This window comes from Henckelia pumila, chromosome 1 (genome assembly GCF_033568475.1).
Source record: "Henckelia pumila isolate YLH828 chromosome 1, ASM3356847v2, whole genome shotgun sequence".
Taxonomy (NCBI): Eukaryota; Viridiplantae; Streptophyta; class Magnoliopsida; order Lamiales; family Gesneriaceae; genus Henckelia; species Henckelia pumila.
Window position 1 is genome coordinate 75,768,303 of NC_133120.1, and position 71,202 is coordinate 75,839,504.

Genomic DNA, 71,202 nt, shown 5'->3' on the forward strand with positions numbered 1-71,202 from the left:
TCGTTGCCCATTGGTGTCAAAGATTTTAGAGTCCCTTTAGCTGATCAGTTATCAAACATCTAGTCATCATTCCTTAACATTTGAGTCATTTTTCAATCAGTAGACGTGGCAGAAAGTTCAGTTCATTTGCATCCAACTTTCATCTCATATAGTTTGGTCAAAATTGACGTGGTGTACGCCTGAGAGATCGAAATGGGTTGGGTAATAACTTCTGACGTTCGGAATTCCACAGCTGCCACGTCGAAACCACAGAAAAAATGACTGTTTACTGTTTAGTTTCACGAGATCTTTAAACTACACTAAAGTTATTTGAGTTGTTTTAAGACATCACTTGCCTAATTTTCATATACTTATTTTTTACTCAATAAATATTGATCAAAAGTGTTTAATTGCCGTACAATATTCTATGGAGAAAGAAGCCTGAAATGGAGTAAACAGTTATTGCAAAACGCCCTGGCTTTGAGGCAGTTTAATCTATATTATATGCTCCTCTCGAACCAAGTTTTGACACATATTCTACACCAAAATCCCTACAACAGCATATGACAGTACTCTTCCATCAATAAAAGGTTTAAAAGTTTTAAAAGTGACGACTCTTTTACAATTAAATTATGCATATGGAATAAGGTAGTGAACTATCTTTTATAGTTGTCTTTGTAAGTTATTACGTTTTATTAACACGCAGAACTTTTGCAGGAATGTTCTGTAACCCCTGAACCTTATACTGATTCTGAAGAGAGTGGTAGTGAGAGTGAGGAAATTACAGATGACGATGAAGATAGCTTTGACGATGATGATGCAACTGAAGACTCCCGTGCAGATGTAGACGAAGATTTTGAGAATGAATTAAGTGCAACTAGTAGTGACACCTCTGAAAATGAATATCACAAAAAGGTAATACTTAGTTAACATCCATCTTTACCTTTTATCAATAAAGCGTCATGTTTAGGAGTCCTTGGAAATTTATTTCGAAAATATACCCGACTTTTCTCCAGTCAGTGAAGGTGGTAGTAAGAGGGGGAAATAAAATAAGATTTTGGGAGGATAGGTGGTGGGGGGATTCTTGCTTTCAGGAACTTTATCCATCCTTATTCCTAATTTCTTTGGTTCACAATCAACCGATCTCTTCCCTTTCCAGACAGACTCGATTCACAACTCTCAAAATCGTTCTTGGGATTCGTGTTTTCGTCAGGATTTGAGGGATGATGAAGTGTTAGAGTTGAGTGCGCTGTTGGAGTCTTTAGACAGTGTTAGTTTGATTGAGGGAGCTGATGATATTAGGAAATGGGTGTGGGATTCTTCAGGGCTGTTATCGGTCAAATCTATTTCTCAATCCTTCTTTCCGGACAGTTTTTCTCCATATTTTTCTCTTTATCCTATTATTTGGAAAGCACCTATCCCGTCTAAGGTTCAGGTGTTCTCGTGGACAGCTGTCCTTGGAAAACTTCCAACTTGTGAGACGATGCAAAAGAGATATCTCACTTGTTCACTGTGCCCGAGTTGGTGTGTGTTGTGTAGGCATGAGGTAGAAACTCAGGATCATTTGCTCATTCATTGCCCTTTTACGAGTACTCTCTGATTCAGAGCTTTGGAGGAGTTGGGCTTGGTATGGGTATCCCATAGATCAGTTCGGGATTTATTGGAAGCAAATCTTGGACGTTATTTGGGAAGAAGAGGTAAAATCTTTTGGGTCAATAAAATTATAGTTTCTTATCAAAAAAAAAAAAAAAAAATTCTTTTGGGTCATGTTAGTTAATTGTATCTGTTGAATGGTTTGGTTGGAGAGAAACGGGAGATTTTTTTATAATGGGGCAGAATCGGTTGGTGATTGCTGGGACAAGATCAAATTTACGGTTCCATTTTGGATCTCGAAGACTAAGGAGTTCATAGACTTTTCGGTTTCATATTTGCATAGGGATTGGAGTCTCATATTATGCTAAGTTGACTCCGGATTTTGTCTCTTTTGGTGTGGATCTTTGGTCCACATTTGTAATTATTACCTTTTTTAATCTTTATGAATATATTTCGTTTCCTATCAACATAAATAGAAATAACGCGCCACATCTATAGATAGCCACGAAATCAACCATTTAAGCCAGCATTAAGTCTGCCTCTTGCCTCTCTGAGGTGATGAATTTAGCTGTGCAAAATAGTGGAACTTCTTTTTCCAGCCTCTTTTGTTGCTTTACATTGTCATCTTCCATTATCATTTTGTGTCCAGTGATTTGTGAACTTATTCCTGCTCAAGATCTCAGAACAGTAACAGTCTTGTGGTATTTCAGGTTTTACTTGACAGTCTTAATTTAAAGATAACAAGTTATTTTATCCATGCTGTTTCCATTAAATGTATTTATTTCATTTTTCCAATGTCCCCGTTTTCATTATTTGCAAGCTCTTCATTTAATAGGCTTAATTCAATATTCCAGTATCATTTTGAAATTTTAGGCTACAGTTTCTTTTCTGTTTTACTTTGTTATTTTCCATCGTTATCTTTTCTTATGCTCTATCAGTTAGATTCAACAAACCTAATGACAGATATCTGAAGATGCAGATCTCTGGAAGTCATAGCTCAGGGTCTGAGTCTCACCAAGTAGATGATGTTCTTGAAGCCAGTCCAAAATACTCATCAAGTTCCTCCCAGAATGAATTGCTTCAACATGGTTGTGAAGAGAAAATTGATGGAGTTCAAAACCATTGTGATGATGATGCCAAAATGCAACTGAATGACTCCAATGAATTATTAGGAGTTTATCCTAGTGAATCATCAACGCTCCAAGACTCCTCTAAACCATCGCACGAACCAGTTCGCAGCGTACGGCGACCTGCTGTTTGGGGGCGCACGCCTGTGAGTATATCAGTGCTTCTTTGGTTCCTATATATTATGAAACTAAGTTTGTCTGCGTTCTAAAGTGCCCCGCCCCTTTTATCAGCCACAACCAAAATTATCTAGTTTTTTTAATAAATAAAAATAAAAATCATCGGCCATTCAAATTTTGGTGCATTGATTCTGCCTTTTTTAATTTTTAAACGCACATGTATTGCGGCATTTTATGATTTGGGGATGTTTAGCAAAACTAACTTCATGATTTCGGGTTCAGGGAAAGAAGAACCTTTCCATGGAGTCTATTGACATTCCTTTGGAAGATGAGTAAGTCATATGTTCATCCTAAATCAATATCTAAATTAAACACATCCATGTCTCCTTTCAGATTCCATAAATCCAATATCCTCTCAATTTATAGATCTACTGGTGTTACCATTTCTTTACTGATTTATTGCACAATCCTTCTTAACCATTTCCAAGGGCAGTAAGTTCAGGAGTCATTGTGAAGCCATGTGAACTGGACTAACTGTTTAGATGATCTGATTGAATTTTGTTCTAGACTTGTTTTATTCATGTTTCTGGAGATTTCATCTCAAAGTTAAATTCAAAATTTGTTGATTCTACTTAGAAGACAGTATCCTTATGGTTTAAATTCCTTTGGTCATTTCAAGGTAAGATTAATTGCAGACCATGAAAGACTCCACAAACAAACACCCATGATATTACGTGGTTTACTTAAGATCATTAAGAATGGAGGTTCAACCGATCATGTAATTTGAGCCTATTTATCATATAATTTCTCATTGGGAGATCTAGTTTTTTAGTTTACCAGCCCTTTTCTGCTAGACTGGAAGAATAATTGGCTGTCTTAAACGGTGTCTAGAATTAGACGTGACATCTCAATTTTCTTTCAATCTGTCAAAATCAAATTTATTTTCATGAAGAACAACAAAGTTCGTAAGATAGAAGCACAACGTTCATAACTTACTGAAATGACCTGGTTTCCAACAATATTTTCTATTGAAGGGTTTCCTTTCTCTCACAACTCAATAAATATAAAATAATTGAAATTGAAGTTTATTAACTGAATTACTCTTTCATAAAGCTATACGGCGTGAAAAAGATAAATTAACAATTCTACCTCAAAAATTCTGGGCTACCTTATGAATCAACACCTTTTCTTAATTGTAAGATTTATATGGCCTTTCCTGCAAATATTATTGGATCATTTTACACCTATTCAAGCATACCGTTGATTAGAACAGGTAGTTGTAGTTTTGGAACCATATTCTTTCGTCTTGACTCTATTTGTCGAAAATACCGACCTGGCTTCTCATTCATATAATGCTTCCAAATTATTGTACCAGGAAATAAATCCTGGAATCCTGAGTTGCTTAAAATTTAGATGTCACTAGCAGGAGCTGTAGTAGTATATTATAACTAACATGCACACTCGACTAGAATTGCACTGTATTTCTCTTTTACTTGAGGTACAGACCTTGATTCTTTAGAAATACTGATAGGGGTCCATGTCAAACCTTCCATTTGAAGTACATAGAGCTTTATAGCAAGATGACATTTGAATCACATGCATCATATGCACTCTGTCCAAAATTTTCTACTGTCAGGCACTAGTGCAACAATTTCCTAGAATTGATGGAATTTTTTTCGAAATGATGCTCACATTAGCTTGTCATTGTTAGGACTGAAATACAAATTCTTGAGTCCATGAAATCAGATTTGCAGAATAAGATCTCTAAGGAGGTATATTTTTAAGTGTGTCTTCTCTCTTGAAACATTCTTACTCAATTCAGTTTCAGGATAGAACAATCTTTGAATTTGTTCTTCACATGTGTCTTATATGTTACAGGAAAGGATAAACTTGCATCTGCAGGACGCCCTGGAGAAGCGGAAGCGTGATTTACATGAACGTCGCTTAGCTCTTGAGAAAGATGTAATTTCTGCACGAAGATTGTACATTTATTCTTTTTGCTCGATCTTATCTCTTGACACAGATACACCAAGTATATTTATAATGTTATTGCATGAAACTTGGGTTTTGATCTTCAAGATGTTGCTTTTGTCCTCGTGTAATGGATATAAATTTGATTTTCTTCAGGGATCTTATTGCAATTTTTAGCACGTTTTCTAGAACACAGTTATGGGAAATTTGTGGGTTTATAGTTCTTGTATTGCCTGTATTTACAAAATACTATCCCATCTCCTTTTTATTATCTGATGATTTAGCAAGCATCACTTTGCACTTCCAAATGTTTATAATGGACTGCATCAGGTTAAGTGACTATTTTGAACTTATCCGTTCTCTTTTCCTGTATTAATCTTACCTTAAATGATTGTTGTACACTTGTCACTTGTACTTGTAAAACCTTTGTGGTTTCTTAGCCATATAGCATAGTAAGGACTCAAGGGAATTGCATTGTAGGTGGCAAGGCTACAAGAGCAGTTAAAGAAGGAGTTGGAGCTGAAGACAGCGCTTGAAGCTGGACTCAGAATATCTCAACAATCTCATCCCGTTCCATCCATTGCTAATGAGAAGGTTAAGTTCCTCTTCATGTTTGATCATTACTTTTATCCAATTCTGTAAGTAATCAACCTTGAATTACAATAGATTAAGGCAGAGCTGGATGAAATTGCTCGAACAGAGGCAGATGTTTTTAGTTTAAAGCAGAAGGCTGCTGATCTTGAACTGCATCTTATTCAACAGCGTGAGCAAAACTCTAGGATCGGGTATGATGTAGGGAATCAGCTCAATCAAAGTCCAAATGATCGATCAAATTTGTAAGAAATACTTTTGCTCTCCCTACATTACTTGTGCAAGATTGTTTCCTGTTAGCCATTTTGCATCTGTCCTTTCTGACACCACTCCCTCATTCAATACAACTATTAGAGAATATAGGTGAGATAATTATTTTTATTCTATTGAAAAGAAATAATAGAATGTACAACACTACAATCATATAATAACACAAGAAAACTATTCTAGCAAACTACCAACTGCACAAGAAATGATTCTAGGAAACTAAATCAATCAGAAATCAATTTCTGTTGATACACATAATCCTATAAAATATTCAGAATAAAATATCTTATCTTCCATCACTCCCCCTCAAGCTGGCTTGTAGATGTCTTCCATATCTAGCTGTTTACTAGAGGTTCAAATTGTTTCTTGTGTTAGCCTTTGGTGAGTATATCAGCAGACAGCAATCAGTTGAGTGGTTGGCACATAGAAAACACAGATTAGGCCACTTTCAAACAAAAAGGCATTCATCGTGCATCTGCTTGTGTTGATATACCTCAACAAAATGGTATGGCCGAAAATAAACACTTACTTGAAGGTGCATGTGCAATAATGTTTTCTGAAAAACACCAATCATGCTTAAAAGCACCCTTCATTTCTCCTATTGGAAGCAGCTAAATGTTTATATCTGAAAGTGATGAAATAATCCCCTACAGCCAGGTAAAAATCATCATGCAAACTGGCTGCATCGAGTAGGATCAACATAAAAATTAAAGTCTTGCATAAGCATCATTTCCCGAATTAATGGTTGAATAGAAAATACTGAATACTTATTAAGAAATAGCATGAAATATCGCTTACTATGAAAAAATTCCCAATTTTCACAAGAAACCCGGAAACATCATCAAACACACCATATGTTTTTTATGTATGAAGTTCACCACATAGATTGCCATAACTTAAAAAATGGCAGTCTGCGTCCTGTCCCAAGCTCTACTGCCTTTTCTTAGGTATGAGACAAGTTTCATTGTTACTGTTGTCCACAGTCCAATATCATAAACCACATTACATGACAATCATAAAATACCTGTTCAAGATTGTTGGATGTTACTAGTGATCAAAACAACTAGCACAACTACACACATGAAGGAGTAAATTAGGAAAACTCATTAACTCGCTGAATCTTCCACCTCATTTATCAATAAAGATTTGTTGATGACATCATGAGATGTATTTCGTTGCTTGCATGTTCCATAATGTAGTGAGACTAACGATGATATGTTCGAACTAAACCTTGGTGGAAAACACACATAAACTTTCTCTGTCTCTCTCTTTCTCCCCACCCCCGCGAGACAAAGCAACTGCACCCTCGAATCCTCTTCCTTGGTTATTGGACAACTGTGGAACAAGGTTTTGTTTATTTATTTCTATAGAACGGCTGTTTTATGCTTTTGAATTATGAGGATGCAAGCCTTTTTTTTTTTTTCCTTTTATTGTCTCGCAGCCGGAAGAAGAAACAGATAGATGTTGGAGCCTTAACGGTCTCTGGTGCGCCAGATAATTATTCAAGAAGTAAGGTGCGCACACGACTTTCACAGTGGCATGGGATGGAACTGTTGTTGCTTAATATTGATTCTGTTGTATAGACATGTAAATTTAAGTGACTGGTCCTGAGATTAGATTTTCACTTGTTACACAGAGTTATACTTGTGATTGTTGATTGCTCTTGTGGTGTAATATTGAGTTTTTAAGATAAATTGATGTTCTTATTTAATCTCTACAATAAAAAAAGCTATAATAGATCTTCTTAATCAAACTCTCATACTAAAAATAGCTATAAAATCTTCTGTTGATACACTAGTACGAAGTTTTATTGTTATTATCTTTAGTTGTTGATGTTTGTGAGGATTCTTGTGAAGAAATTCTCAAAAAATTTGACAGGTGTATAATTTGGAGAAGTCAGATGGTTACAAAGACAGGAACTTTGAATTCCAGCAAACTGACTCCTTTCGAAATCCAAAAGCCACTGGAACTTTGAATTTGTCATCCAACACAGAGTTAGGCACAAATACGCTTGGTACGACCAGCTCTAGAAAGCTTAATGCAAGGGGCGAGGTACAGTTTTTATTTCTTCTTCTGTTCTTTTTTACTGCTTATTTTATGCATGTTATTTATGATACTAATTAGATTGTCTTGTCATTAACTTCGTATGGGTCTAGGACTCTATGGAATGATGATTTTAAAAACTTTTTGAAATCTACTGAATATATGGCATAGCCAAGTATCTCTCACCATTTATATTTTTTGATACACAAGCAAGGAATACAAATTCCCCTCGTCCTTTTCTCGCTCATTGAAGTTTCAACTGTGGCATTTTTCAGTCTTCACATTTTTCTCTTGGGAACAAATTCAGAACTTATGTGATATCATTTAACATACTCAGTTGAGCCGTCTAAAGATTTTGATTCTAATGCTTTAAAAATTTTTAAAGGAGAAGAATCAGGGTTATAAATTTTAAGCACTCTTACAAATGTCTAGTTCGGAAATATTTTCTGATTCTGGAGCAAAGTGGGTAATTAAACTATTGTAATTAAATTGATCTTTGTGTCGCACGTGAAAAGATGCATCTATATGGTTCTATTTGGATTTTAGGGTCATCAGTTGAGCTGTTTGTAGATTTTGATTCTAATGTTTGCTTATTTGTTTAAACGAAAAAGAAAAAAGAAAAAGAACGGCGACTGATGAATTTGCTTGGGCTTCCGGGTTTTAAAACACTATAAAGTATGTCTAGTTTGGATAATATAATTCTGATTCTGAAGTATGAGGTAGTTAATGTTCTAGTTTTGATTAAATTGAATTTTGTGTTTCGTTTAAACATGCATCTCTATGGTCGTGGCAGTATTCCTATATGTGATATTTGGCTCGCCTATTTCGATACAGAAGATGGAGGAATCTTCTTGAATAATCAACATTAAATGAATAATTTGTCTCTTCATTGATTATGTTTTATTAACATTGTTATCAGCACTTTCAAACTTATATCCGAGTATGAATGTTGCTTATGAAAATGTATTCCTGCTTGTATGATAGGGAACTAATTCTACCACATCTGCTCTGTCAAAGCTGACAAACCGACTTAATTTCTTAAAGGAACGACGCTCACAAATTGCAACTGAGCTCCGAAATTTAGACAAAGGTGAAAATTCATCTCAGCGCATCCAAAACCTTGGACAAAGTGGAGGATCAGAGTATCACCAATCGCATCAAGACTCCAAAGAACAATCCTTGGAAAAAATACAAGAACCGGAGAACTTTGAATCATCCCACAAGTCCGATGACCAAAATGATAGGGGAACGAAATTGGAAGTGTTCCCAAATCTAGAGCGGGGAAAATCAGAAAGCTTCCCAGTAGATGATAAAGTTCGATCAAGAGTTCCTCCTAGAACCTACTCTAGATGATGCATGCTCACAATTTGAATCTTCTTCCATCATGCCTTCTTCTGCATTTTGGAGAATGATCTGGTATGATAACAAAATCCAGACAACAAAGAGATGGTGAGCTAGCTCTTATATGAGTTAATACGGGTCAGGTTCACTGTTTCACGCTCGTTTAGAGGCAAAATTCGGTTCTCATGTACAGCTTCCTTATATTTTTACAACTACAGAAACAGTCTTTTCCTGCTTTTAGTGATAACCAACTGGAATGTTGAAGCTAATGTTTGAGCACGATGGTTTTAAGCATCGTTAATCTATGAAGGAATGTTGATTCTACATGTTATGTTTACTGCCAACTTGTGAGGTTATTGTATACTTTCACCAGCATAACCTGTCAACATGATTTGGGTAGGTTCTGTTTCAATCTTGTGGTTCTAACTTGGGTCCATCGATAAATCTGTCAAGAACCCCTTAGTTGAATTTCGACCACGGAATGTAAGGAGATGCCTTGAAAGGACGAATTGGGTTTGTCAATCGTTTGGAGTGGCATGACCTCAGCCCTACGATAGTGGTTTGAATCATTTCTTGAGGGTTCGGGTTTATATATCGCAAGAAACAACTCGTAGTATGGTTCTAGCTTATTGATACGATCCATAAAGGAATCAACAAATTAAAAAGTTGGTCCAATAAAAGTGCTTTTAATTATAATAATGTAGAAATAAAAAAGATCCAATCAAAATTCAACAAGTTTTGTCTTTAACACCCGCTAACCGAAGCTAAGCGCTTGAATAAGCTAAGAGTTCAGTTCCTCCTCCCTACAGAATCTAACTCGGAACCGTATATCTCAATTGAGCCTCCCTCTTCTGTGGTTCCCGTCGCTCCCTTTATCTACTTTATTTCATATTATCATATTATGAGAATAGGTGATGAATGTGTTCCATAGGAAGATTATAGTCCTTCGATTTGATCCGAACTCAATGCTTCTATTTTTGCATGTTTAATTTTACTATGATGCATGTATACATGTTGAAGCCATGCACAATGATTAGTTGGACCGGGTTATTACAAATACATGAATCGTGTGTTACATAAATTTATTGAATGATGTGTAGTCTATGTAACAAAACTCAGTTGCTTGTATTTTTATAATAGGAAGTAATAAAACACATCGCTAGATTTTATATCAACTCAACTGACGTCCAAATATATCATGCAGGTTAACAAAACTTTAAATTACTTTTGATACCATGCATGACGCACCCTATTATGCAGTATTTTCGTGAGCGACCACTAAAACACACTAATGAGTTTTAGTGTTTCTTATTATTATTATTATTATTATTATTATTAAAAATCAGTAAAACTCACTAGTGTGTTTTAATGGTCGTTCACGAAAAATTTGTATATATATATATAGAGAGCTTATCACTTGCACCCTAGGGTACAGGATTTTTCGTGTGCGATCACTAAAACCCGGGTTTAGTGGTCGCATACGAAAAATCATGTACCCTAAAATGCAGGTGATCGGATCTATATATATATATATATATATATATATATATATATATATATATATATAGATATGTTCAACTGCACCCCTTGGGTGCAAGTGAAACTTGGGCGCCTGCCCATGTGGCGCCCAACTCATTTTTTTTTTTTGTTTAATGTCACGTGGGTGGGCTGGGAATTAATTTTTTAATCTCCAAAAACCTTTTCTTAGATCCCCAAATGTAGCGACATTATTTTCTTCTATAGCTTTCTTCAACAAATTGAAGACCCGATGCCGCTCACCTCCGCCGTTGTCTGACCAAATCTCAGCCCACGCGAAGGTTCTTCTTCCTCTAACATAGGCGATTATATATAAACCCCCTTTTTTTTTTTCTTCTCACGTTTAGTTTGTTTGCGATTTTCAGAACCCTTCAAGTGTTGTGCTTTTGTCTATTTGCCCAAGTTCTCCGCCATCGAACAAGCTAATGACGTACATTTCTTGCACATCTGGCATCGGGGCCAGTTATTATAATGGCCATTTCTTGCGATTTTCAGAACTCTTCATATGAAAAATTGCCGCTAGAAGAAGAAGAAAACGCCATTAATAATAATCAAGTTCCAGGAAATTCACTAGGATCGCCGCCGCCGCCAGGAAGACTCGGCGGGCAAATTTTAGGTAAAATTTGTAAAATTTCTTAAATGGCTAGTTTAATTAGATCTTCGATCATTCTAAATGTATGCATATTACATATGTGAGTGTCACCTAATAATATATATGCATTCGACTATATAATAATTGGTTTTAAATCACATAACTTGATTTTAACTTCTGTTTTTATTCACTGTCATCTTGAGAAAATTAACTATTTGTATGACTTTACGAATCAACCTGAAGGAGTCCATGATATATCTATTACATTTTGTTAATTGATTATTATTCATTAAGACATTTTTTTAGGGAAAGAAATATTAGTAAAAACCCATTACTAGTTAGACTTTATTGGTCTTGTACGTAAGAGGGTTAAACATATATTGGTCATAATAATGATCACATGACAAATTGAATTAGATTAACCCTAATGATTTGTACGTTGGTTTGTTAAGAATCTGAATAATTATTACGTTGGTTTGTTAAGAATCTGAATAATTATTTCCTAGTAATCAGTGAGATTACATATACGGCGATTAAGAGAAAGAAGCAGTGCACACATTAACATATAGCAAATGAAGGCCCAACGCGCACCCTTGGTGCTACCCGTTTTTGAAGGCCCAACGCGCATTCTTGTTTGTTTTTTTATAGTTTATTCGATAAATTGTTGTTTACCCGTTTTCATAATTTGTAAATAAGTTCATATTAATTGTTATTATTATTATATAGTTTTATATTTGATGATAATCACATGTGTTATATTTTTTATTTTGCAAATACAAGAAAATTCAGAATAATTAAAAGCAGTGGGCCGTATGCGTTCCAGAAATTGTGGTATCTTACATTGAACGATGTCAGGTATCTATCAATTATTAGTAATATTGTTAATTATTTGTTTTTTGAATTTATTAAAAATTATTATATTAAAACGTATGATTGTCATACTTTACAGAGATGGAAGAAAGCAGTGGGGATGATCAGTCATACATCCCTCAAGTTGGAGATGATCGAAAGCCAAATATTGGAAGGAAATTCGAATCATTGGATGATGCATATTCGTACTATAACCAATACGCACGAGAATCTGGATTTAGTGCGAGAATTAGCAATAGTAAGAGAAGTAAGAAGACGAGTGAAGTTGTTTGGAAAAAATTTGTATGCTTTAAGGAAGGAAAGACAGATGAAGTTCGATGGAGTAAAGAGGCAAATAGTGATAAACCAAGACAAAACAGAGCTCGTCGAGACATACGATCTGGATGTAAGGCAAAGATTTCAGTTATGAATGAATAACATGGTACGGGATGGATGATCAGTACTTTTGTAGAAAATCATAATCATCCGCTTGCTACTCCTTCGAAGGTCCATTTGTTACGTTCACATCGCAGTGTTTCTGTATCAAAGAAAGCACTAAGTCAACAATTTGCAGAAGTCAATATCCCAACTTGTCAACAAATGCGAATATTTGAGATAGATCATGGAGGGCCAGAGAACGTAGGTTGTACAGAAAGAGATTTGAGAAACTATCAGAGAAGTTTAAGGGAGGAGCACATGGGAATGGATGCTGAAACATTTGTTGATTTTTTGCAATCTGAGAAAGAGAAGTGTTCAACTTTTTTTTTTGATTATGAGACGGACTCAGACAACAGATTTAGCAGGTGTTTTTGGGCAGATTCTGTGTCAAGGAGGGCAAACATTGTCTTTGGCGATGTAGTGGTGTTTGATACAACATATAACACCAACAAATATGGGCTGATTTTTGCACCTTTTGTAGGTGTTAATCATCACGGTCAGACCATCCTCTTTGGCTGTGGATTTCTGAGTGACGAAAGAACAAAATCTTTTGTTTGGTTGCTAGGTAAGTTTCTAAAAGCAATGTCTAGTGGTGCACCAAAATTGATCATCACTGATCAGGATCCTGCCATGACCAAAGCCATAGCCCAAGTTTTTCCCCAAACAGTGCATCGATATTGTTTGTGGCACATTTTAAACAAATTTCCAGACAAATTGAGTCCTGTGATTTTCCGTGATCATTACCAAAGCATTAGAAATGTCATTGTACATTCAACAACAAGTGATGAAGGAGTCATGGAAAATGGTTATGGAGTCTGCTGGCTTGGTCCAAGATGATTGGCTGATTTTGATGTATGATTTGAGACATAGGTGGGTGCCAACTTATTTCCTAAATGTATTCTCTGCAGGAATTTCAAGCAGTCAAAGATCAGAGAGTTCCCATGCCTTTTTCAAACGTTACATCTCTAACAAGAATGCATTGATGGATTTTATTGTTCGTTTTAATAAGGCACTTCGGAACCAGCGACACAATGAGTTAGTCGCAGATCATATTGATATGAATGAGCGCCCAAAAGTAATGTCAAATTGGCCAATGGAAACTCAAATGGTGAAAGTTTATACCAAAACGAAATGGTTGGAGTTTCAAAAGGAAGTAGGTGAGAGTCATCACTATTATGTGGAACAAGTATGTACTGAAATCGAGTTTTGGGTTTATCATGTAATGAATTTTCAAGCTTCTTCTTCATCGAAACCAAGGGTGCTTAAACATGACGTGCAGAGAAATGATGTATATTGTAGTTGCATGAAATTTCAGTTTGACGGCATTCCATGCAGGCATATGCTAGCATTTTTTCGTGTCAACCAGGTTTTCCACTTGCCTGATAAGTATATTTTGAAACGGTGGACCCAAGGCGCAAAAGTAGGAGCATTATTATCTTTGTCTGAGCTAAATGTGATAGACGATCCAGAGAGGTGTTTGATGTCAAGGCATTGGAATTTATCTTTTAGATCTTCTGCTTTAGTAGATGCAGCATCTATGATTGAAGAGGGAACAAAATTCTTGCATGAACAATTTGATCATATTGACTGCAAAATGAAGGAGTTGAATATTTGCATACCATCAAGAAATGCAAGTGAAAACAGGAGATCCGTGGATAAGGCCATTGCTATCATTGATCCTTGTGTAATCAGAACAAAGGGATGTGAGAAGAGATTGAATTCAACAAAGGAGAAGGCAACCTCGAAGGGTAGACAATGTCGTGGATGTGGACGTCGTGGTGTGTCGCATGACAAACGCAATTGCCCAAATTTGCTAGACAAGTATTACTTGATTAATTTTGTTTATTTGTACTTCTAAAGCTATAGATTCCATTAATCATATTTTTTTCATTTTTGGTTTACTAGGTCAAGCGCAAACAATGATAACAAAGATGACGGTTCAGATGAAGAAGATTTTTGATCAGAATCCAAGGTAACGGCTGTTAATATTAACGTTGTGTCTGGTAATATTAACGTTGTAGTCATACACTTCGTTTGATATGTTTGTCTCAGTTATATGGTACTACTGCTTACTATAGCCAATTTTAGATTAACAAGCTAGATATCTAGTTCTCTTTTTACCATCCAAATTTGGATGATAGCATGTTGAATGCGAAGTTCAGTACATATATCTTTCTTGTTTTTGAGGAATGCGAAGTTCAATATTTATTGGATCAAAACCGACAAAGCATGACTTTCAGTTGTCCTTATGTGATCGTGAGATGTTCCATTTATATTGAAGAATGCCTCAAGTTGCCAAATTTTTTAGGTTCAAATTTTGCTCGAGTTTTTATTAAACAAAGGTTTATCATTAAAGTTATTATGTGATAATTAAGAAAATTTTGGTCGGATACAGTTGGGAATGCTATTAGCTACTTACCATCTTTGAGTAGATACAATTTCGAATTTGGTGTTGCCTGGTTTTAATTAACTCACTATACGCATGCAGAATGCCGTCGAGTACAAGAAGAGGGTTCGGCAGCAGGCCCAACAGTATCCACCTCTTATTTAACAAGTACATACTTGTTTCGGTTTTCGGTGTCCGCTGAAGCTTCAACAAAGCTGTTTCTCGTGAGTGTTCTTGAATCTACTGTGTCCACCATCAATTGTGAAGGAAAAGTGTAGCAACAAGTTGGGTTTGAATATTTGGATTGGATAGTATCAGTAACACATTCCCATATATGCTCGAATTCGACATTTTGTGGCGTCCCCTGTTTGTTGTAAGCTTGTTAAATGTTTCCCAAATTGAAGAAGGTGTTTTTTTTTTCACCTCCTATCTTAAATTATTGTTGTCTTGAGTTCGAAATTTTCGATCAGAGCTGAAAATATTGATTTACGATTTTTGGATAATTTTGGGCTTATTTTCCCTTTGATTCTTTTGAACTTTCTTTCATTAGTACAAATTTGCATATTTATTGTTATTTTTCGGTGGCTTAAAGTGCAAATGAATGTCATATGCAATAATAATATGGGAATTGGGCATTTTCTGTTATTTGCTGGGCTAACATAAGTAATAAATAAATACAAACAAGTCAAATGATCATAATACTTCAATGCAAAATATTGAATTCACTCGCATTCAAACAGCCTCTGCACGAAGTAACAGAAATGACATTAAAAAATATAAGTAGGCGGCAGCCAATTGGCCAAACCACCCAATTTTTCATAGAAATGATACATGATAGGAGGAGGCCAAGAAAAAAAAACCAAAAAAACTTAACTCAAGCGCACATAAACCAAACAAGAGATAAATAGCATTGACCATCTCTCAAATTAATTAATAGATAGTAGAACAGGGGAATAATTCAGTCATACAATGCCATAAAATTTTAGGAAATGCATCAATTTTGCCAACATAACAAGTTATATAGTAAAATTCAAACTAGAAAACAACTTAGAATAATATTTCTAATTATCTTTGCTAATTCTTAGTGCTTCCAAATTCACTTCTACCATAGCGACAATCCTCTTGATTTCATCTAGGTTTTGTTGTATTTCCTCCAACTTAGTCATATTCACTTCAGTCCTTGCAGTAAAAGTTGAATGTGAACTTTGGTTTCCTGTAGTCCGGAAGGATGCTTGAGTCCCTCAACTTGAAGATGCATGTGAACTTTGGTTCACTGTAGTCCGAAACGGTCCTCCGGTCCTTGAAATCGGAATTGAATGTGAACTTTGGTTCCCTGTAAATGGTGCTCCGGTCCTTGAACTCGGAATTGCATGTGAACTTTGGTTCCCTGTAGTCCGGAACGGTGCTCCAGTCCTTGAACTCAGATTTGCATGTGAACTTTGGTTTCTTGTATTTCGAAATATAGTCGATGCAGATTTTCTCACCATATATGCATGATAAACTTTTTCTGCCTCCTCTCTACTTTCGAAGGAATCGTGAACAGCATAGTTATATCCAATAACTTGGTCGCTTGCTTTTGCCCATGTGTCATAAAGACCTGGCTCATGTCCAACGAATACAACGTATGTTCTTCCCTAGAATGAAAAATTAATAAACAATTTTATAATCTTCAATTTTGACTGGGAACAAATGAAAACAATTCGAAAAAGTTGCTACCAACAACTTAAGTTCTAAAAACAAAATACCTTGGATGCTAACTAAGGAAGAGAAATAGAACCCACATTGTCGTGTGTTAGATGGAAGAAGAGATGGAGAATAATTCATAGGCACAATAGAAAATTATGCATTCTGTAACCAATAAAAGTTGCTACAAACAAATGAAGTTTTAGAGAGATATTACACTTGAGATAAATATTTTGGTTCTAGGAAAAAGCGGCCTTGCCATGTTTGTGACAGCTTAAAATGTAAATTCTGATGCCATAGATGTAGTTAATCAAATAAGGGTTCAAATCAACATAATTATAATGCTTAAAATGTTACGAATCAGAATCCTTTAGTTCAGAGATACATTGTTTCTTATCCAAAAAAAAAAAGTAGAGCTTTTAATTGATATAAGCGAGATGTTTACTTCACATCTGAATTCAGTGTAGTAATATCAGTAGAATGAAGCGAAAAAACTTTCCTCGATTGGAACACATTTACACCAAAAGCCATACTTGCTCCCTAGTCCCCCCAAAAATAATTATTCAACTAAGCAACATTTTGAGGAGTTGGAAAACATAAGATTCTTGTAGTTCTCCGATTAGATTCTCAGAGCGCATGTGCAGACAGGTTCACAAGCCACTCGTTTAATTTCTAACATTGAATATCATACCGACAATAATTAATTATTCAAACAAGTAACAGTATCAAACGAAATATAAGTAATTTGGGCACACTGAACAAAAAAGGAAGAGAACAAAAATTACAGTGTAGTGCAGATGAAAGAAAGTAGTCAACCGACCAACACAGAAAGAATGACAAAAACAATTTTTTGCACCATTTTAGGCAACCTGTGTGTACGGTAAGAGTAAGACACCGCAAAAAGATACTTAGACATTCTAAAGAGGTATGAAACTTACAAGACACCCTACAGAACAGAAATATAACTAATCTTACAACCAAATACCATTAGCTTGTTCGACGGCGGAGAACTTGGGCAAATAGACAAAAGCACAACACTTGAAGGGTTCTGAAAATCGCAAACAAACTAAACGTGAGAAGAAAAAAAAAAGGGGTTTATATATAATCGCCTATGTTAGAGGAAGAAGAACCTTCGCGTGGGCTGAGATTTGGTCAGACAACGGCTGAGGTGAGCGGCATCGGGTCTTCAGTTTGTTGAAGAAAGCTGTAGAAGAAAATAATGTCGCTACATTTGGGGATCTGAGAAAAGGTTTTTGGAGATTAAAAAATTAATTCCCAGCCCACCCACGTGACATTAAACAAAAAAAAAAAGATGAGTTGGGCGCCACATGGGCTGGCGCCCAAGTTTCACTTGCACCCAAGGGGTGCAGTTGAACATATATATATATCTATATATATATATATATATCACATAATTAAAATAATTTTATTTACAAATAATACATATTAGCAATCTATATGAATGGTCCTTTGCACGCAATTGATTTCAATCTAACCAATAGCTTTATGATTTTCTATCATTGTTAATTATATCGTCATTCCATATATTTAAAATTACGAGTGTTTCACACATATTAAGAAAGGTATTGAAATTTTAGGGGAAAAAAAAATTCAATTTTACTTTTATTTATGAATGTTTTGATACGACCGAAAATTATTCCAAATAATTAACTTAATTAATGATGATGATATATTGGTAAAAGAATAAATAAAATAATACTAATATATATGTATATCATATAATTAAAATAATTTTATTTACAAATAATACATATTAGCAATCTATGTGAATGGTCATTTGCACGCAAATGATTTCAATCTAATCAACTGCTTTATGATTTTCTACCATTGTTAATTATTATCTCCATTGTATATATTTAAACTTACGTGTGTTTTCACACATATTAAGAAAGCTATTGAAATTTTATAAAAGAAAATTTCACTTTTACTTTTATTTATGAATGTTTTGATACGACAAAAAATTATTTCAAGTGATTAACTTATTTAATGATGAGGAAAGATTGGGAAAAAAATACTAAATATGAAATTGGTATATATTTGGATTGATTTAAAAAAAAAAATGCAACATTTATATTTGGGACGGAGAAGATCAATTGATGATAGTTATTTGCGACACAAACACATAAATTTATTATACAAATTTTTTGAAATTTTATTCAATTAAAGAAACAATATATTTTTTCATTAACTTGAAATGAGCAAAATAATTATTCTGAATATTGACTGACAATTAATAATATAGGTAGTGTTTGAAAGAGCTTTTAATAAACACTTCTCAACTTTTTCTTCACAAAATTAATAAAATAAATTTGTATATTTTTTACTATAAATTTCACAAGTGTATTAGGACGAGAGGGCATTTTGCCAAAAAAAAAAAAAAAAAAGGTTTTGATATTTTTTTACAAATTCAATTAAAAAACCAGAGATTTTTCTTACATATCGATTGTTAAACAGAATAGATTATTTCATTTGGGTCCATGTTCTGGAGCCCAAACAAAAGCCCATTATAAGTAGCCCAATTAGTGCTCACACGTGAGAGACTTAGAGGACGACACGTGTTCCTTTACTACCAACAAATATATACACGATCGACCTGTCTCTCCTCCATTAGCGTAGTGGAGCGGGTGTAAACTAACTGTATAGAAAGATAGACGAAGGCTTGATGAAAAGGGGAAATTGGCGATAAACCAGCGGTTTTTTTTGTTTATTTCGGCCATATTCGGTCGTTGAATGGACTCCTCAATCTGCTTTCACGACGGCAGCATCACAAATTTCATCAACAGTCGAACAATCGGGGTTCACCATGTTTGTCCTGCTATTAATCTCACATTCATTACCGAATTGTTGCCAATTCTTCTCATTTATTCAGAATACACCATTCTTTATATGTTTCTTATGCTTTAATGAGTTGTGGCTTTGATAGGATTGTCGAATTCTCGCCAAAATTTGATTATTAATTTGTTTCAGTGATACGAGGGATGTTATCATCTAATGGGGTTTTCTGATTAGATTGTTTCGAAAGGAAATGTATGAACCAGAATCTTTTGAGTTCTTTTTGGGAATGTTAAAGTTTCTTGAGAGAAATGGGATTTGCTGAAATGCCATAATTTATGATACTTATTCCTGTCTGGGAATATATTTTGTTTTCCAATATGGAAAAGTTACGAGTATGTATAAGGTACTCATTGAAATTAAGTAATCTGAACGTGTAGTTGAAAATATTGAACAAGCATACTGCCATTTGAAATACTTCAGAAGAAGGTTATCTGGGATTTGTGAAAGGTGTGGATTTGTGGTTCTGGTGTTTGAACAGTACTTGGGTGAGAATATAGTGTGATTACTCTTCCTCCATTTTATGTTCAGGATTTTAATAAAGATGTGCAAACACATTCCTCACTCTTACGAAGGATGTCACTGGAAAGTGAACTGAAGGTATTGATAAGCACTCTTCTTATATTTTTAGTCTTTGACAGGTTCATGGGTTTGATCCATATGAAAAATGAGTCAATTGAATTAGTTTATGGTGCTTTGAGTGGGAGAAACGGGTACCAAGATGAATTTCTAATGGTGTAGCCAATAAAATATTCTTATAATGTGAACTGAATACCGATAGGCATTTCCTGAAAATTTTTACTTGCGAAATGAGTTCTTGTTTCTGCTGTCTCTCAGTTACTTGCCTTAAACTACATTCTTTCAAAAGTGAGAGATGAATGTCAGCTCCTACATTTTCTTTGACGTGCTTCTACTTCGAGCTTACAGAAGCACTGCAACTGAAAAATAGATCTCAGAATTGTTGGTTTAATTAGGTCATTTCTAGTGGCTTCATGTCAAATCAGTCGAACATATTAAAATTTCTATTATTTTTTTTTGAATTTACAAGTATACTGAACAAGGAGTCAAATACCTCAAGGAGTATGAATTAAGGAAACACTACTTAACATTTTAAGAGTATCTTTTAGCTAGCTGATCCTTTTGAGAGCTCCATAGGTAGTTGCTATAATTGATAGTTAGCCTTTAAACATTTCATGTATATGAGGGTTTTATTTTCTTATGGCCCAATATATATTTAGGGGTTCATATTGACATAATTCTATGGGTCGAATAATTTTTTAAGAACTTGAGATTTTGTGAAACCTTCAGAGTTTCAATGTGTGAGCTCTGAGTTATGATACTGAATATTTATTGGCTGGCAGTGTTGTAAATGGCGGGAGGCGGTAACGAGGCGGTCTGTGACCGCCTACCGCCTCGGCTGCCTAGGCACCGCCTAGTGCCTAGACGGTTAAATTTTTTTTAGCATTTTTTTATATGCAATCACATATATTAATCATCTTTATTATGCTAACACCCCATAATCTTAAACAATATCATTAGACTTTGGCTTAAATTATGTAAAAGTATGTTAAATATACAAAACCTAACCTAAAGAGGCTTGTTGGCGGCGGCGGCGGGCCTAGTGGTTGATGGTAAGAAGACTTGAAGCAAAAGTGGAAAACAAAAGAAAGTGGGTAGTGTTTTCAAGTAACTAAGGTGTTAAAGTTGGTAGACTTTGACTAGGTTTTTAAATTTAGTGACTCTGACCTTTGACTGAAATTTAAAATTTGTTGACCGCTTTGGCCGCCTAACCCGCCCGAGTGCCCGCCACTGCCACCTCGCTCGCCTTGCCGCCCGCCTCGCCCGTGGGACAGCTTGGGGCCGCCTGAAGAGGCCGCCTAATGCCAAGGCGGGGCGGTCGAGGGCCGCCTACCGCCTAGGCGGCCGCCTCGACCGCCATTTAGAACACTGTTGGCTGGAATGGCCATGTACCAATGCTGTTGTATTTGTAAATCATTAATGTGTTTTCTATTTGTTTCATTACTTTTAAGACATATTAATACAAGTGAAGTGGTTGATTTTTATGAATAGTTAGATGAAGGGGTTTTTTTTTTGGTTTGACAGGGACACCGTGGTTGCGTAAATGCTTTGGCATGGAATTCAGAAGGTTCGCTGTTGGTGTCGGGGTCCGATGATACACGAGTATGATTCTACTATAGCATGCATAAATAATCACCTAACATTACTATAAACCTAGATTGGACGACATGCCTCAGTGTGGTTAACTCTTGATGTTGCTTAATATTTAGCAGTAAGTATAGCTCACTGCAAACTTATGCTCAAGGTCATTTCCTGATCCACTAGAAAATTTGGAGAAACCTCCTATGCTTTTCACGTACTGCACATTTGTCTACTAATTCTTCATGTTTTTCTTCTATAATTATCAAATAGGTGGATGGCTAGGATAATCATATTATTTAGCACTTTTTTGGTGAGCATATGATTATGAAAGCCCGCTTAACAACAGGTAGATGACCAGAAAAATTATGCTTTCTCTGGACATTTTGTTTTTGGTTGGCATTGCTCACTGCTTGTGAGGTTTAGCACACTCCCACCGATATATAGAGTCAAAAGTTATTATTACGACCGAGTATCACCAAATCTCCAAGAAATGGTCTTTATAGATGAGAAGCCTACAAAAATATTGAATTGATACCCAAAAAAAACGTGGAACCAGACTTGCACATGTGAATGTTTTGGGTCCACTAACATCAGCATTAGAGTTTAAAATAATCCCCAATGTAGACCTAAGATAAGGTAAGCAATTTCTATCCAAAGAACATTCTTTGGACTGTTTCTCGAAGAGGGTGATCCAGATATTTTTTCCTTTGGGCAGAATGCAATCTTACCATCTGAAAGTCGTAGATTTAGTAAAGCAACTGCCAATGTGGAGTATTTTTATCGCAGTGCATTTAATAACTCAAGCTAGTCTCATTTATCATTATGGTTAATATCATGGTTAGTTGTTGGTCATCATTAGGAAAAAAAGAATATAGTGAGCAAGTATTTATGTCTCTAATGATTCATCTTCTTTCACAGCGGCGATAACATGTGTATGACATAGAGCATATGCTATTTTTAACATTATTGTTTAGTTTTGTGCGAGCAGCTTTTCTGTTGGAATATTTCCTATTGTGATAGGAAACTTCCTTTGGGTGCCTGATTTAGTGATGTACGGTCACATAAGTTATCTGGTTCATGATTTGAAAATGTGTTCTGTATTTGCTGCAGCTTAATATTTGGTCTTATTCAAACCGAAAACTTTTGCACTCCATTGACACTGGCCATTCTGCTAACATATTCTGTACAAAATTCGTTCCCGAAACTTCCAATGAATTGGTTGTTTCTGGGGCAGGGGATGCTGAGGTAATGTTTCATGGTAGATTATCATGTATTACTAAACTTGATATGTATTTTATATATTTTTTTTGCCGAAACAATTCTTTTCTATTACAGGTGCGACTGTTCAATTTATCTCGTTTAAACGGCAGAGAACAGGAGGATCATGGAAGCAACCCATTAGCACTTTTTCAATGTCACACAAGGAGGATTAAAAAATTAGCTGTAAGCTATTTTTCTTTCCTTTCAAAAGTTATTACATGTTGACACAATGGGAGCGATGTTTCTGTGCTTGCAAACTTATTAACTTGGTTTTAGGTGGAAGCCGGAAATCCCAATGTGGTGTGGAGTGCTAGTGAAGATGGGACACTGAGACAGCATGATTTTCGTGAATGTGCTTCATGCCCTGCCGCTGGGTCCCCTCACCAAGAATGCCGTAACGTCCTTGTGAGTTTTAAGTCCTCATGTTTTCCTCGTCTTACATTTCTGCTGCATCCTGCTACATCATCTTTCTCCTCTCTAAAAATCTTTTTTTTTGCATTATTAATGTCTCATTTTTGTCTAACTCTTAAATGGTGCCACTGTCTCATGTAAATCAATTGTGTATTGTGCCACCCTACAGCAAAGGTTTATCATTAAGACCCTGCATTTTAGTTATCAGGACTCACACTGCTAATACCTTGACATCTATGAACTAAGGTCTTGACATTTCATTGTTTAGAGCCTAGATTTGAATTAAATAGAGGGAAATGCAGGACCACATGTTGCTTCATTGTACCTTCATGAGTGGTTTTTGGGCTAGAGCTTTGGAAGAACTCAGATTGGTTTGGTGGTTCCAAGATCAACGCAAGAATTATTCGCTACAGATGTTGGACATCTTCTTGGCAAGAAGGGGAGAATTTTTGGGTTAGTGGTGGTTCATGACATATGTTGGTATGGGTGGTTGGAGAAGAATAGAAGAATTTTCGACAACATTGAAGAGTCAATTGACAAGTGCTGGGAAAAGATCAAGATTCGAACATCTACTTGGATTGGGTCTCATGTGGAGTTTGAGAATGCCTCAATCACAGATGTATTAAGATTGGACTTTTGTCATTTGTTAAAATGAGTAGAGTCTGAATATGGACTCTTCAGTGATCTAGCCACTCAAAAGACTGTTGATGGACAAAATTTCTCTCTCTAAGAAAAACCCTCCCGTCGCGATGTCTACGCCAAGCCCACCTCCCTCCTTCTTCCCCTCAGACTTCCGACCATAGATCCGACCGGCCATAGCCCTTAACTCTTCTTCCCGCCCTTTTCTTCTCTCTCCTCCCTGCCCCCCATCTCCATACTAACCCTGAACCTTTTTTCGCTTCCTTCCTAGAACCTTTCTTCTTTCTTTTTCCAGCTTTATCTTGACTTCGAACCGACGAGCATTTCCGACTACGATGCCAAGGTGGGTTGGGCGTGGGCAGTACAGATCGGGGTTCCACGAGAGAAGGTCTACACAAGCGAAGAACCAGTACAGATCGGGGTCCTACGAGAGAAGGTCCACACAAGTGACGAAGGATGTTAGAATCGAACAGAAGCTGTTCATTATCAGAAAGGGCCAGAAAGGGGCTTCGATTTGCCTGATCGAAAGAACGAGGAAAGCGAGTTTCCCTCTGGAGTTAGACGTCATTTCCGCGAAGTGGCTCTGGGCGAAACTTTGGGAGTTCATAAAGAATCCTATCTCTAGCCCCGTCTTCAACAAGTTCAGAGGGCAGGAAGCTGTGGTATCCACGCACAAGTATTTCAACAATAGAGGCAGGTTTCTGGAAGTGTTGAAAATAGCGCAGGGGGGTGTCAAGCAGCGTGTAATCATCCCCAGTGGTCGTGCAGAGGGTGGCTGGATTAAGCTGGCCAATCATCTACGCTTCTTTTTACAAAGGGAGAACACCAATGCCTCGGCTTATGGCAGAGATAGAAAGGGAGTCGATTGTTCTAAGCAGCGAGAAACCAAGAAGATGGAGAACATGGAAACGCAAGACCTCTTGGCTAACGAGAATATCCGCCCCTGCTCAGTAAAGGAGTGGCAGAAAGCTATCATCATCACCAAGGCACGGGTCAATATTTCTTGGGAGGCGGTGGTTTCTGTTTAAGCCAAGATGTTAAGAGAAAGATAGAGATATTTCCATTCCAGGCCAATAAGGCAGCATGGTGGCCTAGAAATGCAGAGGAGGCGTCTTATTTTGTGGGGTTGAAGAAAGGCTATTTTGATAGAGGGGTGACGCTGTTTTTTGAAAGTTGGAGAGCAGAGATCAATAGTGAAGTAGAGATGTTTGCTTGCTGCAATAGCTGGGTGAGGATCTTTGGCTTGCCTTGGGATTTATGGTCAAATGATATATTCAGGAGTGTGGGGGAACTGTGTGGAGGATTACTGGATATTAGCCAAGACACCATCTTTCTTCGAGACTTGTCGGCTGCCAAAATTAAGGTGGTCGGGACACAAGGAGGATTCATCAACGGCTTTGTGCAAATTCCAACACATCGAGGCCTCTTGATGGTGCGACTTGAAGTGGTAACGGTTAATCCAGCAGCTTACGAGTATTATGAAAAGCGCTCTTACGCTCAAGCAGTGATGAACGGACCTAAAGGGATAATAGGACGACGAGCAGGGAAGGAAGCAGTAGTATTAGGAAAGGATCCCTCTTTGGAAGTCGATGGTAAACAAGGACTGAAAAAGACTGAAACAGTGCATCTAGCAGATAAGCTTAAGGGGCAAGTAGCTGTTAACAACCGGAATAGTGAAAAGGACGTGATAGTGGAGAATATTTCAGATAAGGGGATCCCGCATCGAACCCCTTTGGAAGCAGGAGGCAGCAGTGATAGATCATGGGCTTCAGAACCTATTCTAGGAGGTTGTCAAGTCAAAATTCTGAAAAGGTTATGCCCAAAAGTGGTGGGCGAATTTCAACGAGGAATAATACAGTCCTTGAGGGCGTTTGAAGAGGCTACGACAGAGACGAATTCTAAAGAGAAGGGCAAAGGGTTGGAGAGTCCTTCATCTCCACATTTTAAGTTTGTGTACTCAAGAAGACAAGAAAGAGCTGCAGGAAACGCTGGGAACAGTGAAGGGAATTGGTACACAGACCCGTTAGGAATTGGTTTACAAGGTCATACAAGTGACTGCTTGGGGATTATTGAGGATGAGATTCTTCAAGAAACAGGGGGCGATTTGTCTTCGGAGGATTCTGATTCGTTCACCGATAGTTCAGTAGTAGGCGAATCCCTTGTCAATTCCCCGTCAAGCTCATGTCTCGAGGACATGAGGGGCATCTTCGCAACAGACACAGGTTCGTACTCTATTCCTTCACAGGGACACGTGAGCGATTCTGAACCCAAGTCGGATCCGTTGGCGATTCCAGTCAATCCCAGCCCTTTTAACCCTTCAAATCTTTTGTTTTCTGTTGGGAGGGGGGTAGGTGCAGGGGGGGTAGAACCAAGCCCAAGGGTGATTGATAAGCCATTAATGTCGGAGGAGCGAGCAAGAAAGGAGGAGGCTGGGGTTTCGGCGGCTGTCAAGGAGGAATTAATCAAAGATTGTCTCGATAAATTGGAGGTGCGAAGAGTCAGCTTTGGAATTCCAGAGGCTGTGGTCTTAAACTAAAGAGTCCCAAGGTGTGGTCTACTTATGGCGATACAGTTGTTTTATGCGGATTTTTTCATGGAACATTAGAGGGGGAGGCTCGAGCAGTAGGAGAGGGCTGATTAGAACAATTCTTCGTAGAGAGAAGCCGGATATAGTGGTCCTTTTGGAAACTAAAAGACAGCGGGTGGATAGGAGGTACTTAGCAAGCCTATGGAAATCAAGATTTATAGAATGGGTGGAATTACCGGCGTTGGGCAGATCCGGTGGCATTTTGGTGGCGTGGGATCCCCGGACGGTGATAGTGAAGGATAATTTGATTGGGGAATTTTCTGTATCTATTGAAATAGTAAAGGATACCAACTCAACGTGGTGGTTTTCGGCAGTCTACGGGCCATGCGGACCAAGAGCTCGACAGATTTTTTGGGATGAATTAGCAGGTTTGAAGGAGATTTGTGGCCCGTTATGGTGTGTAGGTGGAGATTTCAATGTGGTCAGAACATTAAGCGAGAAAATGAACAGCAGCACTTTAACCAGTAGCATAAGAGCCTTTGACGCTTTGATTAACGAGCTAGAACTGTATGATCCTCCCTTGCTGAACGCAAAATTCACTTGGTCAAATATGAGGGCTTCACCCATTTGGTGTAGGCTGGATAGATTCTTGCTATCGGGGGGATGGAAAGAGGTGTTTGGGTGCGGAAGGCAATCAGTGCTATCGATAATTACTTCCGATCACTTTCCTTTGATCCTGAATACATCGAAGGAAGAGTGGGGGCCTACACCCTTCAGATTTGAAAATATTTGGCTTAAGCACAAGACCTTCAAGGAGGAATTCACCAACTGGTGGTCGAATCAGAATCCTCAAGGATGGGAAGGCTACAAATTTATGAGCAAACTGAAGGGAACGAAATCGGAGATTAAGAGGTGGAATGTACAAACTTTTGGTAACCTAGACATGAGGAGATATGAGCTGGAAAACAAGATTCAAATGCTGGATACTCAAGAATGGGAAGGTACGGGATCGGATACTGTGGCGGAGGAAAGAAGAGCTGTCAAAGCTGAGTTAGAGGAGTTAACATGTAGGAAATTGCAAATGGAAGCCCAGAAGGCAAAAGTCAAATGGGTAAAGGAAGGGGATTGCAACTCAAAGTTTTTCCATTCGCTACTTAGCCAAAGGAGAAGCAGGACAAGTATAGAGAGGTTGGAATTGGAAGACGGAATTGTGAGCTCCAATAAAGAAATTATCAGATCAGCAATTATAGAATTTTTCACAAAACTCTATAGCGAACCAGAGAGAGGGGGGTGGGGTATTGAAGGGGTAGAATGGAGCGCAATTGACGGAGATTCTATGGAGCAGCTCGAGCTACCTTTTACAGATGAGGAAATTAAAAAAGCAGTGTTTGATTGTGAAGGATCAAAAGCTCCGGGACCGGATGGTTTCTCAATGGAAGTTTTTAAGGAGTGTTGGCAAACGATTAAAGAGGACTTAAAGAGAGTGTTTAAGGAATTCTATGAGGGAGGTGTTGTGAATGGAGTAACGAATGAGACATACATTTGTTTGGTACCAAAAAAGAAAGAGTCACTACGCATTAGGGACTTTAGACCGATTAGCCTAGTCACTAGTCTTTACAAGATAATCGCTAAGGTGCTAGCTTCGCGTCTTAAGAAGGTGCTTGAGATCACAATTGCACATTAACAGTGTGCCTTCATTGAAGGCCGTCAAATCTTAGATTGCTGTTTGATAGCGAATGAGACAGTGGAGGAATTCAGAATGAAAAAGAAAAAAGGATGGGTTTTCAAGGCTGACTTTGAGAAGGCATATGACAACGTTAATTGGAGATTTCTGGATTTTGTTCTCCTTAAGAAAGGATTTGGGAATAGATGGAGGAAATGGATTAATGGATGCCTCAACAATGTAAAATTTTCGGTTATTGTCAACGGGAGACCGACTGGTACTTTTAAGGGGGAGAAAGGGTTACGACAGGGAGACCCGCTGTCCCCGTTCTTATTTAACTTGGTGGCGGATGTTTTGGGACGCTTGATTGACAAGGCAAAGGCGTCAAACATCTTTAGAGGTTGGGAGATAGGGAAGGATAGGGTTGAGGTCTCTCACATTCAATTTGCCGATGACGCTCTGTTTTTTGCGCTTAATGAGGATCACGTGAGGCTGTTGATGGATATCCTGGTTGTTTTTTGTGATATGTCCGGTTTGAAAATCAATAAGGACAAAAGTGCCCTCTTGAGCTGTAATTGTGATAAAGAAGTGGAGGAAGGGTTGGCTAGGGAGATCGGCTGTGGGGTGGAAGCATGGCCCATTCAATACCTAGGAGTGCCATTGGGAGGGAACCCCTTAAGGGTCTCATTCTGGGAGCCAGTAACCTTTAAGATGTCCAAAAGGTTAGCTGGATGGAAGAAAGCTTTCCTTTCGAGAGGTGGCAGACTAACGCTAATCTCGGCAGTAATGAGTGCCCTCCCCGTGTACTACTTGTCGTTGTTTCGGATCCCAAGAGGTGTTGCAGAGGATATGGAGAAACTTATGCGGAACTTCTTATGGGATGGACCGGATGGGGAGGCTCATTGCCACCTGGTAGGTTGGGACAAAGTCTGTAGACCTAAAGATAGAGGAGGATTGGGAATAGGTAACCTATGCCTTCGGAACAAGGCTCTGTTGGGTAAATGGTGGTGGAGATTTTCATCGGAGGGGGACACTTTTTGGAAGAAAGTCATAGCGAGCAAATATGGAGTTCAAGAGAATGGATGGGATGCGGGATTGGCTAGACATAACACGTTTAGAAGTCCGTGGAAATTCATATCAAGGACGTATATGGCTTTCAGTCACTCTGTGAGGGCAGTGGTTCTAGGGGGAGATAGATTTCGATTCTGGGAAGACTGCTGGGTGGGGAATTCTAGTTTTAAGGACATCTTTCCTAATCTTTTTCAGATATCTAGGGAGCACAATAGGCAGATCTCTTTCTTCGTCTGTCGAGACTCGTCTTTTCCCTCTAACTCTTTGACCTGGAACTTGCATCTTAGACGCGATTTGAGGGATGATGAATTGAGCCAGCTAGGTAACCTGCTGGAAGTTTTGAGGGGGGTAAACTTAGTAGAGGGAGCGGAGGATGTGAGGAAATGGGTTTGGGACAGTTCCGGAGTCTTTTCGGTAAAGTCCTTCTTCGAGTCTTTCTTTCCAGAGGAGCGCTTCCCAAGCTTCCCTCTTTTCTACCCAATCTGGAAAGCCACCATTCCGACAAAGGTTCAGGTTTTCTCATGGACAGCTGCTTTGGAAAGACTGCCTACCTGCGACTTGATTCAAAAGAGGCTCCCAAACATGTCCCTTAGCCCAAACAGGTGTGTTCTATGCAAGCAGGGAGGAGAAACTCAAGATCACATGATTATTCACTGCCCGTATTCATGGAACTTGTAGAACCTGGTCCTCAAGGAATTGGGATTATCTTGGGTAATCCCGAAAACAACGAAAGATCTTTTTGCCACTGATCTAGGAGGTTTGCTAGGTGAAAAAGGGAGAGTTCTTTGGCTAGTAGTGGTTCATTGCGTGTGTTGGTCGATTTGGTTGGAGAGGAACGGAAGAGTTTTTGAAGATAGTGAAGAATCAGAGAAGGAAACTTGGGATAAAATCAAACTGAGAGTTGCCACGTGGGCTCTCAAGGGTTCTAACTTTAAATCTTTGTCTATGTTAGACTTGTATAGAGATTGGAAATTGGCTTTGATCTAGATTGTTAGAAGCACTTTTTGGCTTTGAATATAGCTAGCTAGCGTGGATCGCTGGTCCACTTTTTGTAATCTATCATTTTCATTTATATATAATACATATGTTTCCTATCAAAAAAAAATGAGTAGAGTCATGCTTAGATTTTTGTCATGAGCAGATCGCTTGTCCGCTTATTGTAATTAATAGCCTCCACGTATCTAATGTAATATCGTTTCTTATAAATAAAAAAAAAAAGATGTGAATTAAATAAGTTGACAATAATGCATTATTTGAGGTATTAGAGCTCCAGAGTTTGAAATGGAGCCTATAATGTCCTGGTGCTAGTGCTATGAAAGATTCCTCTAAGCTGATAGAATGTGCTAATCACAAGGACATATTTAAACATCCCCATTTTGGACAAATGATTCTTGTGACTATTTTTTGTTGCAACTGATGACATGGAGTGATACCCCGTGAGTTAATTATTTCACTCAAAAGTAGTCACATTGAAATGTTTTTTTTCCATGGCAGACTTAAGATAAGAGTTGGGATACAGTACTTGTAATAGAGTATCACCAGGTTGCATGTACAGTATCGAGTATTATGCTGGCAAGGACTTCAGTGGAAGTAAATGGAATTCCTTTGTCATCTTTTGTGTTGTGTTTTAGCGACTGAGCGGTCAAACACTCATTTTTTATTTATCATATTATTATCCAGCTGGTTAAGGTGTTCTAGGATACCAACCCCCTTTTCTGAACCCCAACAAACAGGCATATGCACACATTCATCGGCCATAATCTAATGGTTTTGGCTTTTTGTTCGTTGTAAAAAGTGACTTATGTTTTCTTCCACTCTCTGTAAGATGTGGCCTCGTACTTGTTTGCAGCTTGATTTGCGTTCTGGAGCTAAAAAATCATTAGCAGATCCACCCAAACATGTGCTTATGTTGAAGTCTTGTGATATCAGTTATGCTAGACCTCATTTACTTCTCGTTGGCGGCAGGTAGATCATAGTTAATTTTGCTATATTCCTGTTAGAGTAGTGTATTGACGGAATCTAATAACATCCTTGCAAAATTCTTGCAGTGATTCATTTGCGCGTTTGTATGATAGACGAATGCTACCACCAATGTCTTCTAGTCAGAAAAAGATGCCATCACCACCATGCGTCAATTACTTTTGTCCGATGCATCTTTCTGACCTTGTTAGTTAATATTGTCCTGAGATCATTGCTTCTGTTCTCTGTAAACTAATTCAGAACAATTATAACTTTTGTTCTTTATCTGGTAGTCATTGCTTCCATTAGTGAACATGTGCATCATGATTGTCAGCTATAGTGAGAGCCTCATTCATTTACTTCAAAATTCTTTGAGCAGATTTTGAAAGTGGGAACACAGATTTGGTGGTTAAAACTTCTTTTGCAGAAGTGATATTCTCCTTGTAACAATTTAGTGTCACTCTCCAAGTCTATAGGCTTCAGCCTTCAAGTATTCTATTTCCTAAGATGTGGTACATTGTTTTTTCTCCTATTTCCCGAACACGCATCTTTAGATGATGATGGTTGCTCTCTTCTATGACCAGTTTATCCTAGCTTACTTCTAACTTCAACAGAGTGGGTGGGGAACATATAGGGAGTAAAAATACAATAGGGCTTGGTATACCTTTGACCTTGCTCCTTGAGTCGGTTTGATATTTATTTTGTGTGCATCTTTGGGTATAAGTGTGTGTTTTATACTGGATCTAGTTCAGTTTATGTACAAGTTTCTCTGTCCTTTTAGCAGCAGAAGCTGCCCTGTAGCAATTATGTTCTTTTTTATTTCTTTCCAGGGTAATTATAGCTTTCATCTTACTCATGTCACTTTTAGTCCTAATGGTGAGGAGGTTCTTCTTAGTTACAGTGGGGAGCATGTGTACTTGATGGATGCAAATCTCGGTATGTATTTGACGCTTAATTGTCAGTTATTGAATAAAATAAGATTGTGCTTTTTTCCTTTACATCATCCCCACTTTAAAGTTGTATGCTGTTTGTTGTTTAAATATTTAGAGCATGAGGTGATTTTACTGTATCATCCATGTGACATGATTGGTGTTTTTGGGACTTTTGGATGTTTCTTCGCAAAAAGTTTATATTGTGTGCTGGTATTTAGGTGTTCGCTAATCTCTAATGTTGGGCATAGAGTTTTCAATTTTTGCTTCATTGGCTTTTGATTATTCTTTGCTTCACATTCGGCAGTTGGAAGCTCTTGATACCTAACTGAAAGACACAGTTTATCGTATTTAGATGAATGCCGTGAGAGCAGAAGAGTCAAATTATCTAAAAAAGTTAATGCATTACAGTTACAAACCATACCCATTTTTTTTAAATGAACACTGTTCAGCTCATCTTGAGCTCGGCCTTTCAGGGAGCTAGTGAGAGCACATCTTTTTTCCTTTTTCGATTAGGTTTTCTATGTGCAAGCGTTTTCACCAGTGGAATGCTCCATCCTTGCATGGAGGCATTATAATCATGGATGGCTAGAGTTTTCAACTGAATGGCACGACAGGATTCTTATCTAATTCGTAGAGAAGTTGAAACTCAAATTTGGGCTTTTTCCCTACCATCAACTGAAGATATTTGCAAGTGCAGTTTATCCAACGACCAGCTGACATGAACATGGTTGTGCTAGAAAATCCGTAAAATTTTAGTCTAAATCAGACCAAGCAAAGTACTCTATAGACCTTGCCCTTCAATCTATCATCCACTGCTCTACAGCCACAAAATCTAACCTGAGAGCACTGCTACCATAAGAAATCAAGTTGTCAAATTTCATTTTTCCTGTTATGGACATATTTTTTTGTGTTTGTTTCTTTTCATGCCACTTCAAATATATAATTTGATTTAATTGTGGAGTTGATCTAGGTGTTAATCAGATTGCTTGGCAAATTTGAAATCATGGAAAGATTCTTTTTATTATTATTTTTTCTTTTGAGCAGCTTCTGGCAGTACAATGAGGTACACATCGGAAGATGTCGCAAAGCTTATCAGCTTTTATCCCCCACATAATGGAGCATATTTACACTCCTCTGCGTGGGGTATATATCTGAACGGTTTTCCTGTAAGAAGCAAGACTTCAGCAGGGGTATGAACCCTTTTCTACTCTAAGTTGAATTATGACTCAGGTTTTTTATTGCTGATGATTGATTTTTACTGTGCTTACAGCTTAAAAAGTGCAGGGAGTTGATCCAGATTGCAGACAGAGCTTTAAAAGGAGAGTCGGATTATTATTATGGAATCGAGGCTTGCCATGAAGTTTTGGATTTTCTTGGTCATGAGATGGAGCCGACTATTATGCTTGAGTGTTTGTGTATTCGTGCATCATTGTTGCTCAAGGTTTTAATGATTTATGTATCTTTCAATTTCCATCTAGATTTACACAAGAGTTGTGTTTTCCATTCAGTCAACCATTTTTGCTCTTGATGCAGCGGAGATGGAAAAATGATGTGCACATGGCTATCAGGGACTGCTATCAAGCCCGGAAAATTGATCCATCTTCAGTTAGGGCATTAATTTGTATGGCTGAAGGCTTGACCATGGTAACTGAGTGATATTCAGGCAAAACATTTCTTGGAGTCCTTGATTCAATTGTTGTAGAATTCGCATGTCCGGTGACCGGAGTGCAACTTTGTGGTTCAGGACCCCTCCTCAGGAAGTACATGTAGAATATGACTATCATATAACTAGATCACGCACATTCGTTAATATGATATGATTTAGTTTCCTATTAAAAAAAAAAAACACTCACATTCGTTTTGCTGCAGATATGAAGAAAATAGTCATTGCTGTAGTTCTAGTATTGGTGTTACTGATTCTGTTGTTGGTCATTGCAGTTAAACAAGCACAAGCAAGCCTTGGACTTTGCTATTGCAGCTCAAGCTTTGGCTCCATCAGATTTTGAAGTCATGGAAAAGGTGGAAAACATAAAGAAGAGCATCGCTGCAGGTTTTCCATTTTTTGTTTCCTTTTTGCCTTTTGATGTCATAATCGGCCTTTTATCTTATTTCATCTTACCTAATTTGCCTGGTATGAAGACTTTTGCTTCAGGGGTCATCATGAGTTGGACATGAGATCAATGATTTTGTGTAATCTCATTTAGCCTGAATGTGACCCTTGATTAGGATTTTCTCTTTTTGCATAAATTTGAGTATCATCCAATAGGATGCACAAATAATAATAATGATGTTATATGAGTTGACAACCAAAAAACTATTAAAAGGCAGATCTCAGAAACTCGATACCACAAATAAAGGAAGCTATTGCATAGTTTCAAAAGCACGTAACAAAAATCTACTTCTTAATGGCATCCACGATGATATCATTAGATCTTGCATATCTAAAATTTTTAGTTGAGTGACTTCTGTTTGAGGTTTGGTCATATTGCATCTAGATTGAAATATTTAAAACAAGTATTTGCACCAAAATCCAACGTAAGATATCGAAAAACATACTTCATCCCCATAAAAATTAAATAGGCATCTCAGCCTTGACTTTTTATAAAAATTGCACGGTATATCCTTGTTAATGCGATTTTTGAACACGCGCCCATGTTGCGGCTAAAACCTAATTTGAATAATATTACATTGAATGTAAAAAAAAAGTCTTTTATTGATCTTTAATATTTTCCAGATTCACACAGTACATTCATTGCAATATAATTTTCTAGATCTACACAGCAAGGTTGAGCAAGAAACTTCAAGCAAGATTCCACGATTTCTTGTATGGGAAATCTCCACTCAATATTGGGTTTCACATTGGTTTCTTAGCCTTGCACGAACACATGTTCAAAAAATCACGTTAACAGGGGTAGATCGTGCAATTTTATAAAATGGCAAGGGCTTAGACGCCTAATTAATTTTCATAGAGGTGAAATAACTATTTTCGATATTTCACGAGGGATTTTTGTGCAAATAACTCTATTTAAAATTCAAGCAACATGTTATACTCAAGCAACAACAAAAGGAAGAAAGATTATTTAGCTTCTTTATTATTGTTATATTTGTTTTTCGTTTTCACTGATAAAACCTTCTATTCCTCTAGAATGTTTTTTTTTGTTCTGATTTAATGTTTTTGTGATCCATATCTATCAAGACTTCTTTACTGAGAGAAATTTAGTCATTTAATTTATTAACATACAAAACTTTTTTTTTTCTGAATCTCATTAGATTTTATCTCCCCATTTAAAAGCTGATATCCTATTTTTGATTAGTCTTTGATAATCCTATCCTAATCATGCTTAATTACATTGTTCGACAAAAAGTATCATACTCAATGAAATTTGAGTGAATCTCTCGCTTCAATAGTTGAATCTCTCTCTTGCTTAGTACATTGGGATTGGAGTCTTATTTTATGCTAAGTTGACTGCGGTTTTTTCTCATTTTGCGTGGACCTCTGGTTCACTTTTTGTAATTTATATACATTATTTCTTTATTAATTTATCAATATTCTTGGAAAATATATGAAGAGAAAAAATACTCTTATTTCTGTGAACGAGTAAACAGGGGCTCTTATAGAAGAGCAAATACAATATAAAAGGTAACAAATTAGGGTTGAATATTTAACAGATTTCTACTACCCTATTTACAGTATTTACTGTCTAAAAATACAAGGAAAAAATCCTATAATATTTTCAGAATAGGAACTAGGTTGGAAAACCCTTGATTGATGAATTTCCAACACTCCCCCTCAAGCTGGTTTGAAGATATCTTCCAAAGACAGCTTGCTTGTCGGTTTATCAAATTGCTTCTTAGGTAGACCCTTTGTTAACACATCAGCCAGTTCACCTGTTGGAAGATATGACAGACTTATTATTCCAGCATTGAGTTTCTCCTTGATGAAATGCTTATCCACTTCTATATGCTTTGTCCGATCATGTAGTACTGGATTGTGAGCTATAGAAATAGCAGCTTTATTGTCACAATAAACTTTCATAGGAGCTGAATGAGAAATCTTCAATTCTTCAAGAATTCTTTTTATCCACATTGCCTCGCAGATTCCATGTGCAACAGCTCTGAACTTCAGCACTACTTCTAGCTACCACATTTGTTTTTTACTCCGCCACGTGACAATGTTTCCACCAACAAATGAGCAGTAACCAGATGTAGATTTTCTGTCTATAACACTTCCTGCCCAATCTGCATCTGTGTAAGTTTAAACTTGGAGATGTCCATGTTTTTTTAAAAGCAGCCCTTTTCCCGGAGTCCCTTTCAAATATTTTAAAATACTGTAGACAGCATCAAAGTGTTCTCTTCCTGACGAGTGCATGAATTGACTCACCATACTAACAACAAAGGTAATATCGGGACGTGTGTGTGTTAAATAAATTAACTTCCCCACAAGTCTTTGATATCTTTCCTTATTATTAAGGTTTTCGGCCTTGGCATCTTGTAACTTCAGATTAGGATCAATTGGGGTGTCAACCATTTACAGCCTAGTAAACCTGTTTCTCCAAGAAGATCAAGAACATATTTTCTTTGATTAACAAATATACCTTCTTTGGATCTTGCAAACTCCATTCCAAGGAAATATTTAAGAACTCCCAGATCCTTTATTTGGAACTCGTTGGCAAGTCTCTTCTTGAGATCTACTAATTCTGTTTTATCATCACCGGTTAAGATTATGTCTATCAACATAAACTATCAAGATTGCAACTTTACCGTGTCTTGAATGTTTATAAAATATAGTATGATCTGCTTGACTCTGCACAAAGCCATAGCTAATAACTGTCTTTCCAAAGCGTTCAAACCATGCTCTCGGCGACTGTTTGAGTCCATACAAGGACTTATTTAATCTGCATACTTTATCGCTGCCAAGTCCTTCTTCAAATCCTGGTGGTAGGTTCATAAATACCTCCTCCTCAAGATCGCCATTGAGAAACGCATTTTTGACATCAAGTTGATGCAAAGGCTAGTCTAAATTCACTGCAAGGCTTAACAAAACTCTAATAGAATTTATTTTAGCAACAGGGGCAAATGTCTCCTGGTAGTCAATCCCATAAGTCTGAGTGAACCCTTTAGCCACCAGTCTAGCCTTGTACCTCTCAATATTCCCATCAGCCTTGCATTTTATCGTAAAGACCCATTTACATCCGACTACTTTCTTGCCTCGTGGTCGATCAACTATCTTCCAGGTACCACTTTTCCTTAGAGCATTCATCTCCTCCATGACTGCTAATCTCCAATTCGGATCATCCAGTGCTTCATGTACATTCCTCGGGACAAACAAGTGTGAAATCCTAGATGTAAACGCTTTATGGCTTTTTGAGAGTCTATGATATGAGAGAGAGTTAGAAATAGGGTGTTCGGTGCAACTTCGAACACCTTTTCAAACAGCTATAGGAACATCCAGATCAGAAATAATTGGTAAAGTAGAGGAAGTCAAATCTGGAATTTGAGTGGGAGTAGGATTACCTGAATTTTCAGTGCCAGAACTCGGATTTTCTGATTGGTGTTGTGCAGGATTGATAGTCAAGTCTTTATTTCTTGAATGAAATTTCTTTCTGGTATAAACCTGAAGCTCAGAATCAAGTTGAAGTACTTTTCCTCCCCCTGCATGAGAGACCTCTTTACTGAGCACCACAGATTCTGGTTTTCCTAAAGGAACAGTACCAGAAACATTTGGTTCTTGTGTAAGACCAACAACATTGGGAAGTGGGTTCGAAACATCCCAAAAATTTTCGTCAACTTCATTCCTCTCCCCCTGAAGGGAATTTTTGGTGAAGTAAGGTTCTGTTTCTACAAAAGAAACATCCATACTCACATGGAATACCCTTTTTTGAGGGTCAAAACATTTGTATCCCTTTTTATTCGAAGAATAACCCAAGAAAATACATTTCACAGCACGTGGATCTAGTTTTGAACGAAATTGACTTGGGATATGAACATAAACAGTACATCCAAAAACTTTGATAGGTAAGTCAAAATATAACCTTGTTTCTGGAAAGAAATCTTTCAAGCAATCAAGAGGTGATTTATACTGTAACACTTTAGTAGGCATCCTGTTTATCAAATAAGCAGCTGTGAGAACTGCTTCACCCCATAAATATTTAGGTATATGCATGGAAAACATTATGGCATGTGCGACTTCAAGTAAATGTTTATTTTTTCTTTCGGCAATGCCATTTTGTTGTGGGGTATAGGGACAAGTAAATTGATGATGAATACCTTTTTCTTTCAAAAAATCACCTAATTGCTCGTTAAAATATTCCTTTCCATTGTCTGAATGTAAAATACCAACCTTAGCTTGAAACTGATTTTCAATCATCATGCAAAAATCTTTGAATAAAATTTTCAAATCAGATTTTTTATGCATCAGATAAATCCAACATAAACGTGTGTGATCGTCAATAAATGTGACAAACCAACGTTTACCAGAAATTGTAGTTACTTTAGAAGGACCCCAAACATCACTATGAATCACTATGAATCAAATAAAAAGGTCTAGAGGCCTGGTAACTTTTTGGCAAATATGGAGAACGATGATGTTTTGCGAAAAAACAACTTTCACACTGAAATGAGGAACAATCCAAACCTTTAAATAATTCTGGAAATAAATGTTTTAGGTAAATAAAACTAGGATGTCCTAATCTACGGTGCCATAGCATGATTTTCTCTCTAGCAGAGATTGAACTAGTACTACTAAAGACCCGAGCTTCGTTATGATTATTGGCGGGTGATTCATCAAAGTAGTAAAGACCTTCAATCATCCTAGCACGCCCAATCATCATCCCCGAGTTCCGGTCCTGAAATTCACAATGTGATTCAAAAAAAGTAATAGAACAGTTAGAATCTTTGGACAGTTTACTGACTGGCAAGAGATTGCAGGCTAATCTAGGGACATGAAGAACATAATTGAGATTAATTTTCTCAGTTAGTTTAATAAGTCCTTTTCCTGTAATAGGAGCACAACTACCATCGGCTATCCTAATTTTCTCATTTCCGGGACAAGGAAAATATGTCTTAAACAGATGAGAAAAACTAGTCATATGATCAGAAGCTCCGGAATCTATTATCCACGGAGAGGAGTTTAAACAAGAAAGGGCTTTAGGCTTTCTACCTGTTTGTGCCAAAGAAACACTAGGAATACCGGATGAGGAGTTGGATTTTATCAGTTGTAAAAGATGATCAATCTGCTCTCTGCTGAATAGACTTGAGTTGGCTTCATTGGCAGTAGGAGGTCCATGCTTATTCTGGTCTCCTTGCTTGCGACTTTTCCAATTGGCAGGTTTTCCATGGATTTTCCAACACGTCTCACGTGTGTGGTAGGGCTTGTTGCAAGCATCGCAATAAACTCGTGGCTTTTCGTCTGTCTGGCGTTGATAATTTTTAGCCTTGTAGGCTGCACCATCACCAACAAATCCAGAAATTTCAACTGTTTCATCCGTGTTCTTTTTTCCAAGCATGACATTCCTTCGACTTTCTTCTCTTCTCACTTCTGAAAAAACTTCACTAATGGATGGGAAAGGAGATCTCCCAATAATTCTTCCTCGAACTTCATCAAACTCAACATTGAGGCCCGCAAGAAACTTGTAGACGCGGCTGCCCACCACCAATTTTTTGTGGTGGTTGCAATCATCAATAGATTTCCACTCATATGTGTTGAAAAGGTCGAGATCTTGCCACAATCTCTTCAATGAATTGAAGTATTTTGTTACTGGATCAGTTCCCTGACGGATCTCACCCAATTTCTGGGTCAATTCAAAAACTTGAGATTGGTTGCCCAAATCAGAATACATCAGATTCAGATTGTCCCACAATTCTTTTGCGGTGGGATAACACGTGTAATTGGAGCTTATATCTTCTTCCATTGAATTGACCAACCATGTCATAACCATAGAATTTTCAGCATCCCAAGTAGTATATAATGGATCATCAACAGCAGGAATCTTCTTATCACCAGTGATATACCCGATTTTTCCTTGCCCGCGGAGATACATCCGGACAGATTGGGACCAACGGAGGAAGTTGTCGCCATTTAATCGGATGGTCGTGATTCTGACAGATTGTGGCTCAGAAATTTTAATTGGAATCGTAGCCGCAGGAGTGGACTTCGTATCAGAAGGAACTTCGGACATAGCTGCAGAAAAAATTGGCCGTAAAGGACCAAAACTTGCGATGAAAGCGGTATGGAATGGAGGCTGGCCCAAATACCCAATGAATAGATTGGGCTGGTCAGAAAAAGGCCCAAACCACTCACTGCCCAGTAGACCAAATAACTCTGCGCAAGCGCAAAGTTGAAAGGGATGCCGATGGATTTGTTGGAGAAAAAACACGGCTGTGTTTAGCGCAGCAATGAAACTGCAGGCGGCAAAGTGAACGGAGGGTTGTTAGAGGATCAAACCCTCTCTGATACCATCTTGGAAAATATATGAAGAGAAAAAATACTCTTATTTCTGTGAACGAGTAAACAGGGGCTCTTATAAAAGAGCAAATACAATATAAAAGGTAACAAATTAGGGTTGAATATATAACAGATTTCTACTATCCTATTTACAGTATTTACTGTCTAAAAATACAAGGAAAAAATCCTATAATATTTTCAGAATAGGAACTAGGTTGGAAAACCGTTGATTGATGAATTTCCAACAAATATAATCTCATTTCCCTCAAAAACAGCAAAAAAGTAGTACATTGGGCCCTCTCCATGCTATGCTAGGATAGACAAATGTTTCCGTCATTCATATTATTGAATAGCCATTTTTTTGGTTCAAGTATTATTGGATACATGCCTGAATTATATTTGGTATATATAGATGCCATGGCGCTCGATATAATTTTAGTGACTCGCGCCATTAGGTGCTAAATGTCTCTATTCCATGCTGCAATAGCAAATCTTATCTTGGCATGAGCAGTAATAATAGTTTCCAGGTCCGTTTTATATGTCAATAGTAAGTCAAACTTATGATTTGCAAGTTCACCAGTCAGCCTATTAATATACAGAAGCAAATCTAAGGAGATCATAAATTGTGTGATTATGCGAACCAGCTAATATAATATAAGGTCAAGTACTATTTCTTAATCTTTGCGCAATGCCATGTACATGACTTTGTAGCTGAAATTGAAGCTGACATGCATAGCGATGGAGGGTCGAAGTCTGAATATCAAACTGAAAGAGTACTTTCTCTGAGTGATATCATCTACCATTCAGAAGCAGACAATGCTTTATTAGATGGTCCAGAAAGAGAAGACTCTGAATATGAAGAACTAGAATTGGATTTTGAAACATCAATATCGGGTGAAGGAGGAGATGGAGTTGACTCTGCTATTCTTGATAGGAACTTGAATTTAAGAATTCGCAGGAGAGATGATACGGCATTGGAAAATGGAAGACCTAATGGTACTTGTGGGTCGCCCCAATTGTCAAGCGAAAATGATAAAGTGCCATATCAGGTTCTTGTCTATTCCACTATCTTTTAAATTTTGTTCTTTCATTAAGTGTCATTTTATGCAATTACTTTTTTAGCAAACTAATCTCAGTTTTCTTTGTGAGTTTATTGGGTATAAATCTGTGAAGTCTTTCTTTCACTTCATTGTTTAGCTATTTTCCTTTTATTAGCTCTTTATCATGGTTGGTACTTGGTAGTTGGTACTGTGATTCGGTTGCTGACTGGTCTTCAGGCTTCTTCGGTTGGTGATGGCTTGTATCTTTCCTCTTTCATTTTAACCATGGTCCCATATTTGGTACACAGTGAAATTGAAATTTTTGTGCTCTCTTCTCGGCATTTCATGCTCAAAAGTCCTCCCACAACCCCACTTTTTCAAGTCCTATTACCAGGAGGGGTGGCCGACTATATTCTTTCTCCACAACCCCCTTTTCTTTCCATTTCTTTTCCAGAAGCAGAATCGAATTTGGATTTTATTTGTTTACTTCAATTTGTTATGGTTCCATGTTTGAATTCTGGGTGACAAACACCCTGCACTAAAGTAGTGAACTAACTTTATCAGGCTGTTTGATATTTTTTATGGTTGCTTTCTGCTAGTTACTTTCTATATTAGCATAAGTATTTCTTGTCCGTTTCATATTGCAGCCCGAGACTGTAACAGATATGAAGCAGAGATATATTGGTCACTGTAACGTAGGAACCGACATAAAACAAGCTAGTTTTGTTGGCCAAAGAGGTATTTTTTTATATCTTTTATGCAATCTTTCCATGTGAGTGAACTCAAATAAGCGACTGTAAAACACAAGTGAAGATTTCTTGGATTTTTTTTCCGCACCTCGTTATTTTTTTGCCTTTTTCTTTCGTATTTTTATGCAAATTGCTTTATAGGACAGTTCATAATATTTCTTGCAAAAGTATTAATGTAGTAATCTGTGGTTAGTTTTATTTTCTATGATTCTAACCCAGACACTAGGAATGTATAAGTTACAGTAGTGGAATTCTACCCTCTTTTAAAATATACGCAACTCTTGGTAAAATTGGTTGGAGTAGATATTGCGGTAAAATATTACTATCCCACCAGTTTTTTGTATTGCCTAATTATTGGCTTGATGAAGACAAATCTATGTGGATAGTGACCTTGATATACGAAAGACAACTTAGGTACGGGTGGTGATGCCGTGATGGAAAGGAATTTTTTTTATTTTTTCGTATTCTTGTATTTAGATATATTTATTTTAATGGGTGGCGGATAATATTCTTTTGTTCAGTATTAGCTACTTTCTCTATGAATTGTTTGTTATAATAAAAGATCTTTTGCTGTTTTGTGTCTGAGAAGATCCTTATGACACTAATGATTATGCTTACGACAAAAAAGTTGATTCCGTGTATGATTGATGGGGGGTTCATGGTTTGAGGTTCTGAGAGAAGCAGCAGCATTTGTCAAATTTTGGACAACGGTTTGGGCTAGATTAAAGAAAGCAAAATAATGACAAACATTGGGAATCCCTTCTTGAAGCTAAATCAAAGTAAAATGTCTTGATTTGGTCATATGGCATTTCATGTCTCATGTCCACACGAAAATACTGTGTAGTTTGATTTCAATAAATAGATAAGTGTACTCCTGTTTGAAAAATGGGCATTGCGGATAATCGTACTAAAATTTTGCTTATTGCTCCTTATGTGACCTTAAAACATAGTTAGTGATCCAAACAAGATTCTCAGCAAATTTACAGAAATTTCTTTGGCTGAACTTGTATTGAACAGTGTAAACTGATTCAACGTGTGTCAGAACTTTGTACAAATCATTCCAAGTAAGCATTGATTTTCTTGTCCAGCTCTCCGCCTTTTTGCACTCCATGAATTAGGAAAAAGGAAAAGGACGATAAGTGAGAAAGGAAATAAGAAGGAACAGAAATCAATTTTTTGAACTTCACATTCCTATTTCCTAATAAAATCATGCCAATCAAAGTAGATGTAGTAGTAGTTGGTGGTGAGAATAAAGAACCAACAAACAGGTGAAATTTGCTAAGTTCTCCAAAAAATCTGTCTAAGCTAGATTTATGCTCATAAAATAATGAAGGTTTATGTTCCTCTTTTCACAAAATTTGAACATCCGCAGAGCACTGATGTTCCTTTCTTGGGATGTCTTGTATAGGAGAGATGGGCGGGCTAAAAGCTGCCCCTATTTAGATACAAGTACTTCAATCAAGCTAGGTGTGCTTTGAGTGAAAGTCATTCTGAATATTTGGATTTGCTATAATGTGATTGTTGGTTATCTTAGTGACAAAATTTACTGTTTACTAATTAATTGTATTCAGGCGAATATGTTGCCAGTGGGAGTGATGACGGACGGTGGTTTATCTGGGAAAAAAAATCTGGTCGATTATTAAAGATGCTGCGTGGAGATGAAGCTGGTAGTGTCCCCATAGATCTATTCGCTTTACAAGATCATTGCAAATGAATTGCTAATTGTTTGATATCGACTAGCTTTAATTTTCATGTAGAAATGGTTTTCTGTATGTTGAGTCTTGCAAAGTTCATTAAATCTCCAATTCTGTTTTTGTTTTTAATTAGATTTGTGCTCATATGACTCTTATGACGTGGATGTAACAACACTCGGCTATTTGCTTGTGTTTGTGATCCTCACACGGTGATCCTGACAATTTTATTTTTCCCAACTTTCATAAGATTTCCAGTTTTTTTATGATTTTGGGATTGGTTATTTAATTGGAAGATGTAATGGCATGCATTGACTTGATTCATTGAGAGATTGTTATGTTGCTTGAGTTCTATGCTATCAATGGATCACATTTTTTATGCTGGTACACAGTGTGCACATTTAATAAGAGGACCTTGAATACATTTTTTTGTCAGATTGAAGTTTTAATTAAATCAGAATCTATACTTTTGTTGCTTTCATCATGCTCAATTCTTCCCTGCTGTTCTTTCTCTGGTCAAGCATTTGCCTGCCAATTGAGTTCAAAATCAGTTCTCTGATGCTCGACACATGATATACCTCTGCGCCAGTTACCCTTTCCTGGTGTTCTTATACCACTACTCTCTGTCTGTACAGTTGTAAACTGTATACAATGCCATCCATATGACTCTGTCATCGCAACAAGTGGAATTGACAGCACCATAAAGGTGAGTGGGAGTTTATCATTTTAGTTTATTAGAGCTCCAAAGTATTTTAGCTCATTCACAGTTGTAACTACACAGATCTGGACTCCAAATTCTCCCGTCCCTTCTATTGTAGCTGGGGGAGCCGCAGGACCAGAGACTTCAAATGTATTAGATGCTATGGAAGAAAATCAACGTAGATTATCTCGAACTCGGGAAGCAATTTTGTATGTTTGATGAATACATTTAACTCTCAACAAGTGACTTGAGTGACTGTCATCTTTTATGCACATGATATTTGCATCTACTGCTGCATTGATAGTTAAAGTTTGTTATATGGTTTTTTCCCCTTCATATGGGCATCATGCATAAAATTTTGGCTATAATATTCATCTGAGAGAGACATTAAAACATAGACATATGCATAAAACTTTGACGATAATGTTCATCTGAGAGAGACATTAAAACATAGACTGTGTTGGCTATGGTTCTGGAAAATTGCTTTCTGGCAATCTCGATAAATGTTTCCCAAAGCCAGACTAAAGAGATGTAAAAAGCTTAGCTTGAGAAAGCTGTTTTGTTTGGGATCTGTTTTTCAGCTCAAGAAGTCTCTTTTGAACTCTTCGTTCAGGTCTTTGTTTGCTGGTAAAATATCCAGTAGATTCGGTGTTCTGTATGAAATGTGTACAAGTCCATTATGCTCGATCGAGCAATCCATTAAATATGCATTATGCTCGTCCAGTGTTTATTGCTGAGTCATTTGGTTGTTAAATTTGTTCTGCTTATACTTTTTCTCGTTCATTCTTTCCGTTTTCAATGCCACTTCAGGCCCTTCGAAATCCTGGAGCGGTTCCGCATGCATGAGTTTGCTGAAGGAAGGTTTCATCCATTTGAGTGCACACAAAGCTAATTACGCTTCCATTGGTTAGTATCTATCAGAAACCCTTCATTCTTCTGCATTTTCTACAGAAACTTTCCATATATATATCATCTCATGGTGCACTTGGAGGAGAAATTCGAAGCCATGGATTTCAAATCCGTTGGATTGTCCTTTTGTTAGTTTTTGTATTTGTTGGTAATTGCGATCTATTCAGAATATAGACGGGTGTCATTTCAAATCCATTTTCCCATCTCTCTTCAAATCTAATCCTTACACCCGAACACGACCTGACTGATATTTTTCTCGGTTTGTGAATGGAGTTTGGTATATATATTGTGGGCCATTATTCAAATGTGATGGATTATCAAGTCTTTCCATTTGTTTTATCAATTTCTTGCAATATGAAAAGGGTGAATATTATTAACTTGTCACTTCTGTTGACCAGGTGTTACAAAGGGGTGAATTAGAAGTCCATGCCATGCGCTGCTGAAGTTAATTGTGGATGTGAGTATATATATATTAATAAAAGCATACAGCTTTTACATGTGAGCTTATGTACATTATAGCTGTCTTTGGCTGCTGTTAATTGTACCATATTATCGTACATTAGTGGTTTTTGTAACATTTATTTATGCCAGTGAACTTGGCGTGTGGCACGTGTACATATATTAAATTTTGTCATAAAATACTGTTTCTTTTTTTAGGCCCATAAATATAATTTCATGCGTTCAAATATAATGGTATTGAAGTAATTTTTTTGTCAAATTTTTTGTAGTAGTTTTTATTAAAGTATACCGTATGTATTCCAGGCGATAATTTTTGGTATATCGTGGAGATTATAAATCTGTTTGGTTGGAGAACTTAACGAAACAAAAATACTGTTTAAAAAAAATAAGTGGGGTTTTTTTTTAAAAAAAAATGTATATTGTTTGGCTATAAAAGCTGTCGTTACAAGAAATGGATTTTTCTGAGTTAGAAATTCTTGTTTTTTATGGCTTTTCGGTACTTATGTATCTCAAATTTCTCCTAGAAGTTCCTAGTATATAGATTTTGTTAATAATAGTATAGACGGATAAATTTGTTTGTGGGAAGAAGTGAAGAACTGTTGGTGTATTTTAAAACTTTTTAAGAACAAGCCTCTTTAAAAAATGATATTTTTTTAAAAAAAAGAACAGAAAAAAGTGTTCAATAAAGAAGTAGGATATTAAACTCTATATTGAGTTTTATTTCATTAATACGTAAAGAATTTTCAATTTGGTCCCTCATTTTAGGTTCTAGTCTTGATTTGGTTCTTCGTTTTTATATCGACCCAATTTGATCCTTCATTTTTCACCATAATTTCGTAATTAATCCTTTCGTCTAGTTAAGTGTTAAAATTAACGGAGATGACCTGCTTAGCCCGATAAAGTTTCTCCTCTCACCTCTAGAACGGGTAAACTCATTTTTAACAATTTCTTGTTGGTTTTAACTCTTCTGCAATGTAATTTATTATGTGAAGATCGTAGTTTCCCACACTTCTGATTGATTTGATGTTGGACAATGTATTGTGTACAAATCGTTATAAAATGTTCGTTCTTTCATTTACCTACTATTCTTGCTTAATCAGTTTAAAGAATGTTTTGGATATTAAATCAGTTCCAAATTTCCTTCAAGAATATGCTCATTTGATACATATGTTTCAGTCTACAACAATAATCTAATTTTCACGAATTCTTCTTTGAAATCTTCATTCCTATACTTACGGTCACAGACTCACAGTACTCAACAAGAATGACACGTTTCCAGGCAAACAACCAATTCTATGCTAGACTAAATTCAATCGAGTTACGCTATCCGACTCGTTTTGAATATTTGTGTATTAAGCCAAGTAAGGAACTCTTCAACTTGGATACATACAGATACGAATCACACAACTGCATCCTCTTTAGACCCTTTCTTTTTTCCAGTTCACATCTTCTCATTTTGTCGTAGCTGCTTTGAAATTAGGGTCCTTCGTCAAAGTTGAAGCCATCTGTTCCACGAAATAGATAGTGTGGGAGTTCTGGTGCATCAAGCTTGCCTCTTATGTTTCTTGTTTCTTCATGGACTGTTTCGATTTTGTCAGGTCAAGAGTGATTGTCGGACCAGATGAACTCAAGCTAGGCGCCGTGCCAAGCGTCATGGCCTTATTGGACCCAGCGTTCGCCTCGACTTTTGAAGGTTGAGGATGACTGTGCTCTCTTCATAAGTTGCTTTGTTTTGAAGGTTTACCTGTTCTAGAGGTTAGAGGGGAAGCTTTATCGGGCTAAGCAGGTCATTTTCGTTAATTTTAACACTTGACTGGACGAAAGGATCAATTACGGAATTATGATGAAAAATGAAGGATCAAATTGGGTCGATGTAAAAACGGAGGATCAAATCAAGACTGGAACCTAAAATGAGGAACCAAATTAGGAATTATCCCAATTAAATTTATATATGCTCTTGATTAAAAGAATTCGGCATATACTTGTATTATTATTATTAATAATTTTTTTTTTGAAAGTGTATACCTGTCTTATGTACAACATAGTAAAACTGGGATAATTTATTGGCCATCTGGTCCTCGACTTATCAAAAAAAAATCCAAAATTTAATTCTGGGGAAGAATTGTCGTTTCTATAAAATCTAGATCAAGTCTTAAAATTCAAGAAAAAATATGATCACCTAAAAGTAGATCCATAGATAAAATCAATCTACTTGGAAGTGCTGTGGCGGTTAGTTCATTTAGCATCAAGTTTTAAGTTTATGATAGATATTGAGTTAGTTTATTTAGCACCGAGTTTTTAAGATTGTGATGAGATATCAGATTATTTTATTTAGCATTAAGTTTTTGAATTCGCGATAAGATATCGGGTTCGAGATCTAAGTGCAATAATCTCGTCCCCTATCTCAAAAAAGAAATGGTTTTTGATACCCCGTAAAATTATTTTAACCCGAACCCGTTCATTATAGGTTTATGAGGGTTGGCCCAGATATGGGATTATTATTATTAGGTACGGTCCAGCCCAGTTTTCTACTTGTTAGGTCTTGTCATGACCTAGGCTGCTGATAATGGGTCGACCCGAGCTGGGGCCCAATGGGCTGGGCAGGCCTTTCTAGTTCAAGTGGGATTTAGATGCATTGAAGATAAGTTTGACCATATCCAGATATTCACGAGATAAGGATAAACTTAAGGGCGGTCCAATGAATGAAGAGTCCTACTACAGGACGTGTTATAATTCGATTAGGTAATTTACTCTATTTTTTCCTATAAATACGGGTACTGTTATGGTTGTGTTAATTCATTACTCACTATTCACTATTCATCAACACTCACTCTCACTTTTATATTCACGCACTCATATTCTCTTGTCTTCGCATTCATCATACTCTCTGCCTTCAAGACACTGACTTAGGCATCAGAGGGATCCCGCCGAAAACACCTTCGGTGCCCCCCTGACCTAGCTGTTGCCTGTGCAGAGTTCATTGGTACCCGACCCGACCTGCTTCATAAAGGAGTTGGAGGATCCATTCTACCAGACCGAACCCGAGGTAAAAAAATCGACATTATCAATTGGCGCCGTTTGTGGGAATTTGAAGAAAAAGAGTTTCGATGGCTAATCAGAATGGAGAGAACCCAAATTTGGATCATTTGATAAATCAAGCCGTTCAGAGGGCTTTGGCAGAAAGGGGTGAGGCCAATCTTTTACATCCCGATCAGAATGCCCACCTCGAGGAGATCAAAAAGTTGAAAGAAGAGATGGAGCAACTTAAGAAGAAGCAGGCCGAGTACCTAGCTACCACAACCAGAAACATCCCTTTTACCCATGAGATATTAGATGCTGATCTCCCGAACCATTTTAAATTGCCTCACATCGGGGAGTATGATGGTAAAGGAGATCCAGAAGAACATCTAGCACGCTTCGAGAATGCAGCACTGTTGCATAAATATTTCGACCAGGTCAAGTGCAGGGCTTTCCTCACTACTCTCATAGGACCTGCTCATCAATGGTTCAATACGCTACACCCTGGGGAGATCAAGGAATTCAAGGATTTTAGTAAATCTTTTTTGCATCACTTTGCTAGTAGTAAAAAGCATCCTACTACTACTTTCAGTCTCTTTGCTATCAAGCAACGTGGGCACGAAAATTTGAGAGCATATATTTACAGATTTAGTGGCTTGGCTCTCGAGGTACCTATGGCCACTCCAGATCTGCTTATCAGTGCCTTCATGCAAGGGCTGGATACAAAAGATTTTCTCAAATCTCTAATAAAGAGGCAGCCAGAAACATACGAGGAATTACTCGCCCGAGCTGAGAAATATGTCAACATGAAAGAAATACAGGTTTCGCGAGCAGCTGTAAAGATGGAACGACCTAAAAGTCCTAAGAACAATAGGGCCCCGAGCAATAATCCAGGGATGGGACAATCATACCGACCGCACTATTGGGTGAATTCACCTCTTTCACTCCTTTGCGCATGAGCAAAGCTCGAGCTCTGCAAATTTGTGACGATCGGCAACTTACATAAAGGCCTCCATGGACTGAGAAGGGACCTCGAAATCGGGAATCAAATAAATATTGTCATTTTCATAAGGAGTATGGGCATACTACGGAGGACTGTCGGCAATTAGACCAGGAAATTGAAAGAATAATGCAGCAGAATTCTGAAGTAAAGAATATATTAACTCGTCAAGAGGGATATAACACGAATAGAAGACAATGAGGAAGGTCTACACAAAGAGCCAGAACTGCCCCTCCTTAAGAAAATTTCAATCGCCCAAATCAGGACCAGACCAGGAATGACCGAGCTCATCAAAGACCAGCTCCGCCTGCTCGAGGAGTTATCAACATGATTTTTGGAGGGCCTACTGATGGAGATTCTAACAGAGCCAGGAAAACTAGCAGCAGAAAATTAATAAATATGGAGATTGACAATCAAATTGTCCATAATGGACCGACCCTCTCTTTTGGGCCGGGAGATTTGAAAGGGATTTCTACCAGTCATAATGATGCACTGGTAATAAGGGTCATGGTCGCAAATTATGATGTGGCCCGGATATTTGTGGATTCAGGCAGCTCCGTCAATGTTCTCTTCCAGGAAGCCATAAATCAAATGGATTTAGGTCAGTACAAGATGGAGCCCATCGTAACATCCCTCTTTGGTTTCACGGGTCACGCAATTCGACCTGTAGGGTTGGTGCGCCTACCACTAACTTTGGGAAACAACAATTATCGCAAGACCATGATTGTGAGTTTCATTATAGTAGATGTTCCATCAGCCTATAATTCCATACTAGGCAGACCTGTCATGACCACCTTTATGGCTGTCGCATCAGCTCTGGATCAAAAAATAAAGTTCCCGGTGGGTAATGAAGTTGGCACGGTACAAGGTGATCAAGTTATTGCTCGTAAATGTTATATGGAGGAAGTCAGAATAGAACAAAAGGTGGCCAGAACGGATAGTGTTGGCAGACCTGAACTCTCTAACGTGGAACAAGTCAACTTGATAGAAGACACATCCGTCACTACTGAAGAAGAAGTTGAGGAAATCATGTGCTCTCCTCCTTCTGGGATAGTAAAAGTTGCTCGCACCCTTGAAGCATAGTTGAAGAAACCCTTATTGGAATGCTTGGAAAAAAATAAAAATGTTTTTGCGTGGTCAGTTGCAGACCTGGTAGGGGTACGTCGGGAGGTAGCAGAACATAAGCTCAATATAATAAGGGATTGTCGTCCTATTATTCAAAAGAGGCGTCACTTTGGTCCCGAAAAAGATGTGGTAATAAAGGAGCAAGTAAACGAGTTACTCAAGGGCTGGACACATCAAGGAAATTCACTTCCCGACCTGGTTGTCTAATATAGTTCTAGTTCCGAAGTCTTCCGATAAATGGCGTATGTGTGTGAACTTTCGGGATTTGAACAAGGCATGCCCGAAAGACTGTTATCCTTTACCCAGAATTGATCAACTTGTCGATTCAACGGCAGGTCATGAACTGCTCAGTTTCTTGGACGCTTATCAGGGATATCATCAGATCCTTTTAGCTAGAGAAGACAAGGACAAGGTAAGTTTCGTGACTTCTACAGGAACATATTGTTACGAGGTCATGCCGTTTGGGCTCAAAAATGTCGGGGCTACATACCAAAGGTTGATGGACAAAGTATTCACGCAGCAAATTGGCAAAAACATCGAAGTCTATGTAGATGATATCCTGGTCAAGACCCACACTGCTGACCAGTTCATTACCGACCTGACTCAAACTTTTCAGACTTTGAAGCACTATCAGCTTAAGCTAAACCCTATCAAGTGCACTTTCGGAGTCCGGGATGGAAAATTTCTTTGCTACATGGTTACAAGAAGGGGAATCGAAGCTAATCCCTAAAAGGTCCAAGTCATCATTTCTATGAGCTCCCTCAAGAATATACAGGAAGTACAAAGATTAACAAGAAGAATTACAGCACTGGCCCGGTTTATAAGCAGATCGGCAGACAAAAGCCTCCCTTTCTTTAAAGCACTACGAAAGACGAAAAATTTTGAGTGAAATGTTGAAAGTGAAAATGCCTTTCAGGATTTGAAAGTCTACTTAAAGCAATTACCTGTACTAAATAAGCCTATTCAAGGGGAAGAGTTGTTCCTCTATCTGGTTGTTACTCCTCGAGCAGCCAGTTAGGTCCTTGTCAAAAAAGACGGAATCAATCATCAGCCCGTATACTTTGTGAGTCATGCCTTGAAGGGAGCTGAGCTCAATTACCTAACTCAAGAAAAGCTCGCTTTAGCTCTGGTCATCACGGAGAGAAAATTAAGGCCTTACTTTCTCTCGCACCCTATCACCGTACTCAATAATAGTGCTTTGGGAAAAATTGCAGCTAACCTAGATGTATCGGGCAGATTGGTCAAATGGATCACAGAGTTGAGTGAGTACGATATTAAATTTGAACCTCGAGCAGCTATAAAAGCTCAAGCCCTAGCTGATTTCTTGGCAGAGACAGTTCAGCTAGAACAAGAAGAGCTATGAAAGATTTTTGTAGATGGGTCATCATGTCAGTCCGGGAGCGGAGCTGGAATTGTGATCATATCACCTTGGGGTGAAGAAACTAATATCTCCATTAGGTTGGATTTCCGAGCCTCTAATAATGAAGCAGAATATGAGGCATTATTACTCGGACTCAAGGCAGCACGAAATTTGGGTATTTCTCGGGCTACTCTATACTCCGATTCCCACTTATCCATTCAGCAGAGCAATGGAAAGTTTGAGATCAAAGCTGATAAGATGATGAAATATGCAAAGGCATTAGACAAAGCCAAGGAAGGATTCACCGAGCTGAACTTGGAGCTCATCCCCCGAGCTGAGACTATCAAGGTCGACCATTTGGCTCGATTAGCCAGTGCTATGGCAACCGGCCTGACCCCATTGTCTCAGGTCGGGAGCTCGTATCTCAGTTGGAAAAGCTTGATGACATGCTAGCTCATGTACCAGAAGGGGATTGGAGATATGATATACATAAATATCTGACCACAAAAGAGTAGCCGAGTGATAATAAGAAAGCTAAGGAGATAAAAAGAAGGGCACTCCGTTTCGTCATGATAGACCAAATTCTGTTCAAAAGGTCTTTTTCTCTACCTTTGCTAAAGTGTTTGGGTCCTGACGAGGCGAATTATGTATTACGAGAAATCCATGAAGGTTCTTGCGGAAGTCACCTAGGCAGTCTTGCCCTAGTTCGGAAAGCCCTTTTAGCTGATTTGTTTTGGCCCACTATGCAAAAGGAATCATCAGCTCTGGTTAATTCATGTTATAATTGCCAGAAACACGCTAACTTACCGTGGAGACCCGCAGAATACATGAAGGTAGTTGTGGCTGTCTGTCCCTTTGATCAGTGGGGGGATGGATATTGTTGGGCCATTCCCCGTCAGTACGGGACAAAGAAAGTTTTTGTTGGTAGCAGTCGATTATTTTTACAAATGGGTGGAGGCCGAGCCCCTAGCTAAAATTACAAAGAATGAAGTGCTCAATTTTCTATGAAAAAATATAGTGTGCCGCTTCGGGATCCCGCGCAGGTTGGCATCAGACAATGAGCGACAGTTCTGTGGATCTAAAGTCCGAGCGTGGTGTCAAGAAATGAAGATCGAACAATTTTTCACATCTGTCCATTACCCGCAAGGGAATGGACAGGTCGAAGTCACCAACAGAACGATAGCTCAAGCCCTTAAGACACGACTGGATGCGGCTAAGGGTAAGTGGGCAGATGAGCTCCCTTCCGTACTGTGGTCCTATTGAACTACAACTCGATCCGGTACCGGTGAAACTCCTTTTAGCATGGTGTACGGGACTGAGGCTGTCCTTCCAGCAGAAATAAAGCAAGAAAGTGCAAGGATAATGTCATATGGGGAAAACAATCAAGAATTACGAGCAATGGATCTAGACTTGCTTGAAGAGAACAGGTCCCGAGCAGCAATAAGGCTCGTTTCTTATCGCAAAAGAATGACCCGAACCTACAATAAAAGAGTTCATTCTAAGGTTTTTCAAGAAGGAGACTTGGTCATGAGAAAGATACAACATCCAGGAGAAAGAGCAAAGCTAGAGGCTAAGTATGAAGGCTCATTCAAGGTGATAGGAAAAGCTGGAATAACCGCCTATTGCTTGGAAGACGCCCAAGGTAAGAAGGGTAAAAGACCACGGAATGCTCAGCACTTGAAAAAATACTATCCATAGTAGCTCAGCTCGGGCCTCTTCATGTTACCTATAGCTCACTAAGTTGGTCCTTAACCAGTTAGTCATTCTTTTTGCGCTATTTATTTCTCTCTTAGTCAATGTTTTGCAAGAATCAGTCCTGTCTTGTTTGCTTTAGAGTCAGTCCTGTTTTGTTTTCTTTAGAGTCAGTCCTTTTCAGTACTTTGGTTGAGAGGATCAGTCATGTCTTATGAAATCCGATTTACGATAAATTTTTGGATATCACTATTTTCCAAGTACATATCCACATTTAATACATCAAAAGTCCACCTCAGTGGCCCACATCAGTGGAACTCAAAGCCCAGGCAGGTCTGGCACTCAAAGTCCACATCAGTGGAAATCAAAGCTCAGGCAGGTCTGGCATCAAAAGTTCACATCAGTGGCCCACATCAGTGGAACTCAAAGTCCAGGCAGGTCTGGCACTCAAAGACCACATCAGTGGCCCACATCAGTGGCCCACATCAGTGGAACTCAAAGCCCAGGCAGGTCTGGCACTCAAAGACCACATCAGTGGAACTCAAAGCCCAGACAGGTCTGGCACTCTAAGACCACATCAGTGGCCCACATCAGTGAAACTCAAAGCCCAGGCAGGTCTGAAACTCAAAGACCACATCAGTGAAACTCAAAGCTCAGGCAGGTCTGGCACTCAAAGTCCACATCAGTGGCCCACATCAGTGGAACTCAAACTCCAGGCAGGTCTGGCACTCAAAGACCACATCAGTGGCCCACATCAATGGAACTCAAAGCCTAGGCAGGGCTGGAACCTAAAGGCCAAGCAGGTCTGTCACATCAAATCCATATCAGTAATATTAAAAGCTTAATACGGGTGTCAAAAACCCACATGGACGGTACTTAAAAGTCCAAGCGTGGTTCGATCTCAAAGGCTGCAGTAGGGCTTAAATAGCTTAATAAATTTTAGGCTTGTCATTCAGCCAGTCCGGATACATGTAGGTCGGGTTTTTTAAAATTTACACTTAATAAATTTTATGGCTACTGTCATTCAGCCAGTCCGGGTGCATGTAGGTCGGGTCCTTAAAAATTTACACTTAATAAATTTTATGGCTTCTGTCATTCAGCCAGACCGGGTACATGTAGGTCGGGTCCTTATAAATTTACACTTAATAAAATTTTTATGCTTGACTGTTATTCACATTCATAATAGTCAATGTTAGAATATAAAATGATCTTTGTAGAAACCAGAACTGGGCAAAAACATTCATTCATGGCAAGAAGTAACAATCAAAGTATAAGCCCGACCTAGGCAACAACCAAAATTAATGACCGCGCAGGGTCTATCCTTTGGATCATGTTTTTAAACAGTATTCATAAAACAGGAACAAGAAATAATCAAGGGGCGGAGGCATCTTGTGGGCTTGAGATCTGGTCGGGATTTGTTGTTTTCTCCGGCTCGGTCTCTTCTGAGTCTTCATCGGGCATGTCATCATGAGCCTTGGTACAGTCCAGGAAAAGGGCAGGGTGCTCGATCTCCGAGTACCCATTAGCCCTGAACTGGGCTAGACATCCCTTGAAACCCTCATCAAAGAAGGTAGCCGCCTTCTCAGCTACTGCGTTAGCAAAATCCGCGGAGTTCAGGAACTCCTTTTTCCCGACCTCCTTTGCAGCCTCAAGTTCCTTGGTCAGGGCCCGCACTCGGTTTTCTAATTCAATTTTATCCACCTCCAGTTCGGCAGCCTTCTTGTGGGCAGCCTCAAGAGCATCTCGCCCGGACTCAATCTCCACCCTCATCTCGGTCACCTCCTCATCATGCTCATCCTTCATCTTACGAGCTTTACGGGTTAGCTCGGAAATGCGTGTCACAAAAGCCTCTTGATTGGCAACATGTTTTTCCCGGGTTTTCAGAGACCGGGTGGTAATCTCTCCTCCCCAAGAAAGAGCCTATATAACAGAGAAAATAAGTTAAGGAATAAAAGCACGAGATCATAAAGTTTTTTGTAGATTAATACAGACACATACCTGCATAAACTCCAAGGCAAAATTTTGCTCAGCCTCCAGGTCTGGCACCGCTCGCAAAATTTTTAAATCTGAACGGGAAATCAAATTTTTCATTATGCCTAAACTTTCTTGGGGGTCAGGTGTTGAAAAGAAGGACATATTCGGGACCCCGGATTGGATAAAAATTCCTTGAGGCACAGCATCAGGTAGGGATTCAAATTCCTCTACGGGACCCTTGCCATGAGCTCGGGATGGAGCAACAAGGAGCAGTTGCTAGAGCTCGGTCATGACAGTGCTGCGATGATCCTTGGCCTTGGAGTTTTTCTTCTTAGATGGTTCAATAGGAGGGGGCTCAGGATGAGTACTGGCCTCACTATCTTCTGTCTTTTTTCTCTTCAAGTTTTTGAGGGTAGCTCTGAGGTTAGCAGGCATGGTAGCAGAGCGGATCCTGTCGTATGAACAGATAAAAATGCAGTAAATAAGATGTGCGGGGATAAAGAAATCTAGATAAGGGTAGAACCGGTACAGGGGTACTACCTACATCCCCTTCGATCTCTACTCCTTTCCCACTGAAGCCGTAATGGCAGAGCAAATCATCCCCGATCAGGTTCTCGATGTCAAAAACTTGAACGGACATGGTGTTGAGAAAATTGGTAAAGTTATGAGATGGTAGAGCTGGGGGATCCGAGGTGGTGAAATTTATAGCCCAATTACTTCGGCGCTCCCAGGGCTGGCTAGGCTTAACAAAGAAATACCTACTGGTCCAAACCTTGTGTGAGCTTGGTTTTCCCTTTAAAAGGGGATATTCGGGTCGCATGGAAATGTAAAAACGGCCCGGGTCAGTTTTCTTGATCTGAAGAAATTGGATAAAATTTGCTATGTCCAATGGAATTCTGAAAAAGCAGAATAGGACAGCTAGGGATAAGATCGAACTAAAGGAGTTCGGGGACAACTGACTCGGACACACGCAGAAATATTGACACAACTATGATACACAGCTCGGGATAGGAAACCTTAAACCCATTTTTACTTGATCTATGCTAAAACTTAAAAATTCAAGGGGAGGCTTGTGAGCTCGGTCCTTCCAACCTGGGATTAGGAGGTCATATCCCTCGGGCATCCCCGATCTCTCTCTAATACTAGGACCCGCATCAGGGCTCAAATGAGAGGCCAAGACCTCATACCATTGTTTACCCTTGGCAGATAATCGGGCTTCGTCCGACCTAAGTCTATGCAGTCGCTTCAATTTTTCCTCTCGAGTCTCAGATAAATCCAGGTCTGAACTTGGATTATCAGAGTCGGAGGGCTCGGGGTTGTTTTGGGGAGAGCTGGGTGCCTCAATAAAATCTACTATCTCCCTACGGGAAGTTTCATTTGGGGAAGACATTAAGTTAACCCACACGAAAGAGGTGAAACTTACAGATGGAAGGGCTGCAGTGGTGTAGCTCGGGAATGATACAAGCAGGTCGGGAGCAGGCAGTCGGGGGCGGGCAAGCTCTCGAAATTTTGACAGCGTAACAGTGCAAGTGAAAGGTGAAAATCAAAATTTTTACTGACCTATATAGAGGTGGTGAATTGATCTAGACCGTTGATTGTTACCTCGATCTACGGCTCAAGACGGGACAAGTCAGGGCCATATAAGCTTCGGGAGGACGGGAGGTGAACCGTCAGAAGGCATCTGGGCCGTTCGTTGAAAGCACATCACGCGGATCTTGATCTGGACCGTTCAAAGGAAACACATCACGCGGATTCAATTCTGGGCTGTCCGAATGAAGCACGAGCAGTTCGCGGTCAGGTCTGCATTATTGGTGTAAATTTATTCTTTTTTTAGACCAGTTAGGGAGGTACTATCGATATCCCGTGAAATTATTTTAACCCGAACCCGTTTATTATGGGTTTATGAGGGTTGGCCCAAATATGGGATTATTATTATTAGGTACGGTCCAGCCCAGTTTTCTACCCGTTAGGTCTTGTCATGACCTGGACTGCTGATAATGGGCCGACTCGAGCTGGGGCCCAATGGGCTGGGCAGGCCTTTCTAGTTCAAGTGGGATTTAGTTGCATTGAAGATAAGTTTGGCCATATCCAGATATTCACGAGATAGAAATAAACTTAAGGGCGGTCCAATGAATGAAGAGTCCTATTATAGGACGTGTTATAATTCGATTAGGTAACTTACTCTATTTTTCCCTATAAATACGGGTACTGTTATGGTTGTGTTAATTCATTACTCACTATTCACTATTCATCAACACTCACTCTCACTTTGATATTCACGCACTCATATTCTCTTGTCTTTGCATTCATCATACTCTCTGCCTTCAAGACACTGACTTAGGCATCGGAGGGGTCCCGCCGAAAACACTTTCGGCGCCCCCCCTGACCTAGTTGTTGCCTATGCAGAGTTCATTGGTATCCGACCCGACCTGCTTCATAAAGAAGTTGGAGGATCCATTCTACCAGACCGAACCCGAGGTAAAAAATCGACATCATCAGTTTTCATTTTATAAAGAAATGTGTTCGGAGGATCTGGCATAGGTGCATTTTTTTTTTAAAAAAAATGTTGAGGCATCTCGTTTAAGTAAAAAAGGTTAGATCCCGAAGGGGACCCCATCTCACATGAGTCAAAGACTCATTGACTTATGCGGGATTAAATCGAGGGATGTGCACGAGCGACAGAGACCTGAGAGAGAGCAACATGACCAACCCCAGAGCATACTCACAGAATAATGTTGATCAAATTGTGTAAACTAATATTGTGGTGATTAAAATGATTGTGAAGATGTAGAATAGTATTCAATAAATAATATATGTGTAGCTTGATTGTTTAAATTTATGGTAAAACTATAATGTGCAAAGTTGTATTTTGTAATTTTAATTCAATAGTTTGATTGATGTGAAATAATTAATGTTTGATTGGAGTTTGGATTATTAATCATATCAAGCTAATGGAATATTATAAATTTTAATTCCATCAATTTTATGTTTATATAGTATTTCGTGTTAATTAGGATGAAATTTAAGAGTTTGCTCCATAATAATGTCATTTGATATGCATTCCAGTTTACATAACTAATATACAAATATATGAATTTATGATTTGCAATATTGTTTTATTGATAATAATAAAATTATAATTGAATTCAATATATTTGAATTTGAGTCCTTTCATCTAAGGCCTAGAGAAATTAATAAATATTTTTTTAATATTTTTACGTCAGTTTTTAGTTTATATTGAAAATTAAAAAAAATGTTGTAAAAATTTTGCATTATTTTTTTTACATTTTTTTATTACGTAAATATATATTCGTACTAACGTAATAGCTTGAAAATCAAGAATATTTTTATTATATTATAATTGATAAACCCATTAAAATAACTAACTTTAGTCATTTTAATAGATTTTTAAATTTATCCTTATAATTCTTTCAAATATATTCAATAATTAAAAGGTAAAAATGTAATTTAGGATTAAAAAACTCTCACATCTTATCTCACTATCTTAATTTTTAATTATTATTTTTATAAAATTATATAGGCTTAGTGTACTAGTTTATATAAATGCACATCCAAAAATATTGATTTTGTAATCGAATTTTTTTATCATTGACGAAGGTTATTCCACCGACTCAGACAGCATTTTTTTATATAGTTTTTTTTTTTTTCTTTTTTAACCCTAGTTGGAGCTGGGGGAGGGAAATGAAATGAATATTGGTCGTTCCCCGAGTTTCCATGGAAACCCAACCTGTGACGACACGCTGAAGGGGAGAAGAAATTGATTGATTTAATTAATTAATTGATCATTATGATGAAAATTTCAGATTGCGGATAGCACAAAGTGATCGGATTCAATCCAGATTCGCCTTTTTTTATGTGTATTTTGTTCATAATTTCCAAAATTAACGATGGACTCGGATAGGGTTCGTGTGAAGCGGAAAACTCTGGAGATGGTGCTTCAGCAATGTCAGATTGCAATTCAACAGCTCGCTTCTGGCTGTGATGATGACGATGATGATGGGCGAGACGACGTTTGCGAGCTCGATAGTGTTCCTGAAGACCCCACGGGCACCTCCTCTGACCCTGCTAACTGCGACACCGACACGCCCGAGGTAAAGGGTCTTGCTTTAAGTAAATGGGTATTTCATTCATAAGTAGCTTTGTACTGGTTCTGGCCTTAACAAGTTGCATTTCTAGGGTAATTGAAAAGAAAAATGTAAGGTTTATGCCTTGTTTGATGACTGGATCGTGGGAATTTTTTATTTAGTTGGAACAGAACTCGTAGTTTTAGAAAAATGTTGAAAGATTTCTATTTGAGAAACACCCGGTTTGCTTCTCCTTGTTGATCCAGGTTCTTTTATTATTGTTACCATCTTTTTTATCCTTAGAAAATTGACTCCTTTAAATAAATTAACTCTCTGATTTTGATTCCCGTTACAAGGGTATGAAGAGTTCTCTAAAGTCCATACAATGTGTAATGTTTTTGCAGTTTTATGATTTGTTGAAATCTAGACTTGAATGTCCTGATTTCCTCAAGAAACTAGAAAATGCCCAGGCGTCGCTTCCGCAAAATATGACTGGTACGATTAAAAATTGCTGCTCAGACACATGCAGCCAGTTTTTTTATGTTCTTTTTCAGACCAGTGGATTGAAATAGGATGATTTTATATGATAACATAACGTGAACAAGATTCATTTAAGAGTGATGAGATCTTAATCCGTTTTTCACCTTTACCAATATAACTTTTACATGATATATGATGCAGAGGAAGGCAGTTCCTGGGACATGATCAGTGAAAATGATCTTTGGGAAGGTGGAAATGTTGAGTTAGACTCAGAAGATTATGTTTTAGTTAGTCAAGAAGATATAATGGAGGGTATAGCGGCCTTCATGGCTGCCTATCTATCATCTCTTAAACAAACTAAGGTGATGATAAGTTTCTTGTTACTTGCCCGCGAATCAATCATCACATTACGATTCCAACTTTGTTACATACAGAAGCCTGTTTTAATTAAGATTTATGTACTTGCTTGCAGTCCACCGAAGTCCATGTACTGTATACCCTGCATTGTTTGAGATTTTTGATTGAGCCTACAGAATCACTTTATTATTGATTTGAAGGTTATTGACTCTCAACTCCATGAATGAGCTCAATTTGATCTCATAGATTTTGGTTGTTTGACTTCTGACATACTCAAGCTGCTTTTTTTAAAAAAAAATTTCTAATTTCTAATGGGTTTTACTTTAATCAGTTGGTTTTTAACTATTTAAAATGGTTGAACTCATGATGCTAGGAACCGCTTGGATCAACTTGAGCACTAAGATATTTCTTGACTAAGTAAAGTGTTGCTGACCTTATTACTTTATTCAATTGTATGTGTGCATCTAGTCACTTCATTATTGGTATACTTGCGATTTTTAAACTAAAATGTTGGACTGTTGATTGATAACTGACCACATGCATGCCAGCAAGGTTTAGTGGTATAATCAATTTTCTGGCCGGAGCGTGTATTCCAAGGGTTAAGGTACAACAGTACAAGTACAGTATTTTGAAATCACTCTCAGCTCTATTATATCAGACCTTTCACTGAATCACTAGGTCATCTCAGGTCATGCAATTGTACATTCTGTAACGATTTATGTTTCTTACCAAATTATATATGTGTGTTGCAAATGTAAGAATTATATCAGATTTATTACCTGATTCCAGTTTTTCATTTCCACTTGATACGGCTAGCATGAACTTTCCTTTTTATATTAGTTCACCTTTGCTGCAGAATGAGAGGGCTACAATGATTTGGATGTAAACTACCAGAAACTAGAACCTTAAGTTACATACCTAGGATTAAATGTGGATGATTCTCATGCAGAATGTTAGCAGAAGGACTTTATGCTTTGTTAGCCTTTGCAATGTTAGTTCAGTTGTTGAGTTCCGTAATTACCTGTTCTATTGCATCCCAGATTCCTATTCTTTTTGCTGCATGTGGACCTTATCCTTTCATATGGTTTTTTTAAAAAGTTATTTGCTACTATGATTTGCAGGATTTGACACCCAATCAGCTTCAAGAGGGTCGGTCCACTATTTTTCTCCCACGTCATATTTTGAAAACTGAGTAGACAGAAAATTGCATTTTTAACCGATTCAACACTATGTGTTCTTTAATGAATTTTGTAATCGGATAGTGCCTAAGGGGTGTAAAATTTTTTAAAATTGGTTTCAGTTCTGAGCAAGACGTTCTCTATCAAAAAGAAGAAGGGCAAGCTTAGGAAGGCATTCGATGGAACAAAAGTTATCTACAACGTGGCATCTTGGGGAGCTACTGCAATTGGGTAAGTTACCTTAAGCAAATTAGCAAACTCACAATGTTGTTCCCAACTGATTACTGTAATAAAATGGCGTTTTAGGAACCATTAGTTCTATTATTTGGGTGATGACACATTGTTTAACAGCCAATCTGACTTTGCATGAGCTACTTCCTTTTTTTTTTTTTTTTTCTGGTGATAATCTAATGACCTAAATAAAGAACTTTTGCTATATCATATAAAAATCCTTGGAGTTTAGCATGCGAAAGAATATGAAAAATCCCGTAATATCCTTTGAGGTGTTCCTGTCATTGGTTCCTCCTGGTTTTCACACTTCTATGTTGTTTCGTGCCAAATATTTATACAGACCTGAGTTCTTTCATATCATTTGTCTTGTTTGTAACGTCTAATCTGGCATTCTAACTCTTAAAATGATTTCCTTTTCGTCATGAGACAGAATATATCAAAACCCGGCCCTTTTGAGGGCTGCCTCTGCAGCATTCTGGACTTCTTGTCATGTTATTTCGAAGCTCTTCTGAACTGCGCCAGTGAATTCGGAATTGCCTGTGTGCTTGAGGCCAAACAACGCGTCGTTTCTCGTGGCCGTGTAACATAATTGACGTATCCTCTGTTCTTTTCCTGTAAATAATTATTTTATGTGATCTATCTGCACTATTGTCCCAGTTAGTGGATATTGTAGTTTAAATGTGTTGTTTCACATATTGAACTTTTGTATGGTCGTGATTCGTGTCACAAATGATTTCAGAATCAGAATTTATAGTACATGATATTCGAGGGCTGCTCAAATTTATTTGGTCATCAGTTATGGAGAGTATATAATCAAGGGCCAAATTGCATATATGAGATGGTCAGGATAACAATTTTTTTTTTTTTAAAAAAGTTTGATTTTATTCAGTTTTGCTGATTTTTTATTTAATTAAAAAATTATTGAATTATCAACTCAAATCGTGCGAGAAATGGAGGAACAGACTATATTATTTCAAATGTTTGGACTTCTTATTTTCTTTCGAAAATACTTTTTTCTGTGTTTACAACTCAGATCATACGAACCTCTTCAAAGTACTAGCAAATACGCATACGCATTAACGAAAACAATGGAAAAAAAAAGATAGTTCTAAATTCGCCAGAAATTAAAAAAATAGAGTATAATTTTTGTGTTGGGTTGAAAAAGAGATCTCACCGAGATATGAAAAATAAGAAAGACTTTTCAAAAAAAAAAAAATGAACAGTAATGAATATGTTTGGGATTTGGGAGGGAAATAAGGAATGTGAATTAGATGGAAGTTGCTTAGACCCATGAAAAATGAAAATGTGGAAAAGTGGGGTGAGGGTAGTGATGAGTTATGACCCAATTTGACTTTTTCCCGGGCCCAATTCTAATGACTCAATCCATTTGGGTCTCATATTATTTATTTATTTATTTGGACACTTTATCAAGATTCATAAATTTTTAAAAGCACATAAGAGGCTCAAACTCATGAAACTCTCCGACTATCTATAAATAGCTTAAGTTCTCTTATTCTTAAGGTACGCACTCTATAGTCACATGCCCTAGTTCTCTAGAACTTTTATTGGGCAAATACTGACTTGACCGTCGGAGCGTCTTCGCCGGGTAACCCCCTGCGCCACTCACTTTGCTTTGTGATGCAGGTAACAACCCATGAAGTTCGGTCTAATTTGAAATAGTTCGAGTATTAATCCAGTCATCCGAATCTCTACAAATTACCCAGATTCTCTCTAATCGGGTAATATCAATTTTTGGCTACATCAGATTGGCGCCGTCTGTGGGAAATTGTTCACTGCATCATTGAGAATGCATACTCTATCACAAACATCTCAAGGAAATAATCACAATGGAGACTCACCTCCCATCTCCAAACCACCACCTGCGTTTAATTTCACCCAAGAAACGTTGACAGCCTTAATGGAAGGAACGGCTGCACGCGCAGCAACTGAAGTTGTCGCTCAGTTTGTGTCATCCCGTTAACGTCGAGGCACCGACAAGAGAGCTCATAAAATAGGGTCATCGTCTCGTGACCCCCTGATAAAGAAGACCCAAAGAAAACTAAGTCTAAAGTTAATGACAAAGATCCTGAGGAAAAAAAGAAAAATAATACTCATAAAGAGGGTGAAACAAGTGCTCAGACAGTTCACGACGTCTCTGACGAAAACAAAACCATTGATCCAACCCGTAGAGATGGATCTCACACATATGTAACTGGAGAGAATTCGTCAGCAATCTTGCATGTACGTCGGAGCCCGTTCACTAATGTCATTCTATCTGAAGCATTGCCTAATAGAGTCAAAATTCCTAGTCTACCTGAGTTCGATGGAACTAGTGATCCTCAAGATCATATTGACAAATTCTACGCGAAAGCAAATTTGTATGACATTACAGATGCGGCTTACTTCAAGAAATTTCGAACAACGTTATTAGGAAGAGCTCTCACATGGCTCAATAAGCTGTCGTCCGAATCCATTGCCAACTTGGAGCAACTCATCCAATATTTCATCCAACAATTCTCAATTAACAAGAAATACCTGAAAACAGCAGCGTACTTATTCACAATTGTTCAGAAAGAAGGGGAAAGTTTGAGAGACTATGTTAAGAGATTTACTCACGCGGTTCATGAAGTTTCACACGTGAACCATGATATGTTATCTGGAATAATGCAGCAGAACTTGCGTCCTGGAAGGTTCAAGGAATCTATTGCAGGAAAATCCCCTAACACCTTGGAGGAGCTGTTGTCTAGAGCCGAAAAATACATCCGCATCGAGAAAACTGATGAGTTGCACTCCTCGAAAAAAAGAAAACGAGAAAAAAAATACGATGAAATATAGCGCAGGACAGAGAGTCATGACAATCTAAACTCTATATTCATAGAGCAAACACCTGCAAGCTAAAATAAATTGTTTGTCGCTACTTTATTTGTTCTACAGATCAAAACTTTTATTTGATTCTTTTATATTTTAAGTTTAATAATAAACTTATGTTGATTTGTTTACTTTTCTATTTAATTATATAGGAAGGAACCCAGCTCCGTTAACGAATGCTTAACTCATACGTCACAACTCATGCATTCATTAAGGCTACTCATCCATCAGAGGCTTGGCCAGCCCTGTAGGACTACCTAAGCCACGATGTTGTAAGAGGTCAAGACAAAAAAAATACAATCCTGGGATACCTCACCACCTAGCAAATAGAGTGGGTTCAGAACTTCCCCATGAGACAAAATCTTAGGAACTTGATCAATTCCTAAGTACTCTATGTTAAGCACTACGTTATTTTTACTAGAGCACAATAAAAAGTCATAACGACTATAAACAATTCAAAAAAGTCATAGTGACTATAAACAATCAAAAAAGTCATAGGGACTATAAATAATCCCAAAAGTCATAGCGAATATAAATAATTTATGAAGTCATAACGACTATAAAGAAAAATCCAAAAAGTCATAGTGACTATAAATAATTTATAAATTCATAGCGACTATAAAAAAATTCATGAAGTCATAGCGAATATAAAGAAAAATCCAAAAAGTCATAGGGACTATAAAAAAATTAATGAAGTCATAGCGACTATAAAAAAAAATCCAAAAAGTCATAGCGACTTTAAATAATTTATGAAGTCATAGCGACTATAAAGAAAAATCCAAAAAGTCATAGCGACTTTAATTAATTTATGAAGTCATAGCGACTATAAAAAAATCCAAAAAGTCATAGCGACTATAAATAATTTATGAAGTCATAGCGACTATAAAAAAAATTTCAGAAGAAATCATAGCGACTATAAAAAATTTTCAGAAGAAGTCATGACGACTATAAATAATTTATCTAGTCATGATGACTATAAAATTTTTTGAAGTAATAGCGATTATAAAAAAAAAATTTCAGAAGAAGTCGTAGCGACTATAAATTTTTTTTTCAGAAGAAGTCATATTGACTATAAAAAAGTTATCAAGTCATAATGACTATAAAAAAATTTCATCAAAGTCATGATAACCATAAAAAATCACCAAGTTCTAAAGACTATACAAAATCATAGCCCCAAGGGGTTACATCCAATGCACCAACCTAAGAGATTACGTGAAATACACTAACTCAAGGTTTTCATCGAAAATACTACTCCAAAGTATTGTAGAAAACGCATTCCCTCAAGAGATTGCTTAGAAGACAAAAATCTCTCAGGTATTCGGAAAACTCTCCGTCAAAAATATTATAAGTGGAGGTCCTAACGCATCCACCGAAATAGCAGTTGCGGTCCAATGCCCATATGTGAGCAAAAGAAATAACCGCCGTTATACCCCGCGGTCCGATTTTTGAGAATAGTGAAAATTCACTTATTACATTTACTCTCATCGTTAGGTTCCGCTAGATCAACAAACCAGTTGATATTTCGGTTCACCCTCAACAAGTACAATACCTTATATCAGAACGGACACTCCACCAAAATATATATTTTTAAAATATATATCTAGTACACATTTTTCACTACCACTCAATGCAAATAACCAAGTCATAATATTTTCAAAATATTAGACAACATTTGTAAAAGTGAGAAAATCAGGATTCTCAAGATTTTATATCATGTTAGTGCATGCATTTGACCAAAAATCCTGCATTGGACCAAAAATAAAATAATTATTATCCACAATTCAAACATCAAACAACAATTATTATTATAAATTAAAAAAAGCAAAATATGTGTATGTATATGCATGTATATGCATGTATCTGTCCAATCTCCCTCACGGCCCAAAACTTCATCTTCACTGTGCCGCTAAGTCATCACCGCCGCACCACCACGCCTTCGTCGCTGCGCCCCCCTAGCCGCCGCCTCTGTTTCTTTATCTCAGATCTCGCCACCACTCTTTTGCTGGCCAGATCCGCCGCTCTCTCCCTCCCTCCCTCTATCCCTCTAGGTTGCCGTCGGATCTGGTGTTTTCCTATGGTTGAGCGTCGCCGTCTATCCTCCCCTCCGGATCTGCTGCGCGACCTTCCTCTTCCCCTCACGGCTACATCACCGCCACCTGCTTCTTCTCCGAGATCTGCTCCGCCGCTGCCACTAGTTCTCTTCCAAGATCCATGCACCGCTGCCTATATCTCCTTTGGTCCGTCGTCGCCGCCTCTTCTCCTCCTCCCGCCGTGGCCTCAGTCCCTTCTTTTGCCCTTTCTTCTCCAGGCCTGCATCGTCGCCGCCGCCGCACCTTGCTGTCGATCGATGATGGGATGAAGGTCTTCTGGCAGGACTTTGATTCCTATTCAATTACACTGCATTCGTAGTTCTGTCAGGATTTTAATTCCTACTATTTGCAATTCTATGATGGGTCTTCTCAACAGTGGCAAACAATATTCATTCTTGACAATTACATTTTTGACAATACTCCGATAAAAATTCTACTATCGGTCTTCGCCGAGCAACCCCGGCGCCACTCACTTTGCTTTGTGATGCAGATAACAACCCACGAAGTTCGGTCTTTGGAATAGTTCGAGTATTAGTCCAGTCATCCGGATCTCTACAAATTACCCAAATTCTCTCTAATCGGGTAATATTAATTTTTGGCTACATCAGGTAGTTTATGACTTTATGTTGTTTAAAAAACAGACCAAGACACACTTTAGTTACTCTACTATGTTCAACTTTAATAAACAGTAAAAGATAAAGATAATCAATTGTATTTGAGATAGGTTTTTTTTTAAAAAAAAACTTTTGTTCATATTCAAAATATGGATTACACCCTAAAGCATGAATTTTTTATAAAGACTTTATTATTGTCTACAGTTCCCAAAAAAGTTTTGAAAATACATTAGAGAAAAGTGAAAAGCTAATGATATTTGGTATTTACTCATTCATCAACAGTAATAGTTTTCCAGACTACATACGGCCATTGAAGATTCGCTAATGGATATTATCTTTATTATTATTATTATTATTATTATTTAATATTGGTGAATCTCATAGAAAAACTGAATTTGATAATTAATGTGAGTAGACTAATGTATCTTTGGTTGTCTTTTCTTTTTTTTTTTTTATCTAAAAGGGTAAAATGATAATTTTACATGAAAAACTTCCCCACTCTCTCCATTTTCTCAAACGTTTCTCAATCTCTCATCCATCATTTTGTTACATATTATTGCATAAATATCCTCTTAATTTAGTGTTCCTCTACAATAAATTTTAACTATTAAGTATCATTTAAATCATAATATTAAAATTAGAATACCTGTAACAACACAAAATATTTTCAAATAAATTTCATATATTATGTTACACACACAACGCGTGTCCTTCGTTGACAAGTTTGTAATAACAATGTCACGCTTAAAGCGAAAATACTAAGATCTTAAACTTCGTACGATGGCTTAAGTTTGATATCCATTTTTAACGAATCTTTTCCCCAAATCATACAATAATATAATAAGGATGAGTATTAGATCATTTGGTTTAAGTGACATAGGTATCAACCCGACAACCCCATCATAAAAATTGTGATAAAAAATTGTTTAGCGAGATATGATAACGAATATATTTGAAGATTTAGGTGAATATGAATGAGGTTGAGAAAAATGCAGAGCCAATGACGGACTAGCTTAGGTCAATTTTAGGTTGTAGATCACCTCAAATTTTTGTTATTAACAATGTTTTTTACTTAGTCCACTAAAAGTCTAAAACTAACATTTTTCACACACGAAGCCAAGCCCATCATCTTAATTCTAGCGCACAACCTTATGTTATCAAATTTTACTTTTTTTCTACAATTTTTTTTTTAATTTTTGGCAATTCTGGCATTTTTTTTTTATGGAAAGAACTAGTGTGACACTATATACATCATCATGTCATTGTAAAGTCGAAAAAAGATTAAAATTGCAAAAAATAAAGTTGGCAGACTAAAAATGAAATATAACAACATAGATGACTAAATTCACAAAGAGACAAACATATGTGCTCAAAAATAAATTTTTATTTTTTTAATAGTATAATGTAATGATTTTTTTGTTATATATATATAATTATATATATATATATACATATATTACATTTTTTTGTAATAATATACAATTTATCACATTAAATTCAAGCTCACTCAAACTCTAATTCCTAAATCCGTCAAAGCCAAATATATATATTTATTACTATATATTATGTAAGAACCCTTTAGAGCAGCTCCAACGCTGCACTTAGCTCAGCAAAGGAGCTCCAACCCCCCTTTCCCCCCCACCCCCCACCTTTGCACCAAATTTGGCGCAGGCCTAGCCAAATTTGGTGCAAAGATTTTATTTTTTTTAATTTTTTTATTACCTTTTATTTGTTTTTAAAAATACTTAAATATTATTTAAATATTTTTGGTATTATTATAATAACTAAATATTATTAAAAAAATTAATATATAATCATTTAATGTAATCAATAAATAATTTATTATTAATTTAATTTAATTTAATTTTTAACATTTAATTAATTATTAAATAATTATTTTATAAATAATTGTATTTTGTAATGCAAATGCAAATATTTAAACTATAAATATAAATTGAACTACAAATATAAAATTAGGATACATAAAGGAATACAACTAGTTGACAATTAAAATACAAATACAAACTGAAATACATAATCAAACTAAAAATACGTAATTGAAATCCATGATGAAAACACACATGCAAATTAAAACACATAATTCAAACTACAATTAAAACGACAACATCGAAACATATAATCAATACGGTGGTAAATTGGATCCAGATCCTCCAATATTACCCAAATATTTTCCAAACATGTCACGATCTTGTTGTTCAGATGATTGTTTTCTTTTTTGCATAATTTTTGCTCGTTCAGTTCGCACAATTTCACGCAATTTTGGATCGCCAATTGTGCTCAAATACATGTACACAACTTTATTTTCCTCTTGAAGTGCAGCCAACGCAAATTGTTGTTTTCGAGCTTCAATTTTATTTTTCTGATTTTCTAATTTTAATGCGTTATTGTGCAGCTCAAGCATTTTCATATCATAAGTTTGTTGGAGTAAAGTAGATCCCTGTTGTAGGACATCAACAAGGTTGCGATGCCCTTGTTATATCGTCGATAACAATTCTGCAATGTTGTTTTCTTTTTTTTTTTCTTCAATTTTGCCTTTTTAACTCCAATAGGTCGGTCGGATGAAGTGTCACCTACATTTCATCACTACTTAAATTAATAGTAAAAGCATTTATTCCTTCAGAACCTGATAATGGAGTCTCTGGTGTCTGAGTTTCTGACTGTGATGAATCCAAGTTCGTGAATTTGGTTTGAGTTTTGAAGCTCGATGGATGGATGTCACTAGAAAATTTTTCAAGATCTTTCAAAATTGGCCATACATGATCAAACTTGAATCCTTTGCTGTAATTAGGATCTTGCATGAACAGATCTTTTGCTCTGTGCAATTGCAAAAAAAAAAAAAAAAACAAATCATATTAGAATCTTTATAGTAAACTATAAATGTAACGCCCCGCTTTTATCTTAATTGACTTTATTTGAGATAATCGGAGATTCCAGAGTTCAAGAGCCGACTTGATTTTGATCAGGGTCCTTTTTGCAAATTTCAAATTTTTCAGGGACTAAAATGCAATTTTGGAGTTTATTAGATATTTAAGCAAGATATTGACTTTCTCTTCACTCCATCTTCCTTCTCCAAGCCGTTTCCTCCATTGATGAAGAGAGAAACGTGAGTTCAAGCTTCCAAATTTCAGTC

The 71,202-nt window shown here is 37.4% G+C and overlaps 5 protein-coding genes across 11 annotated transcripts in view; all 5 read left to right on the plus strand.

Moving 5' to 3' along the window:
• Positions 1-9,335, plus strand: part of LOC140881176 (rho GTPase-activating protein REN1) — a 21,694-nt gene extending 12,359 nt beyond the window's left edge. Inside the window, exons 15-24 of one of the 4 annotated variants that reach the window (XM_073286273.1) lie at positions 697-894; positions 2,546-2,845; positions 3,099-3,148; positions 4,528-4,588; positions 4,695-4,778; positions 5,268-5,381; positions 5,454-5,623; positions 7,087-7,159; positions 7,524-7,697; positions 8,673-9,335. In XM_073286273.1, coding sequence (XP_073142374.1) covers positions 697-894; positions 2,546-2,845; positions 3,099-3,148; positions 4,528-4,588; positions 4,695-4,778; positions 5,268-5,381; positions 5,454-5,623; positions 7,087-7,159; positions 7,524-7,697; positions 8,673-9,041 — 1,593 coding nt within the window. In that variant the 3' untranslated portion in view covers positions 9,042-9,335. Of the gene's footprint in view, positions 1-696; positions 895-2,545; positions 2,846-3,098; positions 3,149-4,527; positions 4,589-4,694; positions 4,779-5,267; positions 5,382-5,453; positions 5,624-7,086; positions 7,160-7,523; positions 7,698-8,672 lie in introns of those variants that run through there. The other 3 variants (XM_073286292.1, XM_073286282.1, XR_012149849.1) reach the window with 3 other exon arrangements.
• Positions 9,336-12,606: 3,271 nt separating this feature from the next.
• LOC140865472 (protein FAR1-RELATED SEQUENCE 5-like) lies at positions 12,607-14,404 on the plus strand. The gene is made up of 3 exons (XM_073270136.1): positions 12,607-13,249; positions 13,353-14,265; positions 14,350-14,404. Exons 1-3 carry the CDS (start codon positions 12,607-12,609, stop codon positions 14,402-14,404), a joined length of 1,611 nt encoding a protein of 536 aa, XP_073126237.1.
• A 4,757-nt stretch (positions 14,405-19,161) lies between these two features.
• LOC140881742 (protein ALTERED SEED GERMINATION 2) lies at positions 19,162-46,197 on the plus strand. 4 transcript variants are annotated; one of them, XM_073287323.1, is made up of 20 exons: positions 19,162-19,339; positions 19,898-19,966; positions 21,470-21,547; positions 22,637-22,771; positions 22,862-22,969; positions 23,063-23,191; positions 30,947-31,062; positions 31,146-31,263; positions 31,887-31,992; positions 33,033-33,178; positions 33,259-33,429; positions 33,522-33,632; positions 33,927-34,038; positions 41,143-41,480; positions 42,119-42,209; positions 43,792-43,887; positions 44,547-44,617; positions 44,693-44,820; positions 45,422-45,517; positions 45,919-46,197. In XM_073287323.1, exons 1-19 carry the CDS (start codon positions 19,265-19,267, stop codon positions 45,501-45,503), a joined length of 2,280 nt encoding a protein of 759 aa, XP_073143424.1. In that variant the 5' UTR covers positions 19,162-19,264; the 3' UTR covers positions 45,504-45,517; positions 45,919-46,197. The 4 variants fall into 4 exon arrangements, with proteins under 4 accessions (XP_073143424.1, XP_073143576.1, XP_073143656.1 ...); XM_073287395.1 differs by lacking the exon at positions 19,162-19,339 and adding an exon at positions 19,361-19,816; XM_073287475.1 differs by lacking the exons at positions 44,693-44,820; positions 45,422-45,517; positions 45,919-46,197 and having other exon boundaries at positions 44,433-44,569.
• Positions 46,198-53,784: 7,587 nt separating this feature from the next.
• On the plus strand, positions 53,785-54,316 carry LOC140865520 (uncharacterized). The gene is made up of 2 exons (XM_073270189.1): positions 53,785-54,124; positions 54,276-54,316. The coding sequence occupies exons 1-2, from the start codon at positions 53,785-53,787 to the stop codon at positions 54,314-54,316; spliced, it is 381 nt and encodes a 126-aa protein (XP_073126290.1).
• Positions 54,317-59,825: 5,509 nt separating this feature from the next.
• LOC140891380 (uncharacterized) lies at positions 59,826-63,273 on the plus strand. The gene is made up of 6 exons (XM_073299843.1): positions 59,826-60,260; positions 60,638-60,728; positions 60,915-61,075; positions 62,192-62,219; positions 62,371-62,479; positions 62,910-63,273. Exons 1-6 carry the CDS (start codon positions 60,057-60,059, stop codon positions 62,989-62,991), a joined length of 675 nt encoding a protein of 224 aa, XP_073155944.1. The 5' UTR covers positions 59,826-60,056; the 3' UTR covers positions 62,992-63,273.
• Positions 63,274-71,202: the final 7,929 nt, after the last annotated feature.

What these genes read in the sequence shown, in the direction of transcription:
- LOC140865520 (XM_073270189.1), top strand. Translation starts at nt 53,785, where the DNA reads ATGGTGTACGGGACTGAGGCTGTCCTTCCAGCAGAAATAAAGCAAGAA. An exon ending in TTGCTTGGAAGACGCCCAAG is followed by an intron (nt 54,125 to 54,275) that starts GTAAGAAGGGTA and finishes TTTCTCTCTTAG; the next exon opens with TCAATGTTTTGCAAGAATCA.
- LOC140891380 (XM_073299843.1), top strand. Translation starts at nt 60,057, where the DNA reads ATGGACTCGGATAGGGTTCGTGTGAAGCGGAAAACTCTGGAGATGGTG. An exon ending in GCGACACCGACACGCCCGAG is followed by an intron (nt 60,261 to 60,637) that starts GTAAAGGGTCTT and finishes ATGTTTTTGCAG; the next exon opens with TTTTATGATTTGTTGAAATC. An exon ending in GCTTCCGCAAAATATGACTG is followed by an intron (nt 60,729 to 60,914) that starts GTACGATTAAAA and finishes TATATGATGCAG; the next exon opens with AGGAAGGCAGTTCCTGGGAC.
- LOC140881742 (XM_073287323.1), top strand. Translation starts at nt 19,265, where the DNA reads ATGGACTCCTCAATCTGCTTTCACGACGGCAGCATCACAAATTTCATC. An exon ending in CGATGCATCTTTCTGACCTT is followed by an intron (nt 31,264 to 31,886) that starts GTTAGTTAATAT and finishes ATTTCTTTCCAG; the next exon opens with GGTAATTATAGCTTTCATCT. An exon ending in CGAACTCGGGAAGCAATTTT is followed by an intron (nt 44,821 to 45,421) that starts GTATGTTTGATG and finishes ATGCCACTTCAG; the next exon opens with GCCCTTCGAAATCCTGGAGC.
- LOC140865472 (XM_073270136.1), top strand. Translation starts at nt 12,607, where the DNA reads ATGCGAATATTTGAGATAGATCATGGAGGGCCAGAGAACGTAGGTTGT. An exon ending in TGAAGGAGTCATGGAAAATG is followed by an intron (nt 13,250 to 13,352) that starts GTTATGGAGTCT and finishes TATTCTCTGCAG; the next exon opens with GAATTTCAAGCAGTCAAAGA. An exon ending in TGCCCAAATTTGCTAGACAA is followed by an intron (nt 14,266 to 14,349) that starts GTATTACTTGAT and finishes TTGGTTTACTAG; the next exon opens with GTCAAGCGCAAACAATGATA.